This window comes from Pleurodeles waltl, chromosome 4_1 (assembly GCF_031143425.1).
Source record: "Pleurodeles waltl isolate 20211129_DDA chromosome 4_1, aPleWal1.hap1.20221129, whole genome shotgun sequence".
Taxonomy (NCBI): Eukaryota; Metazoa; Chordata; class Amphibia; order Caudata; family Salamandridae; genus Pleurodeles; species Pleurodeles waltl.
The window spans coordinates 964,814,472-964,886,560 of record NC_090442.1 but is presented as its reverse complement, the minus strand read 5'-3'; positions in this window follow the sequence as shown (position 1 = coordinate 964,886,560).

Genomic DNA, 72,089 nt, shown 5'->3' with positions numbered 1-72,089 from the left:
AAAAATGCAGAATATTTACAACTAAAGGTGGGGGTTTGGGGTGAGTAAGGAGGGTTTAACAGAGGACTGGGGTTGAGGTTTCAAAAGGAACACACACACCACTAAAGGAATAAGCCTCTTCCTACTAACAAACTGCACCTCAATAGTTACTACAGCCGGAAAGGGACCCAAACTATTCATAGCTGTACTCCAGCTCAGAGCTAAAGTATGGTCACCATCACCCATGGCCAATCACAGGTACTGCAACACCCTGCTATACAAAATAATGGAGATAGGCCCTCATGATGACTTTGGTGGTCTTTTCCAAAGACAGCCAAAGACCGCCAAAGCCGCGGGCACCAAAATACCGCCAGTGCTGATGGTCTTAAGACCTCGATAATATGACTGAACTCTGACTTCTGCCCGAAATCGGGTGGAGTTCCGAGGCAGGAGCTGAGAAAAGGGATAATAATATTTGTTTCCTTTATTTTCAATTGGAATAATCCAATGATTTAGTAGGTCCTGAAGAAGCGTCAGGGGATCCTTTTGGACCATAAGAGACGCGAAACATGTCGACCGCATATTGACCATATACTGAGGGATTTCGGATAATTACCGTCTTCCTTTGCCTTGATTTTTTGTACGAGTGCCTGAGCATTATCTCTTGTTTCACTCCCTTGTAACTTCTTTTAATCTTGACCAATTCCCAACAGCAAATAATAAACCATTTAGTGAGGGTTTTGAGCCAATTTTACTTTGTCCTTTCCTTTTTTCCTCCTCTTTTTCGGACCCACATTTGGTTCCGCGGCTTCATCATTAATAAAAAGATCTCCGGCAAAGAGCCCCCCTTCGGGGGGTGCCCGTCAGGCATTGCAGCGCCGGCCTGACGAGGAGCTGTCCGATGATGAAGCATGACACCATATGTGGTGTGTGAGGACTTTTGCTCCTGATTATCAGGACTCCTTTCCTTTTCCTTGTATCAGCTTTGGAACACTGTATTATATTTCATTATCAGGAGTTCCGAGACCAGTCAGGCTGGTGGTCGGTGGTGCAGAGTCGGTACCGCTACCGCCACGCCAAAAAGAGACCGCACACCGTATTACAACCCATCATACGGTGTGGCAGTGTCCAGATAGTGAGGCGCTGCTGGTGGTGGAAGCTCCAAGACCCGTCCCCTCCCGGATGACCTCCATGACAAAGGAGGTAAGTGGATCGTCCGACAGGGGAGGTTGTGTGTGTGTGTGAGTGCATGTGTGAATATCGTGAATGAGGGGGGAATGTTTGTGGTTGCGTTCCTCCATGTGTGAGTGATTGTGTGTGGATAGGGGAGGGGGGTGAGTGTTTGTGTGAGTGGATAGGGAGAGTGTTTGAGTGTGTGTATGTGGTGCAGGGGGTGCATGTGTGAATTTATGTATGCGTATGGGGATTGAATGCATCCATGAGTGCAGTGTTTGTGTATGTTTGTCAGTGGGAATAGGTGTGTATCTCACCTTTGCGTGGGTGAGTGGGGGTTTATTTGTGTGTGTAGAAGTGAGTGAGTGCATGTGTGTGTGTATGTGGATGTTTGTGCGAGTGTATCCTGGCAACAGGAATGCTGATTCCTGTTGCCATGGTGCAAGACCACAAGCTTTTTCTGGCGGTGCGACTGCCAGAAAAAATGCTGGAGGTCTCCCGCCTCGTGATACCACTTGTGGTATTACGTCATCTGCTGTGCTGGAGGTACTCACCTCCAGCCTGGCGGAATGTGGTAATGTGGTGGGACAGGTGGAGGCTCGGCAGTTTGGCTTCGGCCAAACCACCATACTCCTAATTGACACCGCTACAGCGGCCCCGGTTGTCAGAATGGCCATAGGGACTTAAAATGAGATTCCATAGGAAATATATTAACAATTGTTATTGTTAAAAATATATGTGCAAGTATTTTATTGTTGAAAAAACATTATATATATATATATTTTTTTTAATATATATATCTATATATGTATATTATGAATACATATATTTTTATTTTTAAATAATTTCATTGTTTTTCCTAATTTAATTTAAATTGAGCTAAATTGATTAATGTTATGCATACCTTTTTGTTACCTTTATTGCACAATAAATAAATATAAATATTTTATTTTAGGTAGGTGTTACTTTAAAAGAAATCTTTACAAATGAAATTTCCTATACCTAAAACAATTAAATTTTTTAGTTAAATTGTTAGTTTGTAGTGCTGTGGCATTTATTAATTATTCTACCTTTAAAATACATGTATAAAGTTAATCACATCAACCTATAACTTACAAATCATGATTTTTAAAACTTTAATAAGCCATTTTTCCCTTTACTTTACTATAAGGAGATCTCTGTCCCAGTTGCAGAGGTCTCTGCCAAGTGTATGGAATGTCAATCGCAAATGCAAAGGTGCTGTTAGCAGTAACTTTACAGTTGTATGTGATGTCTTTGCTGACTTCACTTCCTATTTCAGGGTGCGGGGACATGTAAGTCTACACTTTTGAAAAACATTACATATATAATCGGTGAATAGCCAAAAGTGGTAAAGTTACTCAAAAGTGTAAGAGTAAATTGACAAATGTAGATATACTTGCATGTAAATTTATCTTTGTGAATGGCCCCTGAGTTGTTAACCTTATTAGGTCTACAGTTAATACATCTACTTTTATATTGAACTGTTCCAATTATATGACCTAGAAAAAATTAACAAGCTCATACCTAAATCAATTTTTTTGTACAGAGTAGATAAGCAATCTAAGTGAGCTGTAACGAGTTGCAAAACTGCATGACCTAGATGAGCAATCTTATCGTCCTGCTGATTTGAACACAGTTACAATTATGCTCAGTTTGGAGCATTCAACTAAAGAAATCTATGTTTGGCTTCGGTTTATTTTATGTGTGTTCTCTAACGGGCATCTGAGTCAGCAGAATAATGTGTATTTTCACATAAAATGTAATTTATAGGTACCTAGCATTGCGGTTATAGGTTTCTTTGAGAGTATTTCTTTGGGGGACTATGGGAGCTGTCTACACTTTGAATCACTTGAGTCTTTGGAAGTAGGAACTGTAATGTCGGGGCAAAAAACAAACTAAAGTAAAACATGAGGGGGCATATTTAAGAAAAGTGGCACTGCACTGTATGGAGCCCCACTGTTGTTGCGCCCTTTAGCACTCCCCCTACCGCCACCACTTTTGTGCAGTATTTAAAGTACTGGCCACCATGGAACATGGTAGGGGACAATAGTGTAATTCTTTTTAACGCTATTAATATACAAAGGGATCCATTGTATTCAATTGCATGCCCCTGACCCCTTTTAATGCCTGCTCTGAGCAGGCGGTAAAAGTGCTAAGGAAAAAGACGCAAAGAAATCTGTTAGATTTCCTTGCCCCATTTTTTCGCCCCCCCCCCCAACGGGGGAACGTCACCTTTGCTTACATTATTCCTGGCGCAGGTTTAAATGTAATGCAAAGGGTTACAAAGTGGCGCAAAGCATGCATTGCGCTACTTTGTGAATATGGAGCGGCGTGTTGGGCCTTCTAATGCCACATTAGCATCAAAAATGGATGCTAATGTGACATTAAAAAGGTACTAGGGCTCTTAAATATGCCCGCAGTATTTTTATTGGATATTCAAATGTACATGTAGATCACATTTTCCCTATTTTAATTGTGGCCCACGATTCTTCTAAATTCAATTATAACCACGTACTAACCCAGTACCTTCTGCTTTGCTGTGCAGTTTTGCTTGCTTGCTTGGAAGTAGAGCAGACTCTGTGTTTACATTGATATAAGGGGAGCTGAGCCCCTGGTAATCAATATCTCTGTTCCAGTAGTGTAATGAAACTTGAGCCCCCACTCTGCAAAGTACATGGATCCCCCACCACCTCCCCCCTCGCGGGACTAATTAAGGAGCTCTCTGGCCTGGGTACTGTGCTGAGGTGGCCCCTGGAGCTCTTGGGTCCCCACACCGCAGGGGCTGAAGGGGCCTTTAGTCGTCCACTGCTATGTTTGTTAATGTATTTAAAATATTTAGACAGAGTATCACCTTGAGCAGGAAGATGGAGTGTTTCCGAGGATCTGCTTCTTCAGTTAGATGCTCATTATTCAGCTGCATGTCCCTTCAGTTCATTGTAACCTTTTCTCGCTTGATTTTTTTCTGCACAAATGTGTTTTTCCTCAAATATTAGCACTTTTTCACCTTGACTCAGTAAAATGTCTTGGTATTTTCTCTCTTTCCACTTCTCATGAATTAATCTTCAGCTAAATTCCCAGAATTTGACACGTAGCCAAGTGATGTTTTGGGACCTAATCTTACCGCGTTTGCCTCACATCCACTGAACATGTATTGACAAAGTCAATAAGTCTGTCATACAAGCAAAAGTGATTACCATCCATGCTACACTCAGATGCTGAAGTCTAAGGAGTGTACAAACAGGCTTGGGTTATATTGCACGATATGCCTTTTGATAGATATCATCCGTTTTCATGCAGAAAGTGGGCTACTGCTGCCTGTCGTCCTTAGCATAAAAAAGACCATTTGGCTTAGCACCTGTTCTGCATCCTGTAGCGATTGTATCTCATAGCAGTAAAAATGCAGTTTACAAAGAGAACAGATGCTCTTTTTCTGCTTACTCTCTCCTTAACCAACAGACAACCATAAACCACTGTCTCCTCTATAGCTGAGCTGCGTCTTTAGCCTGGTACTGAGGGACAGAGATCAAGACCTTTGCAACACTAAACATACAATTCAATAAATTAATATTATGTCAGTACTTTTTTATTTTATAAATTACTTGGGGGGAGATTTACTAACATTTAACACAGGTCACATTTAACACAGGTGCACTGTACTGCGTCAAATGGAGAGGGCAAGAATATGCATTATCTACCAAGATACGGCTGCATAGCTGCTCTCTCTATTCACTGGTGCACTAATAACTGCCAAGCACCAATGCAGACGCCTATGTACCATGGTGAAAGGGTGCCTGCATTAAAGGCAGGATTGCTTCCTGCACATAAACAATCCCTGGAGGCTTTTTCCTCTTTCAACTTGTGCCACACTATGCTGCACATGTAGAAAGAGGAAAAAAACAAGGACAAATAAACATGTTTTGCCTCGTTACACCTCACGTGGGAAGACGTAGCTATTTGACGTATTCTCTGGTTTATGATTGTCAGCAAATCTGGGAATGCACCAAAAACCATGAGACAACCCATTCTCTACCCATGGACCCCTTCCTGGGGCAGAGTAATGTAAGGCAGCAACTTGCCCTCCCATGGGTTACTCCAGATTTCTCACTTAATGGCTTGTGCTGCTTTTGCGTCACCTTACGTGACACAAGGGCAATGGAAACCCTTAGTAAAACTTAGCCTTAGTGAAGAAGATAAAGGCCTGATCAGTTACCTGGAACATGAGTGCCGCCAAACCACTGCACATAAGCTGCTCTAATAAGCCAAACAGATAGGCCCCGTATGCCCACACATGCCGTTGTTTGCCTCACAATTCTGAGTCATTTAACAACTTCCCCCCACCATGAAGCAGACATACTCAAAAACACCTTTTGCCTGCTGCTGTAGTGATTGGAGGCAGATGGGGTAAGCTGGAAGATGTGGGAATGTGGAACCAGACTATCTGGTGGTAACTGGATCACTGCTGCCTCCATCCTCCAGTCTCACTAGTTGGCATGCTAATGGCACAAACCCAAGAGCAGACCCTGAAGCACGAAGGACTGCCACTAGGACAGACATGACAATGCTTATGCCCTTTGACCCAGGGTGTCAGCCAGTGTGGCTGGAGAAAACAGCATGAAGCCACTGAGCCCATCAAGAAGAAGCAGCCCTCTGGCCCTTAGGTGGCTTTAGGGGTAGTTCTAGCATGACTGGGACCTGAAGCAGAGATCCACATTGAAAAGGATGCACATGCCAAACATTCTCCAAGAAGGTAGAAGCCAGAGAGCTGTATGCCATAATAAACAACCAAAGAAAAAGTCGTTGGGGTGGACCAGATTTTGGAAGGGGGGGGGCTTTCATTAGAGCAATTTAGGTGTGTATATTCTAACTGTGATGACAGAGAGAGAAAAACATATGTACCTGTGTAGCTGAGTAAGGACTTCCTACACCAGGACTAGCAAATGTCATCATTCTTATGGACTGGAATCTGTCAATCACTACATCACACTCTGATACTGCTGAAAAAGGGCTAATACCTTTCTGACGCAACTTTCAAGGAAGGCAGTTACATAGTTTATCAATTCCCTTTTTATGTAGAGTAAGCACAAAGAGCACACAGTCACACAAACACATGAGTTCGGCTGTATCAAAATATGAGAATGGACAAAGGGTAGAAGAAAGAGTTCTGACTCTAGAGGACACCTTCACCATGCAAATTTGTTATTTATCTGAACCTCAAGTGCTTGTTAAAAAACATGAGAGTAGATTTAACCGATTTGTAAGCCACATTGAGTTTGTAAGAAGACATGGCGCCGTACCCCATGGATAGACGGGTCCAGCACCAAAGTATAAATATGGATTTAGTTTTGCACCAAATTAGAGTGAAAACAATGACACTAATTTGGTACAAACAGAGTATAAATATGCCCCTAAATATGACGTTAAGGCCATAGAGTCATTTTTTGCACGGGAATGCCTACCTTGCATCTCATTAAGGCAAGGTAGGTCTCCACTTCCAAAAATGACTTTGACTCCATAAATTTGGCGCTAGACGGGTCTAGCACCAAAGTATAAATATGGAGTTAGTTTTGCACCGAATTAGAGTTTAAAAAAAATGACACTAATTCGGTGCAAACAGAGTATAAATATGCCCTTGAAAGGCGTAAGTTTACTTTGAACCAGATTGCCTAGCATCCTCTTACGATCGCATATCAAATGGGTTCAACACACTTCTAAAGTATTTCAAACGCTTAACCTCAAGGATAATGCATTTAGCCACTTGATTTTCCCAAGATCAAAGAGTCTTCACCCCGAGGATAGCAAGTTGGTCCTGCTTGTAAGGTGCCATTTCCGGCACCCCCCTAGACTAATTAAAATGCCTTTGATAGTGCGATTGCCCTTCCGAGGCCATGCAAGACCTAACATCGAACGTTTACTGGTCACCTCAAGGTTTTATGGAACAGAAAACTGGGACAGCACCGAGCCAAGTTACAATGACTCAGGTCTGTTTTTTCTCATCACATTTCGAAGACCCCAGTGGTGATTGAAGCTAGACAGCTGTCTGTCCTTCCTTAGTTCCATATGGACATGTTCTGCCAGTGCGTGGCAGGTAGCTGCAGCTAATTAGCTGATGGAGATTTAAACACCGACATCGCCCTCAGCTACATGAAGGGCAATGTCGTAAAGTCCTAGGATGGGCCTATTGATCCAAGGGACGTTTAGAGCTGACAGCTGACAAGCAGAGTTATTAACCGTACCAGCAGGGTAGCTAAAAGAATGAATTACTTTAAGGCCTGCTAAGGACACTATGCCCAATTTTAGAATTGCATGCATTAAAACCCATACAGAGCAAATCTAACCCTTAATGAGTTTCTAGCCAAGCAATTCCTACAAAAAAGACATCAATGACCTTTCTACACTGAAAAAATAAAAAGTCATCTTTGAGACCCACTTTATCCAAAGTTTAAAACAGTTTTTTCACTACATATTTAATCGTTTAGCGCAGAAGAAAGGAGGCATTAATGATTGGATTCTCAATCGATTTGTAATGCCTTACTATGTCATAACCAAATTAATATATGCCTCACATGCAACAGTATTACCTGTAAGCATATGGCATACCAAACCAGAATTCTCACAATCCTTCTATACAGCTCACAGCTGTGTGATCATGTCGCATGCGACTTCCTCAAGGTCTCTTACCTCAACTATATAAAGTAGCTTGCTCTCCATCTTAGATGGTAGCTACGGACAGGTGCAACTCGAAGCCATTTTTAACAGAAGCGTGGTCTAAACCAGATGTCCAAACATGGCAAAACCTGGGTTTTTCAAAGGTCAGAATCTGCTCTCCTTCACTTGTTTTTTCATCTTAAATCTGAAAAATGTCTAACTGAGGCAGTAAATTGCAAGCATGCTTATTCAGAGCTCCCACAAAAATGGGAAGAAATGTTTAATGCAGTAGTTCAATTACTGCATTTGGGAGGTCTAATGTTTTTTTCTCACTCCCATTTGCTCTACAAGTGGGGAAACGATGCACCTATGAAGGCATGTTTGAAGGCACATTTTTAGAGTGGTCACTATAGGGCGGTAGGGGGTGACAGCTCTTGAGTCCCCAGTAGAGGCAGTTCTGTTCTGCAGAGTCTTGCCCTGATGACCTTAAAAAATTCTTAAACAGATTGTTTTAATTGCAGTTTTCCTTTATTTTATTTTTCTTCTGGGTGTTGTGTGAAAGTCTATTACAGAGATTTTGCTGAGAAATGTTGTGGTCCTGTTTCATGCAACAACCATGAGAATTTTCTTTGCGATCGAAAGAGGACCTCACACATGAGAAAAAGAAGGGTGTTAAAGAGATTATTTGCAGTGAGATGCTGCTGTGTTACAATATTGGAAGCACGTCATTATCCCTGAATATTAGGTATAAACAGATTTAGAATAAAACGAGTGTGCCGGTGCACCCTCAGTGACCTGGCCCAAGAGGGCATGAAACAGCTGAAATGGGATCATACATTCAAAGGTATTCTGAACAGGGGCCCCCAAAGTACATTTGGCCAAGTGCCCCCAAATTCCTAAGATGTCACTTTACACGTACTTCCCACCATCACAACTGAAATCATAAGATGTAGTTACATTGGGTGTAGTCTGAATGATCATTCATAGCCACAATCCATGGCTCTCATATAATTTTGTCTGCTTTTTGCCTGCGTTTTGGAAGTGGTATTTTTACCAGGTGTTAAATATGTGCACCCTCCTGAGAGCTAAAGTTATGTTAAATATGTCTTCTTTACTTTTTCTTAAATTGCATTATTTCTGGGCATGACACTGAATGGACAAGACTTGCATATGGTATAATATAGCACTTTCACCTAACAAAACTTTCCACACTGCATTAAAGGGTGCAGCAAGCATACTCATGCAGAAGTGCACGTTCCTCTTTGTGTAACATCTGTCTCCCTCAACCATGGATCTTGACTGATGGAAAGAGTGATTTTAAATAGATGCATACAAAACATGTTAAATCAAAGTAGCAAACGGCAGTGTGGAGGGAGGTGTAAGACGTGACCGGGGAGGGAAATCCAAACCTCCAAGAATACCACGAGTGAACAATTCGACCAAGAGTGCTGATTCCCACATTCAAGGAAATAAGCACACCCAGATCCCAATTAGTGGAGCCTTATAGTTTTTGGGATTTCTTAATTTCCTCATGTAGTAGGTGATTCTAATTGCACATTGTTAGACCGACAGCCTTAGGGTGGTCACCCCTTCACTTTTTGGACACTCTTTTTGCTGGTTTTAGGACTCTGCACACTTTACCACTGCTAACCAGTGCTAAAGTGCATTTGCTCTCTCCCTTAAAACATGGTGACATTGGTTCATACCCAATTGGCTTATTTAATCTACTTGTAAGCCCCCAGTCAAGTGCACTACCGATGCCCAGGGCCTGTAGCTTAAATGCTACTAGTGGGCCTGCACCACTGATTGTGCGACCCACATAAGTAGCCCCTGACCATGCCTCAGGCCTGCCACTGCAAGGCCTGTGTGTGCAGTTTCACTGCCAATTCGACTTGGCATCTAAAAGTACTTGCCAAGCCTTAAACTCCCCTATTTCTGCATATAAGTCACCCCAAAGGTAGGCCCTAGGTAGCCCATAGGGCAGGGTGCTATGTAGATAAAAGGCAGGACAGATACCTGTGTAGTTTATATGTCCTGGTAGTGTAGAACTCCTAAATTTGTTTTACACTGCTGTGAGGCCCGCTCCTTTCATAAGCTAAAATTAGGGCTACCCTCATATACTGTTTGAGTGGTAGACTCTGATCTGAAATGAGTAACAAGATCATATTTAGTATGGCCAGAATGGTAATACAAAATCCTACTGCTAGAAATGGGGTCTTTGGTTGGCAGTCAGGTTACCCCTGTCCAAGCAAGGACCCTCCCTCTGGTCAGGCTAAAGGAGAATCACCCTTGGTTAACCCCCGCTCACCACCTTGGTATCTTGGCATAAGCAGGCAGGCTTGACTTCAGAGTCTAACACACACAGTAACTCAGTGAAAACACTACAAAATAACACAACACAGGTTTAGAAAAATAAGAAATATTTATCTAAACAAAACAAGACCAAAATAACAAAAATCGAACATACACAAGCCAAGTTATTCATTTTAAAACCAAAAGAGTCCTAAATCCTTTTGAAAACAGTAATAACACTGTTAGCGTTGAAAAGTACTTGGGTAGCGCCAAAATACCACGCACGGGCGAGTGTGCGTCGAAAAAAGTTAGCGATATGTCAATTTATCACCCGCAAGTAGGACCAGGTGTCGTTTCTCCTTCTCCGGTCGGGTCAGCGTGCATCGTTTTTCCTCTCTGCAGGAGAGCGATGCCTCGATCCGGGCAAGCACTCGTGTCTGGGCAGGCGTTGCGTCACTTTTCCGTGCCCAGCAAGGTTTGTGTTGAAAATCCTGCCATTCGGTATCAGCAAAATCGCACTGTGTGGGTTGCGATGTTACCAGCCTCCGTTAGCGGGGTTGCACATCATTTCACCAGCCGCGTGCATTGAGCTTCCAGCCATGCTACAGGCGGAGCATCGATTTCAGCTGCGTTGTTTCTTCAGTCGTGTCTTGGAGGTTGCGTCGGAAATTCCCCCCCATGGCAGTCTGGCCGTGGATTTTCAATCTTGATCTGCCATCTTCACCTCCCAAGGCCCCAGTAACTGGATAGGGCACCACTTTGCAGGGCAGGTTCTCAGTAGAGAGTTCAAGTGCTGGCAGGGGAAGTCTCTGATGGTCCTGAGAATCCAACAACAGGAGGCAAGCTCAGGACAAGCCCTTGGAGATTTCTTCACACCCAGGAATGCACAACAAAGTCCAGTCTTTGTCCCCTTTCACCAGGCAAAAGCAGCAACTGCAGGATAGCTACACAAAGCACAGTCACAGGCAGGGTAGCACTTCTCCTTAGCTCTTCAGCTCTTCTCCCGGCAGAGGTTCCTATTGATTTCCAGAAGTGATCTAAAGTCTGTGGTTTTGGGAGCTCTTCTTATACCCAGTTTGGCCTTTGAAGTAGGCTTACTTCAAAGGAAAGTCTCTATTGTTTGTGAAATTCTGTCTTGCCCTAGCCAGGACCCAGACTCACACCAGGGGGTGGAGACTGTATTGTATGAGGGCAGGCACAGCCCTTTCTGGTGTAAATGACCACTCATCCCCTCCCTCCAAGCACAGGATATGCAGGCTACACCCCAGCTCCCTTTAGGTCGCTGTCTAGAGAGAGGTGCAACCAGCCCAACTGTCAAACTGACCCAGACAGGGAATCCACAAACAGGCAGAGTCACAGAATGGTTGAAGCAAGAAAATGCTCACTTTCTAAAAGTGGCATTTTCAAAAACACAATCTTAAAATCAACTTTACTAAAAGTTTTATTTTAAAATTGTGAGCTCGGACACCCCAAACTCCATATGTCTATCTGCTCCCAAAGGGAATCTATGCTTTAATCATACTTAAAGGCAGACCCCGTGTTAACCTATGAGAGGGACAGGCCTTGCAACAGTGAAAAACGAATTTGGCAGTATTTCACTGCCTGGATATGTAAAATGCATTAGTATATGTCCTACCTTAAACATACACTGCACCCTGCCCATGGGGCTACCTAGGGCCTACCTTAGAGGTGTCTTACATGTAAGAAAAGGGAAGGTTTAGGCCTGACAAGGGGGTACACTTGCCGAGTCGAATTGGCAGTTTAAAACTGCAGTGGCAGGTCTGAGCCATGTTTACAGAGCTACTATTGTGAGTGGGACCACCAGTGCTGCTGGCCCACTAGTAGCATTTGATTTACAGGCCCTGGGCACCTCTAGTGCACTGTACTAGGGACTTACCAGTAAATCAATAATGCCAATCATGGAAATCCAATTAAATAATTTTTTTATATAAAAGCACTTGCAATTTAGCACTGGATAGCAGTGGTAAAGTGCCCAGAGTAACAAAAACAGCAAAAACGGAGTCCAGCACACATCAACAACCTGGGAATCAGAGGCAAAAAGTTAGGGGAGACCACGCCAAGGATGCCAAGTCTAACACGTGTCCCCCCCAGCTGAAAGTGGGGAGCAACTACCCAACCTCATGGGAGTTCTCATCACTAAGGCAGAAGAATCTGGACAGACCATCAGCAATGGCATGTTGTGTACCAGGGCGGTGTTCCACCGTAAAGTCCATCCCCTATAGGGAAATTGACCACCTCAACAGATTTGGATTCTCAATCTTTATCTGCATTAACCATCTGAGGGGCCTGTGGTCGGTCTGAACTCGGAAGAGAATCCCAAACAAGTAGGGTCTTAGCTTCTTTAGCGCCCAGACCACAGCAAAAGCTTCACATTCTATGGTACTCCACCTATGTTCCCTGGGAAGTATCCTCCTACTAATGAAGGCTACAGGTTGATCTAGGACCTCTTTATTAAGCTGTGAGAGTACTGCTCCAATATCATGCTCTGAGGCCATAGATCAGCTCAAATGGACTAAAACCAAGTCCCTTTTGAGGCACCTCCCTGTAAGCAAACAGAAGGCATGGCAAGAGGACATCCCACTTCCGTCTCAAGGGCTCTGACAGGCCCGTGATCATGCCTTTGAATGTGCAGTTCAATCTTTCAACCAAACCATTGCTTTGGGGGTGGTAAGGTGTGGTGAACTTGTAGGTTACCCCACACACCTTCCACAGACACTTCATATATTTTGATATGAAGTTGGTACCCCTATCAGACACCACTTCCTTGGGGAACCCCATGCAGGTAAAAACTCCCATCAAAGCACGGCCCACCATGGGGGCAGTGATTGATCTTAAAGGAATAGCTTCAATATACCGGGTGGCATGGTCCACCAAGACCAGGTGAAACCTGTTGCCCATTGGTGTCTTGGGATCCAGAGGCCCCACAATGTCAATACCAATCCTTTCAAAGGGGGTACTATCAACAGGAAAAGGTTGGAGGGGATCCTTAAATTTCCCTCCACTCTTGCTACTTGCCTGACAAGTTTGGCAAGACCTACAATGAGCATCTGAGTGACTGCTCATTTGGGGCCAATAGAAGTGGGTGACAAGCCGCTCAAAGGTCTTGTCCTGCCCCAAATGACCAGCTAAAGGCACGTAATGAGCTAGACCCAGGAGGAGGGCTCAGAATCACTGGGGTACCCCCAGCACATGGGCTGACCCAGGACAGGAACCTTAGGCTCACTATATAGGAGGCCATCCTCCCAGTAAATCAAATGTGATCCAGGTTCCTTGCCAGATGCCTGGTCTGCAGCCTGCTGCCGCAAACCCTCCAGAGTAGGGAATGACTTCTGTGCTTCACAGAATGCTTCCCTGGTGGGCCCCCCTTACTGCTGCCACTTTGACAACTCAGGGACCTAATCCAGTTCAGCTACTTTTTCCCCTGTAGGTTCCAGGGCCTCCCCCTCAGGTTCAGCCTCCTCCTGGACCGTGGGAACTTCTGGGGCTGGTTTGCCACACCCCTTGCCCTTCCTTCTTCTGGCAGACACCTGGGCCACTCTTTCAGGCTCCAGGGTCTCCTGATCACCCTGACGGGCTGCAATAGACCTGGTGGATACGCATACCCACCCAGGCAGACCTAACATCTCCAAGTGTGACCTGTGTTCCATCTCCTTCCAAGGGGAATCCACCAGGCCATTCCCAAGCAAACAATCTACAGGCATGGTTGTACTCACAGTTACCTTCAAGGAACCTGAGCTCCCCCTATTCAAAGGGAACCTGCCCCACTCTTCAAAGGTGCTCTGAGTTGTCTACCGCAACTACTTAATGAAGTACCCGGGGATCTATCTGCTCTTCAGACACCAGGTGACTCCTAACTGTAGTCACACTGGCCCCTGTGTCTCTCACAGCCTCCACCCTCTGTCCATTGATGGTCACCCACTGCCTGTACTTCTTAGTGTTCTCAGGCACTAGGGTTCTCTGGACCATCTCACTGTCTCCTAGTGAGACAAGGGTCATCCCAGCTGGCTCCCATCCACCTGGAACCAACTCCTCCCCAAGCGCTACACTAGTCAAACCCTGGGAATGCACACCAGTGGGTGCTGGTGTACTCTTGGGGCATTTGGGCCCTTCCTCATATGACCCACTTGGTCACATGCATAGCACCTACGTGGGGGACCCCCTGTCACATGTTTCCCTTTAGAAAACCAGGGCTTCTTCTCACTGGGGGGCTATGAATCCTTACCCTGGGAATCAGATAGGGGGCCTTTAGAGAATATCCCCTGTTTCTTCTGAGAGGGACCCTGCCCACCCTTCGCGTGGTCTCCCCCATACCTCTTTTGTACCCTGGTGCTTTTCCAGCAGTCCGCTTCCTGCGCAAACTTCCTGGGTCAGTCAGCTTGCTGTCAATTAGGGGCTGGCGCAGCTCTGGAAAACATAAACTGTACAAGTGCTACCAAGCAATCAAATTGTAAAGACCCTCATATGTTGTTGGCATCCTTCATGATAAAGTAGGTGAGCTCCTGATAATCCCCTAAGGATGTCAGAGTATCCTGCCCTTCTACCTCAAAGTGCTTCCATAGATCTGCCCCCCAATGAGCTTCAGGGACCAGATTCATATGGAGAGCAGACTCATACTCCTTTAACCACAAGAATATTTCATCCTCCCTTTTGTAATCCTTCACTAGGTCTTTTGGGATGTGTACCCTTCTCTCAGGCTGAAGTGTGCTGTTGCTGCCACCGTCTCTACTAGACTGGCTCCTCTGATCCAGGTCCCTCAAGCTGAGCTCATGAGCCAACAATATATTTTTCTCCTCTATGGCCAACTTCATTTTCTCCAACTCCAACTGGTGAGCTCTTTCTGCCTGTCTGTCCTGCAACTCTTCAGGTGTCAGACCTTTAGATGAGACACTGCTACCTGCCCTGGAGATCTTCTACCTGGACATAACAGGCCCACCCACAACACCATTGTGTATGGAAAGCTCTTCCTCCTCTTCCTATCCTCCTCCTCTTCCTCTGGTGTGCCCTTCAGCTTCCTTGGCTGTCACCCAGGCCCTCAGCGGCTTTTGCAGCTCCTCCTTTTTGGTGGAGCCCTTAATGGGACAGGCAAAGGTTTTACAGAACTACTTCAACTGAGCCACTGTATAGCTCTCCAGTTCCCCTAGATCAAAAGCAGCTCCAACTGATGCATCTCCAGATTGGGGCATGAAAAAAAGTCAACAAAAGTGCAAAATTCCAAAGGCAGAAAACAAGTTCCCAATGAAGTTCAAAAGTCAATCAAGGATCAGCAAAACATGGAAGTAGAATAAAAATGTTCCAAAGAGAAAAAGCAGAAATCACAAGATAATTAGTATGTGGTCACGTAGTATGCTGCACTGAAAACAGTAGTATACACTTAATTACTGTATGTCAAGTACAAATACAAGTCCAATCCAAACCGCTGATCACCAATGTTTGAAATGGGGTCTTTGGTTGGCAGTCAGGTTACCCCCTTTCCAAGCAAGGACCCTCACTCTAATTAGGGTAAAGTAGAATCACCCTTAGTTAACCCGTGCTCACCCCCTTGGTAGCTTGGCACAAGCAGGCAGACTTAACTTCAGAGTCTAGGTGTAAAGTATTTGTACCAACACACACAGTAACTCAGTGAAAATACTACAAAATGACAATACACGGGTTTAGAAAAATAGGAAATATTTGCTGAAACAAAAGACCAAAACAACAAAAATCCAACAAACACAAGTCAAATTATTAATTTTGAAAGCAAAAGAGTCCTCAATCCTTTTGTAAAAGGCAAAAACACTGTTAGCATTGAAAAGTACCTGGGTAGCGTCAAAATAACACTCAAGGGTGAGTGTGTGTTGAAAAAGGTTTTTCTCACTCGCAAGCGACCTTGCATCGTTTCTCCTTCTCCAGTCAGGTCAGCATGCATCGTTTTTCCTCTACGCAGGAGAGTGATGTGTCGATCCAGGTAAGCACTCGGGTCGGGGCAGGCTTTGCATCGTTTTTCCACACCCAGCTAGGTTTGCATCGAAAATCCTGCCACTTGATATCAGCAAAACTGCACTGTGTGGGTTGCGATGTTACCAGCCTCCGTTACAAGTGTTGAGAATCATTTCTCCAGCCATGTGTGTCGATCTTCCAGCTGTGCTGGAGGCGGAGCGTCGATTTCAGCCACAAAGGCGTGTCATCTCTGCAGCCGCGTCTCAGAGATAGTGTCGGAAATTTCCATGCACGGCGGTCTGGGCATGGATTTTCAATCTTGATCTGCAAGCTTCACCTTCCAAGGCCCGAGGAACTGGATAGGGCACCACTTGGCAGGACAGGAGTCTCAGCAGAGAGTCCAGGTGCTCGCAGGGGAAGTTTTTGATGGCCCGAGACTTCACCAACAGGAGGCAAGCTCAGGACAAGCCCTTGAAGATTTCTTCACAAGCAGGAATGCACAACAAAGTCCAGTCTTTATCCACTTTCACCAGGCAGAAACAGCAACTGAAGGATAGCTCCACAAAGCACAGTCACAGGCAGGGCAGCATTTCTCCTTAGCTCTTCAGCTCTTCTCCCGGCAGGGGTTCCTTTTGATTTCCAGAAGTGATCTAAAGTCTGTGCTTTTGGGTGCTTGTCTTATACTCAGTTTGGCCTTTAAAGTAGGCTTACTTCAAAGGAAAGTCTCTCTTGTTTGTGAAATCCTGCCTTGCCCAGGCCAGAGTCCAGGCTCACACCAGGGGGTTGGAGACTGCATTGTGTGAGAGCAGGCCCAGCCCTATCAGATGTATGTGACAACTCCTCCTCCCCTCCAAGCACAGATGGCTCATCAGGATATGAATCAGGATATGCAGGCTACACCCCAGCTCCCTTTGTGTCACTGTCTAGAGAGAGGTGCAACCAGCCCAACTATCAAACTGACCCAGACAGGGAATCCACAAACAGGCAGAGTCACAGAATTGTTGAAGCAAGAAAATGCTCACTTTCTAAAAGTTGCATTTTCAAACACACAATCTTAAAATCAACTTTACTAAAAGATGTATTTTTAAATAATGAGCTCAGAGACCCCAAACTCCACATGTCTATCCGCTCCCAAAGGGAATCTATGCTTTAATCATATTTAAAGGCATCCCCCATGTTCACCTATGAGAAGGATAGGCCTTGCAACAGTGAAAAACGAATATGGCAGTATTTCACTGTCAGGACATACAAAACACATTAGTATATGTCCTACCTTAAACATAGACTGCACTCTGCCCATGGCGCTAACTAGAGCCTACCTTAGGGGTGTCTTACCTTAGGGCTGTAAGAAAAGGGATGTTTTAGGCCTGGCAAGTGGGTACACTTGCCAAGTCAAATTGGCAGTTTAAAACTGCACAGACAGTCACTGCAGTGGCAGGTCTGAGCCATGTTCACAGAGCTATTATTGTGGGTGGCACAACCAATGCTCCCGGCCCACAAGTAGCATTTAATTTACAGGCCCTGGGCACATCCATTGCACTGTACTAGGGACTTACCAGTATATCAAATATGCCAATCATGGAAATCCAATTATATACATATTTTATATAGGAGCACTTGCACTTTAGCACTGGATAGCAGTGGTAAAGTGCCCAGAGTAACAAAAACAGCAAACACAGAGTCCATCACACATCAACAGCCTGGCAAACAGAGGCAAAAAGTTAGGGGAGACCACATCAAGGATGCCAAGTCTAACACCTGCTGACTGGTGAAGTACGATTTAATATTACTATTTTAGAAATGCCACTTTTAGAGAGTGAGCATTACTCTGCACTTAAATCCTTCTGTGCCTTACAATCCACGTGTGGCTACGTTACTTGCCCCCTTGTGCATTTCACTCAGACAAACCCAGACACGGGATGCTCAGTCACGCCTGCCCACATCTGCATATTGAATGGGTCTTCCTGGGCTGGGAGGGTGGAGGGCCTGACACTTACATTTGAAAGGACAGTGGCCTGCCCTCACACAATGGACTGCCAAACCCCCTACTGGGACCTTGGCAGACAGGTTGGGACTGAAAGGGGACCTGGTGCACTTCTAAGCCACTCTTTGAAGTCTCCCCCACTTCAAAGGCACATTTGGGTATTTAAACAGGGCCTCTGACCCTACCAGCCCGGACACCTCTGTACAAGATACCACTGGTGAAGAAACTCTTAACCAGAACCTGCAACCTGCCAAGATGAACTGCCTGGCTGCCCAAAGGACTCACTTGACTGCTTTTTTGCAAAGGACTGTTGCCTTCTGTTGCCTTGCTGCCTTGCTGCCCTCTGGCTCTGCTGAGAAATGCTCTCCAAAGGTTTGGATAGAGCTTGGCTCCTGTTCCTTGAAGTCTCATGATCAAAAGGACTACATCCTGCAAAGAACTCCTTGTGGGGAGAAAATTCAACGCACAGCCTGCCAGAAACGACGGATAGCCTGCATCACACACCGAACTGGAATGACGCAGCCCAGTTCCCCGAGAGGAGATCGATGCAGTGCCAGCATTGTGACCGGAATGTCAATGCACGGACCACTGGAAGGACGCACAGTCGAGCCAGAGCGATGCAGCCTGACTTCCTACAAGAAGAATCTACGCAGCGCCTGCCGTGCAACAGAAATTTCCCTGCATTGCCCACTGGATCAATGCAGCTTCTGTGACTTTGTCCACATGCCAATGATTTCTCCGCATCGTCCCTGGGCTGTCCGAATACCCTGCAACCCGAAGATGATCCAAGTCATCGCACTGGAAAACGACACAAAGCCTTCCCTGCGTGGAAAATTATCGACGCATCGTCTGTGTGCACCCGGAGAAACCGTCACACACCTCCCCGTTTTCCACCCATCTCTTCCTCTGTGGTCCCTTGCGGAGAATTTGAACGCAAACCATGAATTTTGTGCTTGCACGAGACACTTGCTGCTTTTTGAAGACTCTTTTTATCATTTTCTGAAGTGATATTTCAATGTGTACTTGATCGTTTTGACCTGCATTTAACCAGATAAATAATCTATATTTTTCTAAACACTGTGTGGTGCATTTGTGTTGTGTTATACTGTGTTATTGCATGATTTATCGCACAAATACTTTACACATTGCCTTCTGAGTTAAGCCTGACTGCTCAGTGCCAAGCTATCAGATGGTGGGCACAGGATAATTTGGATTCTGTGTGACTTACCCGGGCTAGAGTAAGGATCCTTGCATGGACAGGGGTAAACTGACTGCCAACCAAAGACCCCATTTCTAACACACATGATATGCATCCTCCCTCTAAAAATCAAAGGAACAAATGTTCTGTAATAGAAACATAACATATTCCTTGATTATGCAAAATGAACTGTGATGCAGACGTAATCATCAAACACTGTTGCACTAACATTCCAGGATCCTCCTATGACTCACGTGTGCTATAGACACAGGCCTTTAGATGGACATGGAGGAGGAGAGCAGTTGGTTACTGGGTGAGTACTGCAATCAGTGTCGCTATATGTCAGGTTGACATGTGAGCACGACTAACAAATTTGAGTATCTTTTTTATGGTTTCTTTGTGTACTCTTTGTTATTTATCAATGCGAGAACTCCTTGTAAAAATGACCTCTCTGCCCCATGCAGATGTTGGTACCTGTCCACTGAAGCTATCTATGTCTGTCAACTCCTAAACTACATTCGCATAGTAAAGCAAAAGAGAATTACAGTAGAGCCCTATGCCAGGAATATTTGACAATGACTGAAGCAAGAGTGACAAAAACTGTAGCTTTTAAAATAAGAAGGTATATTCCAAAGACAGCGTGCCCTGGAAAATTGCACAATTGAGCCACACATATTTACATAGACACGTGAATTCAGAATGTACAGTGTTAGGGACGACTGGAAGCAGAATGTTGCACAGGTGGTCAGATGTGCCAGGCAACACTAGAATAACCAGTATACAAAACACAAGGGCACCATTTCCAAGATGAAAGGCACATTCTATCTGCATTAAAGGCCATACTTTGGTGCAAATAGTACCTACATAGTGAGTTGATGAATCAGACGGTTAACACCATTTCTTTCAATCCAATGAAATCTTTGATAGATTACAGTGGCGGGCAGCTGCTCACATTATCTCTGCCAGGTCTAAGGCCCAGATTTAGGAGGGCCTAGCACCTCCTTACACCACATTAGCATCATTTTTTATGATAGTAATGTGGCCCAACGAGGTCAAAGTCACTGCGCCCTAGTTACAGAGTGGCGCAATGCGATTCCTTATTCCATTCAATAATCTGTAATTCTTGATTGGGAAGGGGTAGAGCTCTTGTGTTTAGTACCTATGTAATTGTAATGATGAAACTTCTTTTATGGTAAAGTTGGATTTATTTTGAAAATACCACTTTTAGAAAGTTGGTATTTTCCTGCACGTAGCCCTGTATGCCTGCACCCTGTCTCCAATACACATCTAGGATAGGTGACAGCTAGACTTTGTACTTTCCCTCTAGGCAGCCAAACACAAAGGAAGCTTAGGTGTGACTGATGGGCTATCCTGAGCAGGTTAGCAGAGAGGGGCTCAACACAGCCTCACTCTTCCATCTGAACAGGCTGTGTCCTGTGCTCACACAAAGGGCTGCATACCCCCCCAGTAGTGAGTCTTGAGCCAGGGCATAACGAAAGGATCTCTGTGCACTTCAAAGACCCTTCTCTGAAGTCACCCCCACTTCAAAGGCACAACCAGGTATACGTACTGGACTTCTGACCCAGCCAACTCAGTACACATTTGGAGCTGTGGATGCTGTGCCAGGAAATACTGCTATGCTGCTACAAGGACTGCTACTCTGCTGGACTGCTGCTCTGGAAGAACTGCTTTTTTGAGGTGCTAACCTACTGCCCGCTGCATTCCTTGCCTGGGCGAGAAGGACTGGACCCATATTACTTGAACCCATAACCAGAGTAACTCCAATGGCTTTCTGGCTTGCCTACTGTTCTCCTTTTGTGTCTTAGGGACACAAAAGACTTCCAGCTCAGCTCCTAGACCCACCTTCAACAAGCTCCTGACCCCCAAGAGGCACCTCTTAGGTCCTGGGCCCATGGAAGTTGTTTTTGCGCATCTGAAATAAAGCTGTTGGGATCTTTACAAATGTAAATGGGCTTGTTCACTCTGGAACCGTGCCACTCACCCGATGAATCAGTGTGAGCCACCACAAGTTTGTCTCTTCGCACAGCAAGCATCTAGCTCGGAACCGCAAGGCTCCAGCCCGTCCATCCACAGCTCCCCACTGACAGTTTGTGCTTGCTAACCACCGCAAGAAATGCTCTCCTTTCCCTCGGTGAGCTTCTTCCCTATGAAAGGGACTATTGGCCCAATTCTTAAGAAGGAAAAACTTCAGCTGCACTTATCTGGGGCTGTATCCAACCTGTGGTCCATCGCAGTTGGCCTGAACTTTTGGATTTAACCCTGTCTAGGGTGACCAGATATTCCTGGTTGGTGCTTTATGCTTTTAAGCACTGCACTTCAGTTTATTATTTAAAAATTCATGTCTTGACTTCTACTTTTTGAGAATTTGCCGTTTTGGTCTTGTTTTGTTCATAAAAGCATGATCCATTTTTCTAACGTGGTGTAGAGTCTTTATATGGTGTTCTCACTGTGCTGCTGTTTGAAGTATTACACAAATACTTTACATATTGCCTCTTAAGCAAGCCTGCCTGTTCTGTTCCAACCTACAAGAGGGTGAGCACAGGTTTATTTATGGTGTTTATTAGACTTACCCTGATGAGGATTGTGGTTCCTACTTGGATAGGTTGTATACATTTCCCAACTAGAAATCCAATTTCTAATATTTGTTTAATATATGTGGACCCTTTGTGAAAAAAGATACTTGTGTTTTTTAGTTTTTTTGTTTTATCAGTATGTGTAATATTTGGTGTAAGTGTACCTGTCTTTCTATTTCACCTTTGTAGTTTGAAGGAGTAACACAATAATGATAAAGAATGAAAGTGGGACAACGAGGAATGATACTCAGCTACACAAAATAGATTGTAACCAAATTCAAACTTTGCACAGCTTTTGATATTACGCTCAGATAGTGAATTATTAAGATGATAAACACTTAGGTACATTCTAAATAAAGTAGCACATGCAAATAATGGTCATATTCTTTTCTTTGTACATTGCATGTACGATGACATAATTTCACACTTGATTAAAAAATACAAATTGCGATTTTTGGTCTTGCAAAATTGTATGTAGTTGGATGTGACGACATAATATTTATCTAATAAATATTTATTCAGATGAAGCAAGAGCATGGGGTGAGGTGCATACTAACAGCTACCCATCGTTTAAGACCTCGTAAAACATCTAAACAGAGCAGTCATGAAGACTGTGGACGTCTGGGAAAAAAACATTTGCATTGGAGATGGAGGGTTATATATCTGGGTTAGGCACAGGACCTTCGGGTACATAAAAGATTGCTAATGAAATGTTAACCAAAATAATGTTGGGGTCACACCTGGTAGATCCAGATCCCTGACCTGTTAGTCTATTACCTACCCAAAGTATAATCATTTTACCATTCAACCTAAATGGCTGTATTAAATAACTAAGCTTCATTATACCAAGTTGTGCAAACGTTCCTCACCATGTATAGTTTCTGATGCAAGAATTCAACCTCTCAGCATATTCCTTCATCTGCACTGGTACCTATGGGACGCCGATGCTACTTTTCCTTCTTTCTTCCAAGACAACTTTTCTACAAGGTCATCATCCCCCACAGTCATGATTACAACAAGTGCACCATAGGTGCAGATAGTTTTTATTCTCTGTCTTGTTAGTCTGAGCGGTGTTGGAGAAACATTGAGTTTCTAAACTGAAAACATTTTGAATGCACATTTTTTCAGCAATATCATTCAAACCATTAATCCACCTTTATGGGACTTATGCTTTCACGCTCAGGGCAAGATTTATCAAAATGTCATGTAGCACAATGAAGCAAGCCAACATGTTGCACTGCACTGCATTACATGACAGGGAGAAAGCAGGAAAGTGCCATATCCACTAAGATATCATGTATTTCTGCTCTCTTCCTACCCTGATGCACTGAGTGCTGCCTAGCGCCTACACAGACACTCTTGTACCATAGTGTGAGGGTGTCTGCAATACAAGCAAGATTGTTTTTTGTGCAGGAAGGGACACCTTCTTACACAAGAACAATTCTTAAATATATTTCCCAATATCTATGTGTGCTATCTGGGCTGTAGAATGAGGAAATAATGAGCAGAAATTAAACTATGTCTCCTTTTTACGTCCTTTTTGGGAAGGTGTACTATTTTGATGCAACCCCAGATTTACCCACCTTAGTAAATCTGGGTTCGCATCATAATCCATGGATGGATGCCTGGGAACACACGTGATCCACCAATGGAAAGCCTTAACAACATAGAGTAACACAAGGCAGCTATTTGGCCACCTTGTGTTAATCTGGATTTATTATGCTATGCACAGTCTTTCAGGTGGTTTTGTGTACCTTAGAATATCTCACTTAAGCCCTTGAATTGCCTTGTCTCACCTTGCTTGGTGCAAGGACAAAGCAAGGGCAAAGAAAATCTGGACCACATTTCCTAAAATTAACTGCAGTCATGCTTACATGAAATCAGGCCTGTCTTGCATGCAACATGCACTATTATCATCTGAAAAAACTCTCAAGACACTGGTTATGTGCATGGCAATTTCGCTAGTTGTGTCAAAATTCAACTTTCATATGAGCTCATTACTCACCCTTGCATTCTTATACTTTGATATTCTACATCATCTCTGCAGTTCTACTTTTTTCTTCTCAGTGTTATTGTTTCTGGGTCTCTATCTTGGTAACACAGTGGCCAATTTAAGTTTTTCTGAGCCAAAGGAGAGGTAAGCTGCAACCCCCCCTGCTTCATGAGCTGTACATTCAGCAATTTGTTTTATCACAACTTTATATAAAATGTTGTCCTGTATTTTCCACCTGTATTTTGTTTTGCCAAGATTAATGATTGGTGGTTTGGGACAATCCAAGGATGCTGTTGATGCCATTCGAAATCTGTGATTCTTGTTTCTTATCCTCCAAGAGAAGGGAAGTAAAAGAGATTAGGAAGGACACCACTGAAAATGTCCTAACAACCCAAAAGAAGCGCGCCTCTAGAGAATTAGGTAAAACCTATTTCCTACCCAGAAAAAAATCATAATTCTTTTTCTAAAAGAACTCTTACCCACAAAAGTGTGTGACATGCTTCATCACATAGTAGGCACATGGTGTGGCTATCATTACAAGGGAGCCTCAAACCCAGTTTTGAGGGAGCACTTTGGTATTAATTATGAAGATACAGAAGAGATCTGGAGGTGAATTAAAATAGGCTATGGGTACACCCAATACAGTTTATTTCCACCATTTGAGTCCGGCATCCACTGGTTAATCTGGTGCAGCCGGTCATGCTCAGCCTAATCGGTTATCTGGCCTTCATAAAGATCAAGGCAATCCAGATTTTACTAAGTTTGAGTTTGGCCTTACTCAAACACACTTCATGCTCATCATCTACATGCATACTCTCTTTGCTATATCACCACAGAGTTTTGATTGTGTCACCTTTGAAACAACTGGGCTTTACCAGGCCACTGTATCTGAGGAAATAGGTAGCAGATAGTGTAGTATGTTTTTGGCAAATCCCAATGTGTTTCAGATGTGCCTGTGTTCCACTGCACATGCTACAAAATCAGTGTCAAGCTCAATGTGGTCATCATTCTGTGATGCAAAGTATAACATTAACTATAGGATGCCCCATGTGTACTTCTATATTTACAAATTTCTGCATCTTCAATCATACTGACACTGTGGCTTGAAAAAGGTGATGCACACAGCAGGTTGTAAATTGCTCCATCACTAGAGTCAGGTTTACCTATAAAAATGACACACCAAGATATATGAATGAACAAAATGCCGTTTACACAGCCATGTAGTTTGCAAAATGACAAACTCCACTCCATAAGATATTGCGGACAGGCCTGACCCTTGTGTCATACACTGAAAAAGAAACATAAATCCTTGTTAATATGTGGTCCGGGAATACTTTACTTGTGAAAGAGAGAACCAAGATATGCTACTTACAAATCAAAAGAATCACCAGACTAGAACATCTAAATTTGTACCCCAGCTTGTGAATGTTGCAGAGTGCAGGACAGAGGCAGACACCTAAAAGCATGCACTTAATAAAAGCCTTGCTTTGTATCTATACCCAAGGTTGCTTATTTCAAGCTCTGCTGAGATCTTATGCAAGATAAAATTGAGAGCCTTGTTCAACTTCAAACCATCCAATGCAGAGGTTGTCCGATATAAGCTTAAGGAAAAACTCTCCTCACACCATCCATTTTCATCTCCAAAAGATGCTTAAATTAACTTTTCCTTTAGGAACTAAATCCTCCCATGGAGGGACTTCTTGCAGAATTATGACTACAATCAGGAGGGCTATGTATGGCTGAATGCAAAGCAATGGTGACTTCCTGTGCGGACTGGACTGGAATGTGGCCCAAATATATTGCCAGTGGTTTAAGTTGATTCAGAGAAGCTTCCTTTCTCTCCACATGAAGATAATTGCATTTGCAACATTATAAAATAAGCTAAACCCTTTGACAGAACTCAACAGCCTAGATGACATGCCTGTGTTTGTGATCCTATACTATTGGCAAAACATAAAGGATCACCCTGCACTTTGAGTCACAACATCCATCTGTTGCTTTGATTCTAAATAATGGTGCTGCTCCTGGGTGAAAAGAGACCTACTCTGAGCCCTGCTCACCCAGTGAATCCCTGCTCTCCGAAGGGAGTAAACAGGAGAATGGGAGCAATATGGGACAGGGTTGGTGAGGGTGTTGGGAGGAGAGGTGCTTGCTCCACCCAGGGTGCCTGAGGCAATGGCCCGGGCTTGCCATTGCCTACAGCCCCTTTAGCAAGAGTCACGTGTGGTTTTGCCAGGTGAATGCATCAGGTAAACCCACGCCCTTGGTTCCAGCACCTGTTTACCATGTGTGGGAACAACAGGCGCATTAGAATCACTATGCTGGTCTGGGCGACGCATAATGGGAACGTAAGTGTGAGAAATTCGCGCCAGGGAAGGATGGCATTGTATCGCCTAGTTAGATTTTGCTTGGGCTGATACTTTCGGAGCCACATCCGTTAACACCTTCAGCAGAAGAACATAGCTGTGATTAGCACCAGAGCACCGGCAATTACACAACCACTTGCTAGTGTGCCATTTGACCAATGCGTGCCATATTGCACTAAGCTAGACGGAAAAACCTCTTCCTCATTAACGTTTATGCTAATCTGCTGCATTTTAGTGACTTCAGATGTCAGAAATATGACGAGAGTACTCATCTGTTTAACTTTTTTTAATCAAAATGCCATTAAGGTATAAGTAACAACAATAAATATCATAACTATGTATCACTAAATGTGCTACTGTTTGATCCTACTTTCTAAACTTCAGATGAGATTCCAGTGGAAAAAAGCAATTGTGTAAAGTATTTTCATACAACTGATTATACATTTTAAATAGTAAACATATGACTAAAAAGTGATTTATGCTATTTGTATCTGATTGTATTCAAATGGTTTGCATATATATGTTTTCCTCACAAAATAAAGCAATTGTATTTTCTTGGTCTGAGATATTTTATTATTACCACGTTGTTTATGTGCAGCAAAAGGTGTAGAACATTGCACCTTATTTTTTAGTGGAGATATGTTTGTATTTTATGACTGTCATTTTTTTTGTGCAAACAATAGTTTCACAGCAGTAAAATAATATGTAACTGAAAGAAGTAAACACAAATTCATTTTTATTTAGGGTGGAAGGCAGAAACATAACTAAAGGAACAGAAATGCTACGCTGTCTGTAACAAGAATTGTTCCTGAAATAAAAATCTGGAAAAATGAAAACGCCTTTTTGTCTGATTTGAAAGAAAAATGGGTCAATTAGTTCTAACTTAATCTGGCTGACCATTTAATGGTGATGGAGAGGAAATTAAAAAATGTCTAAGAGTAAACAAACCATCATAGTTCTACAGGGGAAATGGACACACGTCCGCTTTTGTCCCTTATTGCCACTTTTAGAATATCCTCAAGGATAAGGGTGTCTCATATTGTCTGACTATTGCCCATCAATGTCCTACCTCTCTAAAAACTCACCCATTCTATTTTACAACGTTTACAGACACTAATTAGAGGGAACCAGTTCCATGTCATGAGTGTCTGCTCTGTTAAACATGCTTCTTCTTAGAGTGGCTGATATTCAATCCAGGATTGTGGTTGCTCTACCAAAAGACACATTAAGTTAATTTGGTTTCTTGTGGGCCCACGAGCACTCGTTTTTGGGGACCTGCACTTATATTTCCTCATCAGACCTTTACCGAAAGCAAGAAAGGGGAAAAAACACAAAGTGGAAAGATGGAGGAAGAGAAAGACAGAAAAACCGTCATATAAGGAGAAAGCAGGAAACTACAAGAGTGAGATAAAATATCAGGGAGTATCTGGTAGTGAATTAAAGAGACACTAAATCACATTCTCGGGATTCAGCATGCAAACATTTAATATAGCCTGGAGCTTCTGAGCAGAGCTTTAGGCACCAGCACTCATTGTTTTACAAGTTAAACACTGGTTAACATCATAGACTCAGCCATTCTGCATTTCTCTACATTGGGGATATGCAAATTATCATGTTCTATTGCTTTGTTTCGAGGAAGCATCTTCAAAGCAATTACAGCAGGATGAGGACTGGTAGCTCTGTGATATGAGATCACGAGTACCTCCATGAATAGGACCCTACAAAGTGCTTGTGTGTCTACTTTCATGTGTAAGTGTCTTAAGGGTGTCTTAAGTGTCTCTTTTGAAGGGCACTGAGTCCTCACCCACCCATGAGTGGCATGCTTCATTATAGGGCCCATCGTTATTCTCCGATCTTCTGGTTGTGACCTTACCTCGTTGCACCCCAATACAAAAACACTGACTTCCCATAAGGTGAATTTAACCCCAAATCTGCACTGTGGTTCCCTTACACTTTGCCATTATAGAAACAAAGTGCAGGAAAGTTAATTTCACTGCAAGTGCTCTCTTATTAGTGAAGTTGTGTCCCCTTGTGTCTCTACCATTTGACATGAGTTAGGATCAAGACCTGTGATGGTGTAATAAGGGTTCAGTCTCCTTAAGGGATTCTCATTGCTGGAAGTACCCTTTTGTGACTTTACTTGATGTGGTTTAGAAGGGAAGCAATACCTTTGCATGTTTTCCTCCTTTATCCCTTTTGTTGAGTTTGAATTGTTAAGCAGCCTCTTGGAATAAGCTTCCGACTACAAGAAAAGGTTTGAAGAAATGGAGTGAGAGAGAATGGAGGTTCTACTTGAATAAAAACCCACTTATGAAAATATTTATTTAAATACATTTTCTTGTAGGGAAAGACAATCTACACGGTATAGAGGGCTGAAATGGTTGTACACAAAAATTAATTGCTAAAAAATAATTACTATGAATTAATATCTCTGAACGGAAAGTGCAAGTTAACACCCGAAGAGTTCTATAAAAACATAAATATGAAATTCAGAAACAGTTTCAACTATTGGTCTCATTTAAAAAAAAACAAGCAGTGAAAATTGGGTTCCACAGAAAATTATTTTACTGAGACTTACAGTTCTCTGTTGTGTATCTATGTTCCTAAAACATTTATCATCAAAATTTACAGTTAAGCTGCATGAATGACCAACATTTTTTTATTTGTGGTGTGATTGTGATTCATGCGAACCTCAACCTACACAATGGGGGTCATTCTGACCCTGGCGGTAGACTACTGACAGGCCAATGACCGCGGATGCACCGCCAACAGGCTGGCGGTGCATCCATGGGCATTCTGACCGCGGCGGTACCGCCGCGGTCAGAAACGGAAAACCGGCGGTGTCCCGCCGGTTTCCCGCTGCCCTGGGGAATCCTCCATGGCGGTGCTGCAGGCAGCGCCGCCATGGGGATTCCGACCCCCTTACCGCCAGCCTGGCTCTGGCGGTTTTGACCGCCAGAACCTGGCTGGCGGTAACGGGTGTCGTGGGGCCCCTGGGGGCCCCTGCAGTGCCCATGCCACTGGCATGGGCACTTGCGGGGCCCCCTAACAGGGCCCCAGCAAGATTTTCAGTGTCTGCCAAGCAGACACTGAAAATCGCGACGGGTGTAACTGCAACCGTCGCACCCCTTCCACTCCGCCGGCTCCATTCCGAGCCGGCATCCTCATGGAAGGGGGTTTCCCGCTGGGCTGGCGGGCGGCCTTCTGGCGGTCGCCCGCCAGCCCAGCGGGAAACTCAGAATTACCGCGGCGGTCTTCTGACCGCGCAGCGGTATTCTGACGGCGGGACGCCGCCCGCCAAAGTCAGAATGACCCCCAATATGTTTTATCCAATTTGATTTCATTTTGGTATAAAATAAATTGCCAGTAATAATCATATGTAAAACGTATGATATTCATGCAAGGAAAAGTTTTTGCTAAAAAGTTTTTGAAGACTTTTGCTTGGATCGAAGGTGAAAATCTATCTGAAAGAGTGCTGTCTTATAACTATACTGGTATGTGGCTGAATTCACAAGGTATCATTAAGTTTCACCACTGCAAAGTGAAACAGGGAGTTTCTGTTCCTAATCCCTCCATACACATAATGCATTGTCAAATCCCAAGTTATTTGATGGAAACTATTCTGAACGTTATGACTACATTCATAAGGAGCGAGCACCTTGATGGAGATAACCTCGAAAAAACCTCTATAAACACGGCATACTTCCAGCATAAGAAGAAAAAATGGTTCCCGTGAAACCGAGTCCATTGATATTGTACTATTGGGTAATTACGTGAATCCTAGTAAAATGCCTCATCAAATATGCAGGAACTCAACCGGATGTAAAGAGGTCTGCCTTTCAACTTCCTCAACAACCGATGATAAGCTACATGATAGTAACACCAAGATGTCAGTATGAATGCAGTAAAAGATCTAGAATGCACAATATCAGCAACACTGACATCTAATGCCAGATTAGGAGGATGTATCTAGCAGTTTGAAAGACAACCCTGGCACGTTAAGTTTTTTTTTCACAAACACCGTGAAGAGTTTGAGCAATTGTTATCTTGGCAAGGGCCGGCTCCAATCAGTGACTCTATTCTACCACAAATGCTTCAGTGAAGGCAAATGGGAACATGGCAGAAAGTGAAACAACTATAGAAACAAGCATTAGGATAGATCTAATCAGGAATCTTGAACCTGTCAGGGGAGGTAATTTATGGTAGCGCAGTAGAGGGTAAGCTAGAATAAAATTAGATTGTACTGGTTTTACTTTGTCTGTTCTAAAACTTGAAGAAGTTTATGCACTCAAAGTTAGTTGACCCGTTTGAGCTCTCTCTCCTTTAGATCATGATAAAAAGGAGGCACCATAATTAGAGGGCCTCTCACTGTAATCAACAGATTTCACCCACAGCTGTGATCTAGAATCCGTCTCACTAGACAACTCCCTCCCCCATTAGATCCTCTCCTCCTCTATTAAATGCAGTCACACAAAGGAAAAAGGATCGGAGATGCCCACATACAGCCAGTCCTTGATTTTTGGCACATTCATTACCTTACTCCTTACATTACTCTCTGCCATCATTCTCCGATCAGCGACTTTCCAGTATAATGGAGCGCATAATGGAAGCGCTCAGTACTTAAACTGAGTTTAATTTCGGCATGGAAAGAGTTGAGATTACAGGGGTACCTAATATGGTGATAGGTTTTTGTCGTGCAGCTGGGGTGATACAAAAGAAATTGACCAAGCTCAATGCATGGCTCTGTATTATTGTTTTCAGGAGCATTCAGTTGCTTCTGATCATGCAGTGATTGTATACAGTATCTTGTTATTATATCAAGAGTTCTGATATTATCACCAGTTACTGTTTCTTTTTATTGTGTATATTTTTCTATTTATCTTCATTTTTACAGTAAATATATTTATACATCGTGTGGTATCATGAGCGTGTTGTGTCCCATTCTGCAACCTGTTCACAGAGGCTAGTGGATTCTGGGGAAGCTAACTGTCCATCATAGGCTGAGCAGACAGTGTCTGGATACTGGGGAACGCAAACTAGGGAAAACAAACACTCTCACCTTTGATAATGGTTGTTTGCCCTATGACTTCAATGATTTGGAAAATAGCCTGACAAATATCTTTGCACATGAACAGCACGTAAAAGCCTAAAGGTGTCATCTGTAGATGAGTATACCATAGTTTCATATGTTGCCCTTTGGAGTCATGATTTGGCAAGCAGCCATTCCCATTAAGACCAAAAGAAATGCATTGACAATTAACATTGACTATTGGTATTTGGAATACAAGCATTATTAGCAACTGAAAAACGTACCTGTTTTATTTTGAGTTTCTGCCGTCTCAGACTCTCTCTAACCACCTTTTCTCCTCTATGACTTTTCCTATCTATCTTCTTCTTTGACAAATAGACACACAACACACCCAGCCAGCACATACATTCATAACGTCCATCCACTGTGTATTTACCCTCTGGAATTCAAGTATAGAAGACCAAAGGATGGTTTGGATGTACAAAAGAGGAGAGGTGCATTGCAGGTTTCTATTGCGCTTGAACGAGTCTCTCCTTTAGTGATGCGAGGGACGTACTAAGCCTATGTACCTTAAAGGGACAAAACACAAAAATATAGCAAATATCCCAGTTTATTAATATTATTGGAGCAGGTTCAAGCTTGCAACTCCTTGAGGCCTTTCTGAAATGGTGGAATGGAGACTTGCATGGGACAGTGGACTTCCATCCTCACATTTGAGGGTGCATTTGAAGTCACAAAATGCGTAGTTTTTGTAGTCTTAGTTAATGAAAGGGATAGCAGATACAAGAAAAGTTAAAAGGCATTCTATGAATTGCATTTGGGAAAGCACGCATCAGTCTGTTCCCGCCAATGTCTAAGCCCATAATCACAAGGACAGTTTCTATTTTGTGAGTCCAAATTATTCCACCTGGTTTCAGGTTATAAATTATTTACTTAACAGTGATATTTTAAGCGAGGCAACACCTTTGTCACCACCTCTCCTCATTTAGTATTACAGTATGTCACAAAGTGCATATTGCGACTTGTGGTTTATTGTGCTCAATGTCTGTGATTTTGTGAATCTGAGCTTTTGTAAACCCAAATCTACTCAGTACAGAAGACCCTCATGGGCATATTTAAGAGCCCCTAGCGCCACCAGAGTGTCACTTTTTGTGACAGTCCGGTGGCGCTATGCCCTGCATTGTGTTTACAAGGTGGCATTATGCCACTTTTTGTGGCTTAACGGCACCTTGTAAATATGGCCCCTTCACACGCAGCACTTTGCGTGGAAGGGACGTGGAATGGGAGTTGCTGTGGGTGTGCCACAGCAACACCCATTGCATTTTGACGCTGTCTCAGATTCATGAGTTTTCGTAGACCTGAGGGAGAGACAAAATCTAAAACCACCCAAAGTGTGGCATTAGCATGGCGCAACGAGGAGAAATACTTTTATTTCCCCTATGTGTGCTGCATTCTGTAACACACATAGAAAGAGCAGATCGACACTTAAGATTGTTTTTGTGTAGGAAGGTGTCCTTCCCGGCACAAAAACATTGTCTCCCTCAACGCAGCCATCCTTGCACCATGGTGCAAAGGTGGCTGTGTTGGCGCTTGGCTGCAAATTTAGCGCCAGCTCAGGGGACAACACAGGGTGCACTGTATTCAATTAAATACGGCACATCCATCTGTTGTGAAAATGATGGAGTGCAGCGCTGCCAGTTTTTGCGCAGCATCACGCGCCGTCATTTTCTGTTAAATATGGGCCTAAATGCATTTACTTTAAAAAGAACAAAACATACTTTTACATTATTAAAATGCATTCAGAGATTATAAGGACATGTCATTTTAGTCCTCATGTCTTGTTTGACTCAGAAGATGACATCAGTTACAGAGTGAATTATATGCCCACATACTTGTAAACATCCAGTCTGTTAGCTGACAGACTCCCTGTAAGTTCAGAAGCGGTTTCAAAAGCTGCCACTTATTTGGAGTGCCCTCACTGAGATGTAGATGTTACTGCTGCATCTGGGGTGTTTTTATGAAAAGAAACAATAACTTCTGGAAGGCATAATCAAGTGAAATAGAACAGAGACTAAAACAACACGAGGGGTGACATTAAAATAGTCACATGGAACAAATAGGGTGAGTAGAAGTGAAAGGTTGGCAACTATTCGCTTCTTCCTTTTGGCTAACTCTAATGTCTGATGGTTGATAGAGCACTAACAAACACCACTGTAGAGTATGTTCAATATGCGTAATCCAGTCAAGTTTTGCGCTCCACCTTCGAACCTGATGGGAACGATGAGGAATTTATATTTTACTTTGGGGGAAAACTGAGCAATGCGATAGAGCAGATGCACATATTCTCCTAAGATTTGAGAAGAGCATCACAGTGCTCTACTAAACTGTGGCACTCAAAATTTTAGAAAGAAATAGACACGGAATGTGAAGCTCGATTAAGTCTCTTTTATCTTATAATTCTGCTTCATGCTATTTTACATCCATCATCTACTTCCATCCCTTTAACATCCTCAGCACACAAACAATGCATCATGTGTGAACTCTTGACTTTTCTTCTTATCTCGTTGGTCGTTTGAACAGGTGCCCATCAACTACGGAAGATATGCAAAATGTATTCCATTTTTACTTTTGACAAATACAACCCTATCATTCACAGAATCACCTGATCGCAACTACATTGTTATTTGTCTATCCAAGGAAAGCCCAGACGAGGCCTAGGAGCCAAACCTCAAGGCAGAATATCCATAGGAAATACTTTTATACAGAATGAATCTAAATAGAATCCCTTTATGTAGCCATCACTTAACCCGGACATCTGACATGGATCTGGTCCTTATGGACCAGTACTGGCTAACCCTGTTATATATTACTTTGGGCTTCCTTCTGATACACTTTCGTCTCTGAGCTACCTTAAAATCAGCAGTATGTTTTCTGTACGCATATATCTTTGCTTTTTTACTGACTTTGCTCTGAGATCTTTTTAATGGATTCTTTTCCACTAAACAACATCAGTTCCTTTTTAGTACTCGCCTACAAAAGTTTTAGCTTCTGGTGAGAACTAATGCCATAACACACCACACATCATAGAAAAAATAACTTAAAATACACAACATGTACATGGTCATACACACAGGTACAGAAGGTGGCTTTTGGACATCCTTCTCCAGCTATTGACTTCCGTGGTTCATCAAGCTTTAGGTATTGGCTCTAAAGTTTGTCCATCAGCATTAGTAACAGCCAGTGTCATTTCACAGATGTGAACTACTTAAAATGTAGTTCTCTAACAAATTTGGATTCAATTCTGTTTTTACTGTTTTTTTTTCTTTATTTTTAATGTGGAGGCTCCTGCTCCCTCCACGTTCTCCCTCTTGGCCATTAAAATTTACCCTTGCTTTGTATGTTTGTTGTGAACGTGTGTTCCATTGTGATCACTCATAGCGGTAGCAGAGCATGAGGAATTTTTTGAGCATCTGCATTTACATGTGTAATTGCAATGCACTAGTATGCAATGCATCATTACTATTGTGCATGTCAGGGATAGCCGGTGCCATCTTTTGATCATTTGACAGTGTCGCCTAGAACCCCCTTGCTTTGTGTTGTTAACGCGTCCCTTTATGTCAATTTATACACATTAGGACTCGTTTTAGGCCAATGAATCTTTTGACCCAGTGGTGAGACACCGTAGGATGAGATAACTGATCAATATGTCAAGCAATATATCAATGATGTCACCAATATTTATCACCACAATACACTTTAATTTGGATAAAGACATTGATCAAACTGTCGACGCAACCATGACCTTTCAGCCATGAATAACCATACAGTTTGATAGAATTTTATGAATTTTATTCCCTATTGATTACAATCTACTAGCAGAAGTGTCAATCTCAGAACCAAGAAGCATAAGAGCATAGTCACAACATGGCAACTGTGATAAGATTTCATTAATGCAAGAATCACAAACATAAGAACATAACACTGTGTAAACATAGATCGGAATACAAAGAATATTACATAAGTCTCAGTTCAGCATAGCGCAACGTCAGTCTTTGTCTATTTGTGTCAGTCAGAGTAATCACCTATCCTAACCACTAATTAGCATCAGCATGTTGGGCTTCATGCAAAATAATTTAGAACACCAATTTAGAAAACATCTAACTATGGACTCTATTAAAAAATACAGCAGTTGGTACCTAGAAAGGAAAAGCAAACAGACAGATTATAATAGCATTGTCATAATTACCCACCAAGGATTAAGTCAGCACACAGGATCAGTCTTCGTCTTCAGGACATCAGTCGAATCGCCATCAGTCTAACTTCGTCTAGAGGACAAGGTACACTTCCCTCATAAAGAGGAGAACCATAAAAGGGCAGTCCATGGGTGAAGATAGTTTATTAAGTCTCAAAGTCACCAAACAGAGTGACAAAGTTTCTGGATAAAATCAACAGCATTCGCTACCTAGTTCTACTCGTCCCTTTGTGACATGAGTTTTTATCCCTTTTCGTAATACCTTCCCCCAAATTCTATTGGATATTCACTATACCCCACTATCTTTAACCTATCAAATTATACATTAGGTAATCCCAATTGTCACCCCACGATAATTTATAACACTTTGATTGGTCTTCATAAGTGAGGTATTCATAGGTGGTACATCCGGGGTTACTTCACCGTTTTGGCACGTTTCTCGGGTCATGAATTTCTTTTGTCCATGGTCAAATGTCCTTGTACATTCTTTCATATACTTTTGTTTCAAAATCTGTATAAAACTTATACTAAGGCAGCTAGCATGCGGATGGGAACAGGATGGAATTGTTACATAAAACGAAGGAAAAGAACAATTGCAGGGTCATGGCCCTTTGCGAGTCAGCACACTGAAAAACTGAAAATATGCTTTAATATGAGAGCTACACAGCTAAATCTTCAATTTACGCTAACTTAAGGCCTATGGGTTTTAATGTATTATTGTAAACGCTAATATAAGCTCAATTAATTATGAGGCAAGCAATCATTTTTTATAATTGACATTAGTTTGTGTACACAATGGTAATTTCATGTTTCATTGACATAATTCAAATGCACATTAAGCAAATTACTATTCATTGTCATTTTCTTTGCAGCATTTGTTAGGCATTTATATAAGTATTACACTTCTAATAATTGATACATTCAAACTACGCTCTCTCAGTGTTGAGGCAGTGACGAAGGCACAGCTCCTTTTTCCTAACGCTGGTTACTGGCCCTCTACTTCCCATTAAGAGAACCGGAAAGACATTTTGTGTTTTTGTTTCCACAAATAAAATGAACACCTGAAAGTATTGTTTCAGGCTTTTATTCTCCTCTCAACGAGAGGAGACAAAATTGGGTGATGCATAACAACATGGGTTGAAAGTGACTTTCCTAAATAAAATGTCCTCAGTATTTACTTATATATAAATTCCTTCATTATGCATGGTGACCTTTCCCAAGTCAAGATGGCTTCCCCCCTCACCAGTCTAAAGGGGAAAGCATAGCTGTGGCAACACTGTTCGCTTCCAGCCACCCACTAGAGATCCCCATCAAAAGGAAAAGCACCACTCTTCTCCCCAGCCAAGCCAGCATCCTCCTACAATGCTGGTGGCTTAGGACAGAGGGCTCTCCTCCCAAACGGAAAAGTGACTTTTGCAGGGATTTGCAATGGGCCATTCACTCTAAATTATGAACACTGGTGACCTCTTTGGGCCAGATGTATCAAATGTTTTTGCATTCGCAAACGGTGCGAATGGCTAAATTTGGCCGTTTGCGAATGCAAAAACGTGGTCTGCAATGCATGAAAGGCATTCGCAGACCAAAAATAAGAAATCGCAAAAATAGCGATTTTTTGCGTTGCAACTTGGTTTGCGTGTCGCATTTTGCGTCTCGCAATTTGCGACATGAAATACCGAATCGCAATTAGCGATTTGGTATTTCAAGCCAGAAATTGCGAGACGCAAAATGCGACTCGCAAAACCAAATCGCAAATCAATGCATCAAAAAATTGCAAATTGCGATTTTTTGCAGAATGGCATTTTGCACATGCAAAATACCGCTAAGTGAAACCAGGTGGTAACCAGGTGCAACCTATATAAAGAGGCCCAGAATGCCTCAGACTCTTTTCCACAATGGCTGCACTCTACGTCATGGCGAGGAGAATGAGGATCTTGGCAGGTGTGAGGAGAAGGAGGAGGAGAGAGGAGCGCATTACCCTTTTTGACCAAACTGAGAAGGAAATTTTAGAAGTACAAGTTGAACTAAGCCATGATACTTGACCTGATGGCTGAGCTACAACCCATACGGCAGCGCACATCACACAGGACAAATAGCATACCCACCCATGTGAAGGTATTATGCTCCCTCCACCTACTTGCCTCAGGCAGCTATCAAGGGGTCATAGCAGCAGCTGGGGGGGTTTCACAGATAATCTCTAGATTTTTCAATTCATTTATCAACGCCATGCTGAGCAGAATACACCAGTACATCAGATTCCCCCACACCCCACAGGAAATACAGCAGACAAACACAGATTTCTACCAGATAGCACAGTTCCCCCCACGTCGTAGGTGCCATAGATGGGACACATGTTGCAATCTATCCACCACTAGCCACAGAGCATGTGTACCGCAACCGTAAATACCAACATTCCATGAATATACAGGTGATATGCAATGCCTCTTATATCATAACTGATCTCGTGGCCAGGTACCCAGGGAGCACACATGATTCGTACATCTTTCGCCACAGCGGGATTCACACAAGACTGCTAGCTGGGGAGTTTGGAGACGGATATCTACTAGGTGTTGACCCTCTATACAGTGACGCTTTGATGGCGTGGTGACGTCAGATACCCTCTGTTCCTTCCATGAGACAGTGCCTACGCAGTGCGCACCTACATGATGACGTCCTACCTCAATCCTACAACACCTGCTGAACGGAGATACAATGCAGCACACAGGGCAACCCGCAATGTGGTGGAGCGCTCCTTTGGGCTGCTTAAGAGTCGCTTCTGGTGCCTCCACAAAAGTGGAGGGGCGCTACAGTACAGCCCGGAGACAACATGTAGAATAGTGGCTACTTGTGCAATATTGCACAATATAGCTACCACCAGGGGCATACCTGTGTAAATATCTGATTCTGAATCTGATGAGGATGATGATCCCATACCACCCCTACAGCCAGCAGAGAGGACCAGTGCAGCAGAGGGCAGGCAAAGGCGTGCTGACATCACGCACAACATTTCAGATGTAAGTAAGAACAACACAGCTCCACTGACATTTGTACTTGTAGTTAGTAAATGTATTACCTTAATGTCAGGTAACATCAGTTCCACTAGCAGCAAAAATAAGATTATGTAACTAAAAACAAAAGCAGATAACATTATCTCACTATTCAATCATAGTGTACTGTATGACACAAAGATAAACAGTCCCCTGTGGCCATTACTCTCACTTTCTACGCCACGCAAGCCACTCGAGTGCGCAGTGGCCTCACTGGCACCTCTGTTTTCTGCCTCAGTGGCAGTGCTGTGCCTGGCACTGCAACGCCTAGCATCAGTTGTGGGCACTGCTAAGCTGCTGAGGCTAGATGTGTCCTCAGTGTCCCCCAGTCCCAATTCACAGGGTGTGGCGGAGCGGTTACCCAGCATATTGTCAATCACATTTGTGATCTGCACCAGTCCTTGTGCCACATCCCTACTGCTGTGCGCTGCCTCCACCTGTGCGGCCACAGCACGCCCGCGATATGAGGGATGTTGAATTTGCAAGGCGATTGACTGAGAAACAAAAACCACCAAACATCCCCATAAAACGTCGCTCCTGCCTGCGGTGGCTAACTCTGTTGTGGCGCAGCTCAGTACACAGTTCCCTCACTGCACTTGTCAGCTCCCTGGTGTTCTCAGATGCTTGGATCTGTCCCTCATGCAGTTTAGTGAGGTTCGAATTGAGGCACTCCAACTGCCGATGCAGCCCCCCCATGTTTGAATTGTGTGCCTGCATCTGCCTTTGTAAAGCATAGATTTTCTTGTTTTGCACACGCTGCTGCTTCAACATAGCAGATTCCAGGCCACTGAACACTGATGGTCCCTCTCCTGCTTCAAAATGCTGTGTGCCTGCATACGGAGGCCTCCTGCGGGGTGTTGTGCTACGCTGGGACTCCTGCATACCAGTGCATCTGCCATCTGGGGAAGGTGTGTGTATGTCATCCTGCAGGTCATCAGAGTCTTGGCTAAGTTTGGGGAGCGGCACAGCCCTAACCCTGCATCTGATGGGCGCTATATTCTGTGACTCGCTGGTGTTTGAGTCAGATCCAGGGTGGGTTCAGTATCCCCAGCAACGGCACTTGCAGAAGCTGCTGGGCCTGGGCCACCTGCAACGACAATGTGCAGCATGTCAGTTATGTATGTATCACCAAAGGTCACACAATGGTAATAAATGTACAGTTACTTCTCATCACAATGTTGTGGGTGTTGTGTTCTTCTGGGTATCGCTCTGCCTTATTACATTCTATGTGATACTTTCATCTCTGGGTTGTGGACTACCACTCCCATAAGGCATTGTTGTGCCGCTTCTAGGATGTGGAATGGACTATTTCTCACAATGCTTTGCCCTACTTGCTAATTCCTAAGGGGCATTTGTACATACGCATATGGGGGTTACATTTCAATATTGCACTTACCTTTACTGGTGCTTGGTGTGCCGGATGTGTCGATGTCAGTGACCCCACTGACTGCTTCTGGGAGGAGATTCGACTCCTCTAGGTCTTCCATCGGGGTGGAGGGTGTCTCTGTGGGTGGGCCGCCTTCTGTGCTCCTTGCCTCCTGCAGTCGTCTTGCCACCCTCTCCTTGGCACGGGAACGCAGGTCATACCACCTCTTCTTTATCTCCTCCACAGAGCACTGCGCAACTCCCACAGCACAGATTTTTGTCTGAATGTCTGCCCAGAGTCTGCGCTTTTCTCTCTCAGGCACCTGGAGTGAGCTTTTACCAAACACACGGCCATGGCTCCTCACCACCTCCTCTGTTAGCACCTCCAGTTCTTGCTCACTAAACTTTAGTTTCCTTTTCCTTTCTCCCTTCTCCTTTCCCTGTGCAGAGGTGTCCATGGTGGTTCTGCAGTCCTGGCTTCTTCACAGACTTGCTCACTGTGGCTGGGCTGTCTCTCTCTGAGTGCTCCTTTGGGTGTGGCACCTGCAAACTGCCTGGGATGACTCACTTCCTGCTTGTGATGTCATCAGGCTCCTCCAGGTGTGCGTTCTCGCACTTTGCGATTTTCATTTACCGAATCGCAATTTGCGTTCTCGCAAATTGCGATTCAGTATTTGGGCCTCGCATACCACAAACTGCGAATTTTAAGAAATCGCTAATTCCGAATCGCAATAGTGATACATGGAATATTGCGACTTGGAAATAGCGATTTCTTAAAAATCGATATTTGTGATTTGCAATGCCCATTTTTGATACATCTGGCCCTTTGTCTTCGGGGTGGGACGAGCTTAGCCTTTGCATAATTCTTCCCGATTGCAGTTTGTGAGAAATTGCAGTGAGAATGACGGATTGATTTTGAATCATGGTTGATGCATGCTCTTACAACCTTTAATGCTTTGTCAACAATAATTAGGGAATATTTTTTAGGATTTTGCACTAATTGCTTGAATGATTACAAACTGTTGTAAACTAAGAGATGAAGGAGGCGACATCCTTCTACCTCACAATAAAAATATTGCATACTGCTCTGGAGTCAAACCTTTGTGCAATATCTGAGCTGCTCTCCTCCATGAGGTAGGCAATGGCCCACTGCTGAACCGTGGGGGTTCCTTTGTTTGTGTCTGTGAAGTCTCCGACACTTCCTAGACACGACAGACGCAGGATGGATCTCTTTGGTAAAAAGTGTGAAAGCTCTTCCACTGAATAAAGAAGTTTTTAAATATATTGTTTTGAGAACACGCTTCAGTATTTGATCCAGCGGAAAAGATGAGAAACATGGACCAGGGTCACAGTGCATGGTGTCCACAGAGTTTTGCTTTATTTTACTTCAAATGACCTACTTTTTGCCCACTCTCAGTGTTTATTTCCTCTGCCTGCACAATTAGTTAAATGTATCCCCATTTTCTCTATATTTGTTCAGCTCTCTTTTACAAACTGTTTTTGTGGTTTCTTGCTGCTGTTTAAATATATTTTTTATCCAAGCTTGTGTATTGATTTCTTTTCAAAACTGTTAGACCTGACAGCCTTAGGGTGGTCTTCCCCCAAATGTTTTGCCTGCTTTACCTCATTGCTGATCTCTTTTTTTTTTACCTTGTGACTCTGGGCACTTCACAGCTGCCAACCAGTGCTAATGCCCATGGGCTCACTCCCCTAAAATATGGTAACATTGGTGTATCCTCAATTGTCATATTTAATGTACTTATAAGTCCCTAGTAAAGTGCTATATATGTGCCCAGGACCTGTAAATTAATTGCTAATAATGGGTCTGCAGCACTGATTGTGCCCCCCCGCATAACTAGACCTTTAAACATGTCTCATGCCTGCCACTGCAGAGTCTGTATGGGCAGTTCCACTACCATGTCAACTTGGCCTTTAAAACCCCTTGCCAAGCCTTGACCTCCCCTTTCATTACACATAAGACACCACTAAGGTAGGCCTTAGGTAGCCAATAGGGCAAGGTGCAGTTTAAGCAAAAGGCAGGAAATACACTATTTAGTTTTACATGTCTTGGTAGTGAAAAACTCCAATATTCATTTTTCAGTACTGTGGGGTCTACCCCTCTCATAGGAGAACATTGAAGATTCCTTAACATCTATTAAGTGTAATTCCTTATTGAGAAAGAGTAGCACAGTCATGTTTGGTACCTATGGACTTGTAAATAAATACTCCTTAATGGTTGCTGGATTTATGATTACAACTTTAAAAATGCCACTTTTAGAGTTGGCGTTTTTCTGCTCTTAAGTCCTGGGTGTCTGCTGTGTGTCTACTGCCTGCCTCCAATACAAGTCTGAAATGGATGGCAGCCTTGCGTTGTGCATTCCCTTCAGACAGCCACACATAATGAAAGATGAGGTGTGCTATTTACACCCTTATGGGCCATCACCAGGCTGATGGGCCTTACTGAGCTAGATTGGAGGGAGGAGCTGACACTTGCACATGAATAGGGCTGCGTCTGTCCTTACACAAAGAACTGCATACCACCCTGCAGTGTGTTCACAGCCAGAATAGGAAAGGGAGGAACTGTTTCCACTTCAAAGCCCATCTTTGAAGTCATCCCCAATTCAAAGGCACCACTGACTATAAGAACTGGACTTCTGACCTTACCAAATCAATACACTTCTGGACCTGAAGATACTCGGAAGAAGGACTGATGTGCTGCTGAAGGGACTGCCAGTCTCTTGGAACTCTGCTGGACTTTGCTGGGCTCCTGCTTTGCTGTGCCTGCCCTGCTGCCTGCTGTCTCCTTCCATGGGAGTAAGAAGGACTGGACCTGAGTTTTAATGTCCCCAGAACCAAGTAACTCCAAGAGCCTGCTGGCTTGCCTCCTGTTCTGCATTTTTAGGGACATCAAAGATTGCCTGCATTTTCCCTACAGCACCTGGATTCAGCAAAATGTAAGTCCTGCCCTGCCAAGTGGTGCCAATCCAGTCCTGGGCCATTGGAAGTGGGTTCTTCTGTGCTGCAATGCTCAACATTGATGCATCACCACCACTGTGCCAATAGGGAACCATTCCATCCTCCCTGGTGCTGATGCATTGCTGCTGCCACTGAGGACTTCACATCGCTAACAGTGCGGCTCCAGATTGACGCATCTCTATCCGCCTCAGTGCATCATCTTCCAAATTACCCGCTGCACGGGTCAAAATGATTCATCACCTTCATCTCACTGCTGCACCTTAAGGACATTGTGACGAGGATTGCTTGGCTCGACAACGTCACATCCCCTGACTACACGGATTGGAACTGATCTATGGCCTTCGTATTGCCTCTTCTGCTCCTCATATTGGATCTTTGATGTTGAGGCAACCCTTCATACAAGGTACTTATTCAGAAGGACAAGGTTGGTCCCCGTAGCTGGCCTGCCCTCCATCGTGGTCGGCATGAACTTTGGATCTACCCCAGTCTACCGCAACCTGATAACCCCAGTTGGCGCTTTACGTTTCTAAGCACTACAATTCCAGATATTCTTTAAAAACCCATATCTCGACTTCTGCTTGCTGGATTTTTGTTGTTTGGTCTGGTTTTGTTAATTAAATTAAGATCTCTTTTTCTAAAATGGCGCAGAGTCAAGTTTTTGTCTTGTTTTCACTGTGTTACTGTTTCAAGTGTTGCACAAATACTTTACACATTACCTCCTAAATTCGCAGTTTGCGAGTCGCAAACGTGGGTTTGGCATGCAGAAATGCATATTGCGAGTCGTTACCGACTCGCAATATGCATTTGCGACTCGCAAATAGGAAGGGGTGTTCCCTTCCTATTTGCGAGTCGCTGTGGGATGCAATACCATTTGCGACCGCGTACGCGGTCGCAAATGGCATCGCAGTTACCATCCACTTCAAGTGGATGGTAACCCACTCGCAAATTGGAAGGGGTCCCCAGGGGACCCCTTCCAGTTTGTGACTGGACCCCAAAATATTTTTTCAGGGCAGGGAGTGGTCCAAGGGACCACTCCCTGCCCTGAAAAAATACCGAAACAAAAGGTTTCGTTTTTTTTGCAGTGCAGCTCGTTTTCCTGTCAGGAAAACGGGCTACACTTCAAAACAAAAAAACTGCTTTATTTAAAAGCAGGTCGCGAACATGGAGGTCTGCTGACGTCAGCAGGCCTCCATGTTAGCGAGTGCCTATACTCGCAATGGGGCCGCAATTTGCGACCCACCTCATGAATATTCATGAGGTGGGTCATTGCGACCCCATTGCGAGTCGCAGTCGGTGTCTGAGACACCGTACTGCATAGCAAATTGCGACTTGCAATTTGCGAGTCGGATGGACTCGCAAATTGCAAGTCGCAATTTAGCTTTTTGCTACATCTGGCCCCACATCCTTATTTATGAGTGTGTCAGTTTAAAAAAAGGAAGTCGATAGGGTTAGCCACATCAAAATACATAGCAAGCCTATTGTCTGTGTCAAGAGGTTGCTATATGAAGAAAAACAATCAGCGCATGTTCAGAAGTCACTATTATAGCAATGCAATTATTATCATTGTAGGAAGCTGGCCTGGTGTGTGGTGAGTACTTATGGTGTTATCAGATTATACCAGGTATCCCCTATTAGTAAGGTGTAGGCAGTGTGTAGGAAGCCAGGGCTCTCTAGAGGTAGCAGTCGATGAGCAGCCAAGACTTATCTAGGAGATATGCAAAGCTTTTGCGATACCACTACAGTCACACAGCACTTACACACATTAAAGAACAACGCAGTGTTACAAAACTAAAAGTACTTTATTGTAGTAACACAAATACTAAAATATTGTATAGGCAATACTCCACTAGGAGGTGAGTAAACACACTGTTATGTACACATTAGAAGTCAGTGATTAGCATAGAAGACAATAGAAAATAGAGAAACCAATAGCAAATAGTAAAGGCCCCAGTTGGAGACCAAACCATATACTAAGTAAGTGGAATGTGAAAGGCAGTCCCCCACCCAATGGGATCACTACAGACTACCACCTGTGATGCAGGATCCATGCACTTCCAGAGGAGAGAGGATCCACTCAACCGGTCATCATTGCAGTTGGTGCCTGCGGATGCAGGGGAGTGACTCCTTCACTCCAAGGCAGATTCCTTCTTACTTCTTGTGCAGACTGGGGACTCATCACCCTCAGAGGATTCACAACCTGGGAAATGTTGCCGTTGCTAGAAGGATCCAGAGACACAATGTTGCAAAGTGGAGTTGTCACTGGAGTTGCAGATTGTCAGTTCTTGGAGGGTCCAGTTGAAGTCCAGGTAGCCAGAAAATAAAGTAAACAATGCAGAGGAGTCCTGCTGGAATCTTGCATGTTGAATCTGAAGACCCATACTGGAGGGAGACCCTAAATAGCCCAGGAAGTGATATTGGTCACCTAGGAGGGAGACTACCTATGAGGGGGGGGGGGCTGTGACATCACCTGTCTGACTTGGCCACTCCGATGCTCCCAGGGGCCTTTGCCCACCTTGGATTCAAGATGGCAGAATCAAGTGGTCACCTGGAGGAGCTCTGGGCACCACCCCTGGGATGGTGATGGACAGTGGAGTGGTCACTCCCCTTTCTATTGTCCAGTTTCACACCAGAGCAGGGACCGAGGGTCCCGGAACTGGTGCATACTGGTTTATGCAAGGAGAGCACCAAATGTGCCCTTATAAGCATACCGGTGGCTTGGGGAGGCCACCCCTCCAAAGCCATGTTACACCTATTTCCAAAGGGAGAGGGTGTTGCCTCCTTCTCCCAAAGAAACTCCTTTGTTCTGCCTTCCTCCGCTTGAGCTCTCTGAGTGGTGGCAGCAGCATGGGCTGTCTGGAAAACCCCAGGAGACTGGTAGGAGCAATGCTGGGGGTCCTCTAAGAAGCCCCCAGAGTGCATGGAATCATACAACTAATACTGGCAACAGTATTGTGGTATGATTCTGACATGTTTGATACCAAACATGCCCAGGTTCGAAGTTACCATTATGTAGCTGGACACAGTAGTTATGTACCTGTGTCCAGTACATGGGTAAAATGGCTTCTCCACACTTACGAAGTCCAGGGAAATGGAGCTTGAATTTGTTGGGGGCACCCCTGCTCATGCGGGGGTGCCCTCACACATAGGTACCTGCACCCTGCCCTCGGGCTAGTAGGCATGCCATAGGGGTGACATACAGTGACCTGGTGCAGAGACCTGTAGTGAAAGGGTGCATGCACCTTTTCACGCAGGCTGCAATGGTAGCCATGCAGACATATTTTGCATGTGCTCCCATGGGTGGCACAATACATGCTGCAGCCCATGGGGAACCCCTGGTGCACCAATGCCCTGGGTACCTAAGTACCATATACTGGGAACTTATATGGGGGCACCAGTAGGACAATTTTGGGGTGTGCTAAGTCCTGAGCAATTACATTTAGCAGGAGAGAGCACAGTCACTGGGGTCCTGGTTAGCAGAATCCCAGTGAACACAGTCAAAACACACTGGCAGCAGGCAAAAAGCAGGGGTAACCATGCCAAAAGGAGGGAACTTTCCTGCAATCATTAATAAAACATTGCAATGATTCTCACAAATCATGGTCAATAAAGTACTTTGAAAAAAGCATTGCCATAGTAACATGTGTCAGAATCTTTCCATGACCACTTCAGGCCACATAGAATTCTGGCATAGGACCAACCACTAGGAGTTCCTGTGCTCTTTAGCTGTAGAGCAAATGCTCCAGCTTGAGAGTCTTTAAAAGCTATGATGAGCCTCTCCCAGGGTGAGTGGTGTTATGCCCTGAGTCAGACAGGGTAAATTTTCTTAACTCAGTCCTGGTGGGCTGCTCTACTCATTTGGTTACTTGGAACAGGAGTGGTACTTGTGGACTGGTGTGCCTGATTTCCTTTGGGAATAAGGGTCCTGAGCTCCCCTTGTCACTCTATGCTGACCCTTGGTTACAGAGGTGTCCCCAAGGGTGAAATGATGGTTATGTAGGGGGTCCCTATGCACCTCCCACTCCCCATCTACTTAAGTTAATATCCCTGCACCGACTCCCTGGCTGTGGCCCACCACAGGGGTAAATAAAGGAAGTTGCATCTGAGCTCCACATGCTCTATCGCTCATTGTCCTGTGGTTCAGTTATAGGCTCAGCTCAGTTATAGGCAAAGTCCATAGTTCATCAGGGGCCTCAGGGGGCTTTGCTTTCCAGCTGTCCATGATTCTTCTTTTGTTGCTGTCCAGGTCCAGTGTCTTGCTCTCTGGCTCGCTCTTGTGCAGGATTGTGTAAGTGAGGGTGGAAAGTCCTAGATGCCAGGCACCCCGGCCAATCCTAGGATGCACATTATCCCTCTACCCTTGTCCCAAGCCTCCTTTAAAGCATTTTGGGACAAGGCAAAATGATAATACTCTTCTTCCTCAGGCCAGAGCTCCTGTACCCACCCAAAGCTGTAGCTATGATAATGGACAAACCCTCTCTGGTAATTACTCCATACTGGTTCTGTGGTAGCTCCACCATTCCACCTGTTTGGGAGCCAAGCTTGCTAGAGGGAAAAGAAAGGGGGTCGGACTGGTGTCAAGTTCATCTACCTGTGACAGGAAAGGTCCTTTTGAAGTAGTCCAGTTATTGGGCGCAGCGCTGGCACCTGCGCTATCCTGAGAAGGAGGGAAACTCCCTCACGACACATAGGGCCATGTGTCCACTGTCTGAGAGCAATACACAGCTCACTAGTAAGGAGCCATCCAGCTATCAGGTGACAGTTGGAAAGCACAAAAAGGCCTTAAACATTTAATGGAGAAAGAATTTTAACTTTTTCAATGTGTCTGTTGCATAGTAGTTAGATAATATATGATGTTACTGTTAAATTGTATTTTGAATAACTATACATATCAGTCATTTAATTATTTGTCCAGCTGCTATTGATGCACACATAGCATTTACTGAATGTAACTATGAAGTCTAGTGTTTCCCTATGAAAGCAGCATACCTTGCTACAGTGAAAATAGCTTTTTAGGATATTTCACTGTAACAACATGTTCAACATTGACTTTTCCATGTCCTACCAATAAATGCCGTGCACCCTGCCTTTGTGGGCCATAAATCCTACTTAGACGTGTCTTAATAATATTTAAAAGGAAGATTCCAGCCTCTTAAAAGGGGTTATTTTGAAACGTTGAATTTCCATCTTAAAACTGTCACAGACAGGTTACCTGTGTGCAGTTTCCAGGCTGCACATACCTGTGGTGCCTGAGTCACAGCCCCACACTTGCACAAATGTTCGTTCACATGTAACCAGCCCATTATACTTTACCCTAGTTGCACCCCAGCAGCTTTATCTTAAAAAGCCGACTCTGCTGGTAAACACATTCATTCCCATCAACATTACATTATTATTAGTGATAGTCAGGTGGTAAGACTCACCCACAGAATCGGTCCAAAAACTTGAGTGATAAAAAGAAAAAATCCTGGTGGACTAAATGAGTGGAACGTGTTTGAAACATTATCTCACTGCTGGAAAGAAAACAATTGAATCCAATGTGTGGCAATCTGAGCAGTTGAAGCAATCTGCACAACCTGAATATGTGTCATTTGCTGACACAATGGATCCAATCTCGCTAGCACCAACATGCTCTGTTGAGCAACAAACCCACAATTTAGTGAATTGACATGATTGACTCAAGTTTCTTATCTAGGCAATTGAATCCATCCATTGGTACTGTCCAATATGTAATCAATAATTAGTTTACATTTTCGGGGTCTACGTCAAGCTCACCAGATTACATTAGGACACCGCAGAGTCAGTTAGTTATTATTGGTCAGGTATCTGCATCAACATTTCTTAGTAAATTGCCACACCACAGAGTAACACCAAACAGTATAATCAGGAATATCTGCGTCATGGCAACTTTCAACAGATATCAATCTGAACACCAGGCAGTACCCTAAAACTGACCTGAAAGCACCTGACCTAGGGTTGTGTGGTGTGAGGGGTTTCAAATCTTTTCTGTTCTTCACATTAATTTGCATGATGTGATCAAATGGAGAGGTGGAGAGAAGTCCCTGACCATGAGAGGAGTTACAGTCACATCAGTGGCATACAAGGACTCAAGTTTCAGATTCACACTCAACATGTGCAACAATAATTTGTCACTGGTGTTGAGGGGGTCCACCAATGTATAATTATACATGCATTAGAACAAGAGTCAGTGTTGGCTCCTTACGCCTAAAGTAATGCATGCATTCACATGCACTTGAGAGATCTATACAGTTAAAATCACACATCAGAAGGTAAATGCAAAGGCTGCAAAGATATCTTCGCCATTAAGTCAATGACTAGAGCTAAAAGAATCCGTTTAGGGCTAAAGGAATTTGCTGTTTACTCCCTGATGCTTGCTTCTCTCATTCATATGTTTGGTCAAAGTTTTCTACCCACCTAGTCTAGAGTTTTTTTTTTTTAATAAACCATATTTTGATCCTTTAGACCAAACATGGATAAACAGTTTTACAAATGGCATTTTTTCCATTTAAACTTACGGGTCAAGATTCAATATTGTGTTAAGGGTGGACGTGAGCCTGCCATAGGCTTAGAAGCCACAGGATGACAAACTGCATGTGACAGCCTTTCATTTGATGTCATGGATACTGGCACTCTATCTTCATTATGGTTCTTTCATCAGTTGCTGCAGAAACAGTTGACCACAAGCATTATTGATGGTTCCTTTGGAATATATTAAGTCCAGAAAGGCCAACTATTCAGCAATTTGAGGAACGGAGTAAAATACGTTGATGAATTTCACTGCAATTAATTTTGACTTCAATATTTGAAGTCGTAGAAAGATTATTGAACTGGTAGGCTAACAGCTGCTACCCCTTCAACTTCTCTCAGAGCCGCCAACCCTATACACATGGTAACAAATGTTCTCCTGCAAATCACGATGGCTACATCGATGTTTATTGTGCTATACAAGATGAAGAACCTATATCAGGACATTTCCACCTAGCATCTTATCAGTGGCAGCTGGTGAACTTTAAAATTGGTGGAATGTAAATACCACACTAAATTTGAATGACCAATTGAAGCAAGTGACCTCAAACGTCCCTTGTGGAAGACTGGAAGTTAGAAACTTCTTTCAACAAAAAACTATGAAAAAAGGACAAAATTGTTTTTTTCGGGGTATTTATGAAAGGCTAAAAAGAGCGCAGGGATAGTGGCCAGTCATGGCTCAATAAAAATGTAGTCAAACATTGGAAAGAAGCTAATAAACTGTATTGTGAGAAAAGCTTTTGCACACCGGCCTCTAGAACTGGATTCTCAGCTCAACTGGAAAGAATTGGATGTATGAAGGATTCATGAACTAAAGTTCACACAAGCCTGAAAAAGGGCACACACACCCATATAGATGGAACCCAGCCTTCTAAGCATCAGGGCACTTCTTGCAGCTTGATGTACATTTTTCCCAGATCAAGATACAACACCTTATAAAAAACTACAAAGCTGGCTACATAGTACATTGTCCTTACCAGTAGATAAACATAAATGTGCGCTTCCATGCAGACTCTCAGGGGTTGATACAGTATATGCCACCCATAGCTTTCATACATACAACCCCTAGGAACCAATGCATTTGGCCTACACATGAAAGAGCCTCTTCATTGATTAGTAGCAATGTGTGTGATTGGCACTGTAGATGACTGAGCGTGTGTGCATGTGTTCATGTGTGCGTGCATGTGTGCATGTGTGCGTGCATGTGTGTGTAGTTTGTGTGTGAGGTTCTGTGTGTTTCTGTGCCCGTGTGTGTCTCTGGCAAGCATAAGTAAATGGTTGGATAAATGGAAAAAGAATGCAAGGATGAGTGACCAAGTTAATGGATCTTAAGTGTTTGTGTGCATAAATTTCTGCATCATTCAGTCACCTACTCACTCATTCTTCCATTTGCCCACTCGCATATTCACAGTACTCCATATATAAACAAGTAGCGTAGCCAGTGTGTCATAGGCTCTACTGCAAGGACGGAAATGAGCCACTAACTGCTGTTTGAATTATGAATTATAAAATACAGCATTAATCAGAGTTCAGTGGCCCCTCAGGTATCTGGTTTGTGGTACACTGCACCTGCTGCACCAATGGAAGCTATGCCTCTGATATGAACTCACCAATCAATAAAGAGCTATCTTTATATAAAGGCCAGAGTTTTTTTTTTTATTGTAATCTACCTTGTTTGGCCCAGCTATTGCTTAGTGCCACTCACTTTTTATGTGCTACTGCACACATTAATTTAATATTTTTATCATTCTAAAATGAACTTTGTAAGATAGTAAAAAAGCTAAAATAGCTGATGCTGCACCTGGAGAGGGGAGACCTGGACAAGGAGACCAACCGACCAGAGGGTAATCAAACAGATTACCACAAACAGCACGTAGGGTAACTAGATAACGGAAGGGAACCGAGCAAGAAGGAGAACAGCAATGGTGAAATAATTGAACAAGTCAAGTGCAAATTGAGGCAAATAATGAAGAACATCCCCTGTGATCAGAAAAAAAGAACTCTTTACAGGTGGGCTCTAAAAACCTGGTTTGCCACTACCGAAAGTGTGCTGGTCTTCTAGTGGCTGAGGCTGTTCATGTAACTCAGTAAATGTAGTTTTATTGGTACGAGTGTTGTAGGAAGTTGGCTCTGTATGTGCTATTTCAAAGTAAGGAATAGCATGCACAGAGTCCAAGGGTTCCCCTTAGAGGTAAAATAGTGGTAAAAATAGATAATACTAATGCTCTATTTTGTGGTAGTGTGGTCGAGCAGTAGGCTTATCCAAGGAGTAGTGTTAAGCATTTGTTGTACATACACATAGACAATAAATGAGGTACACACACTCAGAGACAAATCCAGCCAATAGGTTTTGTATAGAAAAATATCTTTTCTTAGTTTATTTTAAGAACCACAGGTTCAAATTTAACATGTAATATCTTGTTTGAAAGGTATTGCAGGTAAGTACATTAGGAACTTTGAATCATTTCAATTGCATGTATACTTTTCAAGTTATTCACAAATAGCTATTTTAAAAGTGGACACAGTGCAATTTTCACAGTTCCTGGGGGAGGTAAGTATTTGTTAGTTTTACCAGGTAAGTAAGACACTTACAGGGTTCAGTTCTTGGTCCAAGGTAGCCCACCGTTGGGGGCTCAGAGCAACCCCAACGTTATCACACCAGCAGCTCAGGGCCGGTCAGGTGCAGAGTTCAAAGTGGTGCCCAAAACGCATAGGCTTCAATGGAGAGAAGGGGGTGCCCCGGTTCCAGTCTGCCAGCAGGTAAGTACCCGCGTCTTCGGAGGGCAGACCAGGGGGGTTTTGTAGGGCACCGGGGGGGACACAAGCCCACACAGAAATTTCACCCTCAGCGGCGCGGGGGCGGCCGGTTGCAGTGTTAGAACAAGCGTCGGGTTCGCAATGGAAGTCAATGAGAGATCAAGGGAACTCTTCAGCGCTGCAGGCAGGCAAGGGGGGGCTTCCTCGGGGAAACCTCCACTTGGGCAAGGGAGAGGGACTCCTGGGGGTCACTTCTGCAGTGAAAGTCCGGTCCTTCAGGTCCTGGGGGCTGCGGGTGCAGGGTCTTTTCCAGGCGTCGGGACTTAGGTTTCAGAGAGTCGCGGTCAGGGGAAGCCTCGGGATTCCCTCTGCAGGCGGCGCTGTGGGGGCTCAGGGGGGACAGGTTTTGGTACTCACAGTCGTAGAGTAGTCCGGCGGTCCTCCCTGAGGTGTTGGATCTCCACCAGCCGAGTCGGGGTCGCCGGGTGCAGTGGTGCAAGTCTCACGCTTCTTGCGGGGAGATTGCAGGGTTCTTTAAAGCTGCTCCTTTGGACAAAGTTGCAGTCTTTTTGGAGCAGGTCCGCTGTCCTCGGGAGTTTCTTGTCGTCGTCGAAGCAGGGCAGTCCTCAGAGGATTCAGAGGTCGCTGGTCCCTTTGGAAGGTGTCGCTGGAGCAGAGTTCTTTGGAAGGCAGGAGACAGGCCGGTGAGTTTCTGGAGCCAAGGCAGTTGTTGTCTTCTGGTCTTCCTCTGCAGGGGTTTTTAGCTAGGCAGTCCTTCTTCTTGTTGTTGCAGGAATCTAAATCTTTAGGTTCAGGGAAGCCCTTAAATACTAAATTTAAGGGCGTGTTTAGGTCTGGGGGGTTAGTAGCCAATGGCTACTAGCCCTGAGGGTGAGTACACCCTCTTTGTGCCTCCTCCCAAGGGGAGGGGGTCACATCCCTAATCCTATTGGGGGAATCCTCCATCTGCAAGATGGAGGATTTCTAAAAGTTAGAGTCACCTCAGCTCAGGACACCTTAGGGGCTGTCCTGACTGGCCAGTGACTCCTCCTTGTTATTCTCATTATTTTCTCCGGCCTTGCCACCAAAAGTGGGGGCCGGGGCCGGAGGGGGCGGGCAACTCCACTAGCTGGAGTGTCCTGCGGTGCTGTGACAAAGGGGTGAGCCTTTGAGGCTCACCGCCAGGTGTTACAGCTCCTGCCTGGGGGAGGTGTTAGCATCTCCACCCAGTGCAGGCTTTGTTACTGGCCTCAGAGTGACAAAGGCACTCTCCCCATGGGGCCAGCAACATGTCTCTAGTGTGGCAGGCTGCTGGAACCAGTCAGCCTACACAGATAGTCGGTTAAGTTTCAGGGGGCACCTCTAAGGTGCCCTCTGTGGTGTATTTTACAATAAAATGTACACTGGCATCAGTGTGCATTTATTGTGCTGAGAAGTTTGATACCAAACTTCCCAGTTTTCAGTGTAGCCATTATGGTGCTGTGGAGTTTGTGTAAAACAGACTCCCAGACCATATACTCTTATGGCTACCCTGCACTTACAATGTCTAAGGTTTTGCTTAGACACTGTAGGGGCACAGTGCTCATGCACTGGTACCCTCACCTATGGTATAGTGCACCCTGCCTTAGGGCTGCAAGGCCTGCTAGAGGGGTGTCTTACCTATACTGCATAGGCAGTGAGAGGCTGGCATGGCACCCTGAGGGGAGTGCCATGTCGACTTACTCATTTTGTTCTCACTAGCACACACAAGCTGGTAAGCAGTGTGTCTGTGCTGGGTGAGGGGTCTCTAGGGTGGCATAATACATGCTGCAGCCCTTAGAGACCTTCCCTGGCATCAGGGCCCTTGGTACCAGAGGTACCAGTTACAAGGGACTTATCTGGGTGCCAGGGTGTGCCAATTGTGGAATCAATGGTACCTTTTAGGTGAAAGAACACTGGTGCTGGGGCCTGGTTAGCAGGGTCCCAGCACACTTCTCAGTCAAGTCAGCATCAGAATCAGGCAAAAAGTGGGGGGTAACTGCAACAGGGAGCCATTTCTTTACACAAGCCCCCCCCAGCCCACAGGCCAGGAGACTCAGCCAAAGCTGGGAGAGTCTTCCTAGTCTGTCAGGCGAGGAAGAGTAGAGGAAATAGGCTGGTTTGTTGCAGGGCCTACTCTGCCTTACATCCTCCTGTTCAGGTCATTCCCTCTGGGGAACTGACCCACTTCCACAGTGATAGGACCTAGTCTGAACTGCCTCTTGTCTGTGCTTTTTATGTCTTCACCCATTCTCTCTATTTTGGGGTTAGAGGTATCCACCTCTGCTAATCTTATCTTAGCCAGGGTCACCCCTAGCTTACCCAAAGAGGTTACCCAGAGCTGGAGTAACCCCACCATGACCAACAGGGTCAGGGGGCCTAACTTGCTATTTGGCATGGGGTCAGACCACCATGCCAAGGATAGTGCAGCCATAAAGGCTAACACCCAGCAGAGGCCACTGACAGCTATCAGTGCCCAGAACCACACCTTTAGCTCTTCACCTACAAGGGAAGGGGCTAAGTTACAGGCTTCTTTGGGTTCAGGGTGCCTGTCTGCTGTATTAGAGTGGGGGGTTACCACATCTTGTAGTAAACACCCTTCTTCCACTCTTTCTTCTGTTAGCTGAGGAGCCACCCACTCAGGCTTAACAGTTGCCTGACTAGCCAGGACTTCTTGTGGGTCAGGTTGGACTTTATCAGAGCCACTTTTGGAGTTCTCCCCTACTGGAGCAGAATCTCCTTGGCTTGCTGGAACCTTGGCTAAAGGTTGTCCACCTTTCCTACTCTGTTTCCTTTTCTTTTTCTTCTGGGGCCTACTTGCATTTACTGCAGAGGCAGGCACTCCAGAATCCTTGGGAGAGGACTGGCACTGGACCAGTTCCTCTCTTGGGCTCTGACTAACCTCTGGGTAGTCATTTCCAAGGAGACAATCAAGGGGGAGGTCTGTACTGACTACCACCCTTCTCCAGCTAAAAGTCACACCCACTTCTATGGGCACAAAAGCCACAGGCCTATCAGTGACCCTGTCTGGGCTAACTCTTACTCTGGCCATCTCACCTGGGATGTACTGGTTTGAGAACACCAGCCTGTCATGCACAATAGTGTGACTGGCACAAGTGTCTCTCAGGGCAGTGGCTGGGATTCCATTCACCAGTAGGTGGTGGAAGTGTCTACTTCCCTCTGGAATCTCCAACTCACCTGTTGGGCCCTTTTTCCAGTTGAAGGCTATGAAGACCTCCTCATCTGAGGAGTCATCCCCAATGGCTACACTGGTCACCCCTGGGATTTTGCTAGGGGGTTTGTTTTTGGGACAAGAAGTGTCCTTGGTGTGGTGCCCTGGGTGTTTACAGTTATGGCACCATGCCTTAGTGGCATCCCAGCTCTTACCCTGGTACCCACCTTTGTTTTGGGTTGTGTCTCTGGGCCCACCCACCTGGTCTGGTTTTTGGGGGCCTACAGGGGACTCTTTTTCTTTGTTTCTAGTGTCACCCACTTTCTCCTGGGGAGGCTTTGTAACCCCTTTCTTTTGGTCACCCCCAGTGGAAGTTTTGGTTACCCTAGTCTTGACCCAGTGGTCTGCCTTCTTTCCCAATTCTTGGGGAGAAATTGGACCTAGGTCTACCATATACTGATGCAACTTTTCATTGAAGCAGTTACTTAAAATGTGTTCTTTCATAAACAAATTATAAAGCCCAACGTAGTCATACACTTCATTTCCAGTTACCCAACCATCCAGTGTTTTCACTGAGTAGTCAACATAATCAACCCAGGTCTGGCTCGAGGATTTTTGAGCCCCCCTGAATCTAATTCTATACTCCTCAGTGGAGAATCCAAAGCCCTCAATCAGGGTACCCTTCATGAGGTCATAAGATTCTGCATCTTTTTTAGAGAGTGTGAGGAGTCTATCCCTACACTTTCCTGTGAACATTTCCCAAAGGAGAGCACCCCAGTGAGATTTGTTCACTTTTCTGGTTTCACAAGCCCTCTCAAAAGCTATGAACCATTTGGTGATGTCATCACCATCTTCATATTTAGTTACAATCCCTTTGGGGATTTTCAACATGTCAGGAGAATCTCTGACTCTATTTATGTTGCTGCCACCATTGATGGGTCCCAGGCCCATCTCTTGTCTTTCCCTTTCTATGGCTAGGATCTGTTTTTCCAAAGCCAATCTTTTGGCCATCCTGGCTAACTGGATGTCCTCTTCACTGGAGTTATCCTCAGTGATTTCAGAGAGGCTGGACCCTCCTGTGAGGGAGCCAGCATCTCTGACTATTATTTTTGGAGTCAGGGCTTGAGAAGCCCTGTTCTCCCTAGATAGGACTGGTGGAGGGAATTCTTCCTCCAGTTCACTATCATCCTCCTCTGTGTTATCCACAGAGGGGTTGGCTCTATCATACTCTGCCAACAGCTCCTGGAGCTGTACTTTGGTAGGTCTGGAGCCCATTGTTATTTTTCTTATGTTACAGAGTGACCTTAGCTCTTTCATCTGGAGATGGAGGTAAGGTGTGGTGTCGAGTTCCACCACATTCATCTCTGTACTAGACATTATTCTTCTAAAAGTTGGAATGCTTTTAAGAATCTAAAACTAGTTCTAGAATCTAATTCAAACTTTTACAAACTTTTAAACTCTAAACGAAATGCTAACAGGGACTAACACAAGGCCCTAGCAGGACTTTAAAGAATTTAGAAAACTTTTCAAATTGCAAAAATCAATTTCTAATGACAATTTTGGAATTTGTCGTGTGATCAGGTATTGGCTGAGTAGTCCAGCAAATGCAAAGTCTTGTACCCCACCGCTGATTCACCAATGTAGGAAGTTGGCTCTGTATGTGCTATTTCAAAGTAAGGAATAGCATGCACAGAGTCCAAGGGTTCCCCTTAGAGGTAAAATAGTGGTAAAAATAGATAATACTAATGCTCTATTTTGTGGTAGTGTGGTCGAGCAGTAGGCTTATCCAAGGAGTAGTGTTAAGCATTTGTTGTACATACACATAGACAATAAATGAGGTACACACACTCAGAGACAAATCCAGCCAATAGGTTTTGTATAGAAAAATATATTTTCTTAGTTTATTTTAAGAACCACAGGTTCAAATTTAACATGTAATATCTTGTTTGAAAGGTATTGCAGGTAAGTACATTAGGAACTTTGAATCATTTCAATTGCATGTATACTTTTCAAGTTATTCACAAATAGCTATTTTAAAAGTGGACACAGTGCAATTTTCACAGTTCCTGGGGGAGGTAAGTATTTGTTAGTTTTACCAGGTAAGTAAGACACTTACAGGGTTCAGTTCTTGGTCCAAGGTAGCCCACCGTTGGGGGTTCAGAGCAACCCCAACGTTACCACACCAGCAGCTCAGGGCCGGTCAGGTGCAGAGTTCAAAGTGGTGCCCAAAACGCATAGGCTTCAATGGAGAGAAGGGGGTGCCCCGGTTCCAGTCTGCCAGCAGGTAAGTACCCGCGTCTTCGGAGGGCAGACCAGGGGGGTTTTGTAGGGCACCGGGGGGACACAAGCCCACACAGAAATTTCACCCTCAGCGGCGCGGGGGCGGCCGGGTGCAGTGTTAGAACAAGCGTCGGGTTCGCAATGGAAGTCAATGAGAGATCAAGGGATCTCTTCAGCGCTGCAGGCAGGCAAGGGGGGGCTTCCTCGGGGAAACCTCCACTTGGGCAAGGGAGAGGGACTCCTGGGGGTCACTTCTGCAGTGAAAGTCCGGTCCTTCAGGTCCTGGGGGCTGCGGGTGCAAGGTCTTTTCCAGGCGTCGGACTTAGGTTTCAGAGAGTCGCGGTCAGGGGAAGCCTCGGGATTCCCTCTGCAGGCGGCGCTGTGGGGATTCAGGGGGGACAGGTTTTGGTACTCACAGTCGTAGAGTAGTCCGGGGGTCCTCCCTGAGGTGTTGGATCTCCACCAGCCGAGTCGGGGTCGCCGGGTGCTGTGGTGCAAGTCTCACGCTTCTTGCGGGGAGATTGCAGGGTTCTTTAAAGCTGCTCCTTTGGACAAAGTTGCAGTCTTTTTGGAGCAGGTCCGCTGTCCTCAGGAGTTTCTTGTCGTCGTCGAAGCAGGGCAGTCCTCAGAGGATTCAGAGGTCGCTGGTCCCTTTGGAAGGCGTCGCTGGAGCAGAGTTCTTTGGAAGGCAGGAGACAGGCCGGTGAGTTTCTGGAGCCAAGGCAGTTGTTGTCTTCTGGTCTTCCTCTGCAGGGGTTTTCAGCTAGGCAGTCCTTCTTCTTGTTGTTGCAGGAATCTAAATCTTTAGGTTCAGGGAAGCCCTTAAATACTAAATTTAAGGGCGTGTTTAGGTCCGGGGGGTTAGTAGCCAATGGCTACTAGCCCTGAGGGTGAGTACACCCTCTTTGTGCCTCCTCCCAAGGGGAGGGGGTCACATCCCTAATCCTATTGGGGGAATCCTCCATCTGCAAGATGGAGGATTTCTAAAAGTTAGAGTCACCTCAGCTCAGGACACCTTAGGGGCTGTCCTGACTGGCCAGTGACTCCTCCTTGTTATTCTCATTATTTTCTCCGGCCTTGCCGCCAAAAGTGGGGGCCGGGGCCGGAGGGGGCGGGCAACTCCACTAGCTGGAGTGTCCTGCGGTGCTGTGACAAAGGGGTGAGCCTTTGAGGCTCACCGCCAGGTGTTACAGCTCCTGCCTGGGGGAGGTGTTAGCATCTCCACCCAGTGCAGGCTTTGTTACTGGCCTCAGAGTGACAAAGGCACTCTCCCCATGGGGCCAGCAACATGTCTCTAGTGTGGCAGGCTGCTGGAACCAGTCAGCCTACACAGATAGTCGGTTAAGTTTCAGGGGGCACCTCTAAGGTGCCCTCTGTGGTGTATTTTACAATAAAATGTACACTGGCATCAGTGTGCATTTATTGTGCTGAGAAGTTTGATACCAAACTTCCCAGTTTTCAGTGTAGCCATTATGGTGCTGTGGAGTTCGTGTAAAACAGACTCCCAGACCATATACTCTTATGGCTACCCTGCACTTACCATGTCTAAGGTTTTGCTTAGACACTGTAGGGGCACAGTGCTCATGCACTGGTACCCTCACCTATGGTATAGTGCACCCTGCCTTAGGGCTGCAAGGCCTGCTAGAGGGGTGTCTTACCTATATTGCATAGGCAGTGAGAGGCTGGCATGGCACCCTGAGGGGAGTGCCATGTCGACTTACTCATTTTGTTCTCACTAGCACACACAAGCTGGTAAGCAGTGTGTCTGTTCTGGGTGAGGGGTCTCTAGGGTGGCATAATACATGCTGCAGCCCTTAGAGACCTTCCCTGGCATCAGGGCCCTTGGTACCAGAGGTACCAGTTACAAGGGACTTATCTGGGTGCCAGGGTGTGCCAATTGTGGAATCAATGGTACCTTTTAGGTGAAAGAACACTGGTGCTGGGGCCTGGTTAGCAGGGTCCCAGCACACTTCTCAGTCAAGTCAGCATCAGTATCAGGCAAAAAGTGGGGGGTAACTGCAACAGGGAGCCATTTCTTTACAAGTGTGTATTTTCCACTGCCCTGTGTGCCAGCTCAACTTCCCAGTCTGTACCGCCCTTGTGAACAGGGGAGTCAAAATGCGTCCTGGCCACCTTGAAATTAATCCATTCTAGAATGGCCTCCTTGTTGTCACTTGTTTGGGAAAATGTTGTGACGCACTTGAGGTCATATTGGCCAGTCTACAATCAAAGTAAAAAACAGTGACACAGCCAAATCCGTGTTACAGGCGAGACATATTGTTCTTGCCAGTGATTGTTCATAAGGTGGTCTTTAAATGCGTCAAAGAGATGTCTACCTTGATTTCTTTTCATTTTTTATGCTGTTAGGCAGTCACTCTACCCGTTCTCTCATAATAGTCTCTTTCACACCTTCGACCTTAGTGCTCCTAAATAGAATGCTCACCTACACTCATGTTTTATTTTCACCTTTTCTTTGAAACCCACCCTCTTAAATTGCATTTGCCTTCCACTCAGCCAGTTTTAATATTACTTGTTTTATAAGATTGCAATTTCCCCTTGTTTTTGAGCCAACTTTGACCTCGGTAAAGCACTTGGGTCTTAAGTCTATATACATCATTTCAAAATTAAAGAAGTAGTTGTGCAAAGAGAAACACATCTCTCATTATTTACTGATTATTAAAGTGTATTAAAAAAATAAAACATAACATAAGCACATTTTTTGTAGTTACCTAAATTTGAATTTAGGTTATTTTCTGCTTTTGCAAACGGACCCGATAAGTACAACAGACTTGGCGTGCCCATGTCGCATCCATTACTCTTTGTCGGACTCTTGACTACCAGAACTGATAATCGTCCCTCCAAACACTAGCCTTCTATTTCACTTGCTTGCCAAAGCTGTCTTATATCGCGCAGTGGATAATATTAAATAGAGATAAAGTATGTTAATATGTTTCTGTACTAGTCCTACTGCACAAATTATGCTAATGTGTACAGATAATTCATGGCTTTGTAGTTGAAGCGGCCTCCGTATACTTGTCACTGGCGTCGTGTATCATTAAGGAGTGCCAACAAAACTGGGATTGATAAATCAATTTTCCCATAAATATTCCAGCAACTACTTATCCTATTCTGTCAGACATTTTATGCAAAACAAAGGAAAGAAACTTTGCATAGAGATGAATCATGTTTTATAAAAGAAAAAGGCTGATTAACACTAAATGTTTCGTACTAAAATTTAAAAACATGTTTTTACAGAAACATAGCACTGCAACTATGAGCAACATTATGTTCAATTACAAATTATGTTAGTTATTGCTTCTCTTCAATTTAAACCAAATTACACAGTATAGCCTGCGTATACTGAAAATATTTGGCAAATTGGAGCGTGAAGCTGCAGTGCAGGTATTTTTAAAATGAAGCAGACGTCCATGCAAGACAATTATTAAGTTATTAATGTTTATATGGGTTTGAGTGATAGATGAAAAATTACCTCAGTAGGATTGCCTGATCCAGGGAGGTAGGTGTGCTCTTAATTTAGGTGAAAACATGGAAAAATTAAAGGGTCACTGTAAGTGTCACCAAGAGAGTTTGAGCAGCGTTCCCAAGATGGTATCAGGTGTGTGTGTGTTAAGTGTGCCTCACGTCTGGTTCAGAATATTTAAGGGGTTAATACGATGATATAGGATGTTGGCAGGGCCTCTTTAAACCAGAAGAGGCGGGAACAATCTTAGACGTACTTTCTACCATCAACAAAACTCAAATTGGTGAATAACACATAAACAATGTATTAGGAGCAAGCAGTGTTTTACCTTTAAGTAGTGTATTCCGATTAAAATAGTTGAATATGTTTTTTCACAATTTGCGTCCTGTGTTCAGATAATGGTGTATAAGGAACTGAGAAAAACTGAAGGCAGGAGGAGCTGTAGGGATATGGTTTAAAGATTAAAGCTTGCACATTGGCTGCTGGTGATGGGCAGACAGCCAGGGTGGTAGCCCAGTAGTAGGTGTCAGAGAGTGGGGTACGAATATTGGCAATTGGGTAGGTTAGCAACCCAAAACGATATGGAATGGCTATAGGCAGTATTCCTTCAGCAGTTGGGTGACCTTCTATATCCAAGTCAATTCTGGAACACAATTAGGCCCTCCTTATGACATTGGCGGTAAGTGCTGTCTACCGTCATGCTGACTGTCGCTAATATACCGCAACTGCAGCAGTATACTGCTATGCGTATCATGACACACACATAGAAATCCGCCACTATACAGACACACACACAAGTCCGCCACACCAAAGGTCAGTGATAAAATGGCCGTACCAAAACCCACACTGTTAGGCCAACAGAAATACGCCCACAGCATCATGACCCACGAATCATAGCAGAGGACATTCAACTGCGGTAAACCATTGGCGGTACATACCGCTGCGCTCAAAATACACACACACACACATACAAAACACCACTACATTGGTCAACACACACTACACCCATGGCACCACAAAGACACCCCAGATTTTCAGAGGAGGAAGAAGTTGCCACAGAAACTGAAATAAGAGACAGAGTTTATTAAAACTCATGAGGTGGTACTACAGTTCAAACAGCACCCTTTGGTAATGTTTGAAGTAGTACACTGAACTAAGAGAGCATTGTCCTTTTATACCCACGCAGGGGCTAAAAAGAAGGTGGTACAATTATAGAAGCAAGACTTATTTGGAAATGCACAGTCAAGAGGTAGGAGGGGCTAACAATTTTCAAGGACTAGTTGACACATTACTGTCTGTTACTAATTACTAACAGCTGCAGATCTTACTGGGCATGTGTGAAAGTGGGAGATGCTAAATATAACTTGTCACTAGACAGATTTTCAAGAGTAGTTAACTGGAAGGTAGGACAGAGCACATGGCGAGTACATGGCAGCATGTGGCAGAATTAATGGCTGCCATGAATACAATGGATTCAGCTAAACATTTAAAATAGTTGCTAAATACAAGATGTCTTCTGCTAATGCTTAATCTAATCGCTACTAAATTACAACAAAGGGACGACATCAGGAACAGGTGAAATGACCAACGGGGGAAGGTGCATTCTGTAGTTGCAAGACACCAGATAGCTATACAGAAGACTGGCGGTGGACCCCCACCTCCTCCCCCACAACTAACAACAAGTTTTGGCAATCATTCATCCTGAGGGCCTGGCAGGAGTAGCAGGAGGACTGTACTCTGGTAAGTCAAATCTTAACTACTTTCACCCCCCCTAACCTGCATGCCATCACAAACCCCCACCCCATCACCCCGCCACCTCACAAACAGCCCACCATCACAACCCACCCCTCCCAGTACCCAGGCACAGTCTCATACCACCACAGAGCCTCCTCAATCAGGAAACACCAGCACAGCACCCACCCAGCAGGATCATACCACTGTCCCCAGGATACGTCAATCAGCAGTGTGTCCTCCACTACAGGGACCCCTGGATATTACACAACACAGGAGGATCATGGACCTGGGGTCAGTGGCAGTGGGCACACGGTTCAGGGGACAGAGGCACAGGACAACAGGGAAGCTGGGAGGAATGCTGTGCGACAGGGGGAGGACAGGCCCAGGAAACCGACTCTCCATGAGGCACTCACCAACATCCTGGGAGCATACCACCATTCCCAGTAGACCATGTGCCAGATACTGGCCAAGTTGCAGGAGACCCACCGGCTGCAGGAGGGGCAGTACCCGTGGGATAAGGGAGGACCTGAAGGACATCCACACCACCCTGGTCACCATTGCAAGGGTGCTGGCAGACACTTGGCAACACCATGAGGGAGGCAGTGGCACACCAACAGGCCCCTGACATTAGCCACACCGATGAACAGCCTTCCACCTCCGCTGACGCTAGTGGACAGGAGGCCCCACCAGAGGAACAACAGGCCACCAGCACCCCACCCCCTGCAGAAGGAGAACCACCCCGCAAACAGTCCCTGCGATCCAGGCAGAAACCAGAGAACATTTCAAAGACCCTGACCAGGAAATAAGACTTTCCTGATTGTCACCCTTGTGTTCCACTCTGTCACCCTGTCCACCTTGAACTGCCATTGCTCTACTTCCTATATCCCCTTGGACAATGCACCTGTAATCCACATAGACTGGACTCCATCCTGGACTTTCCTCCACAATCACCCAAATCCATTGCACATCCCCATTTACGCCTCAGCACTGAAATAAACACCCTCAGAAAAAAAAAGTATGTCAAATGATTTAAGGATGTAGTTGATTAACAATCATTAGACATTGCAAATAGACTGTACAGTGATTTATACATAGTTATGACCTCTAATGTGCTGCAGTCAATACACCAGGAGCCACAGGAGGGTACAAATATCTGCAAATAGACATGTTAAAGGGTACAATAAGTGGCCTTTGTAGTGTGAACGGCAACCAGCCAGAGAAAACTGACTTCACAAAACAGCAATGGAAGGTGATGTTACAGTGTCTTACCAGTGTGTCACTGAAAGTACTGTTGCATTATATTTCTTCTGTTGTCCACATCCTTTTCCTCTGCCTCCTCTTCATCACTGTCCACAAGCTCCACCTCTGCCACACCACCACCTCCTGCAGAAAAGGCACTTGGTGTCTCAAGGCCAGGTTGTGCAACATGCAACGATGATCTGGCACACCTTCTTGGGTGTGTAGCACAGGGATCCACCTGTCAGATGGAGGCACCTGAACCTGGCCTTCAGGAGGCCAAAGGTGCACTCAATGATCCTCCTTGTTCATCCATGTGCCTCATTCTAACGTTCCTCTGCCCTTGTCCTGGCATTCCTCACTGGCATCAGTAGCCATGAGAGGTTGGGGTAACCAGAGCCACCTGTAAATATCGAGGGATACCTGTGAGTCAGACACTCACCCTTGGGGCCAACCCCACACCCATATACCAACATACACTGGTTGGGGAACATGGGATCACCTATTAGCCACACCCTGTGCCTCTGGAGTTGAGACATTACATATGGTATGTTGCTATTCCTAAGGATAGAAGCATAATGCACAGAGCCAGGATACTTTGCATTGACATGGGAGACGTACTGGTCTGCCAGGCACACTATCTGCACATTCATAGAGTGATTGCTCGTTCGATTTCTGTACACCTGTTTATTTCTCCGGGGGCAGACAAAGGCAATATGTGTTCCATCAATAGCACCAATGATGTTGGGGATATGTCCCAGTGCATAGAAGTCGGTCTTCACTGTGGCAAAATCCTCCACCTGGGGGAAAACTATGTGACCGCCATTTTCTATCTGTTCACTCACTTGCTACCTGACCTTCAACAGGAGAGGACCTACACTGCAGGGGCTGCTGTGACCTGTGTTTAGAAGTGACCATGGCTCCTCTGTCTGGTGTTAAAGGTCCCCTGCCTTCATTTCAGAGGAGTTGGAGAGACTGGTGGATGGGGTCCTACCCAAGTACCATTTACTTTATGGTCCTCCAGACCAACAGGTGAGTACACAGTGCGCACGATGCATGGGGCATGAATGCATGGAGTGCTGTGTGTGTAAGCCTCGTGTAAGGAGGGATGGCTGAGGGGTCCAGGGCAGAATGCTGCATGTATGGTGGTCAATGTATGTGCATAAGGGTCTGGGAGGGAAATGGTGGGCCATGAGTGTCAGTCCGGGTGGTATGACTCATATCTTTTTTATGTATCTTTTTCTGCAGGTCAGCGCCCATCAGAAAAAGGGTATTTGGCATGCCATGGCCAAGGAGGTACGGACCCTGTGGGTCTTTGACAGGCGGAGCATCCACTGTCGCAAACGGTGGGAGGACCTGTGCCGCTGGGCAAGGAAGACGGCAGAGGCCCAGCTGGGGATGGCCTCCCAATGAGGAAGGGGTGCCCGTCGTACCCTGACCCCCCTGATGTTCCGCATCCTGGCGGTGGCCTATCCGGAGTTGGATGGGCGGTTAAAGGCATGACAGCAGGTAACAGTTTCTGAATCAGAAAATAGCGCATGTTGAGGTGTTATCTGGGTGGCGGATGTGGGTCTGTGGGTGTCCCTAGGCCAGGACGAACATGGTAGGGTAGGTTCCATGATGGGCAGGGTCTGATGCACTCCAACCCCAAATATGCTAGTGGGCATCTACTACTGGGCAGGGTCCTGTGGGTTTCAGGTGTGCTGCTATTGGTGTTGGGCATTGTACTCCATGGCCTGGTGACTAGCATTGTAACTGGTAGTGCATGGTCTAGTGCATAGGGCTGTTCCCCGTGTGTAGTGTGCGCCAACGGTGGTGTTGTTGCTGGTGTTGACCAAGTGTACCCTCTGTCTCTTCCCCCCCCTTTTTGTTTTGTCACCCTGTTGTTGTGTGCATTAGCATCATCTGGCAGAGGAGCAGAGGCACCAGCGACGGAGGGAGCTGCATCCTACATGGCCCATGAGGCCGAATCCACAGTCAGTGAGGGCACCAGTGGGACAGAGGACGAAGGTAGCACCATGGCGAAGACTGGAGGGGACAGTTCTGACAGCAACACCTCCTCTGATGGAAGCTCCCTGGTGGTAGCAGACACCTCTGTGGCCACCTCAACTACAGGTACAGCCGCCACCCCTGTACCAGCACCGCCCTCCCAGCAGCCCCTCAGCATGTTTCCGTGCCCGCTCACCCAGGACGGTGGGCAGCTCGTTCCCCCCAGGCACCTCAGGCCCTGCCCCAGTCATCCCTGCAGCCCTCAGTGAAGAGTCTATTGACCTCCTGCGATCCATCTCTGTTGGGCAGTCGACTATAGTGAATGCCATCCAGTATCTGGCAGGGCATTTGCAACAGACAAATGCATTCCTGGAGGGCATTCACTCTGGCATGATGGCCCAACAGAGATCATTCCAGGCTCTGGCCAACTCACTGATGGCAGCCATTGTCCCTGTCTCTAGCCTCCCCCCTCCAACTTCCTCTACCCAGTCCCATTTCCCTCAACCCCAGCCTAACCCAAGCACACCTTCAGACCAGCGCACACCCAAATCAACACACAAAAGTGGCTCAGGCAAACAGAAGCACCACACTTCATCCCACAGGAACTCACACAAGCACCATCCAGATGCAGACACACCAACATCCACTGCCTCCACTGTGTCCCCCTCCTCTTCCTCGTCCACCTCCCTCCCACTAGCATCTCCACTCACACGTGCATGCACTACATCCTCATCCACTTCCTCCATCACGCCTATCACTACACGCCCCTCACTGGCAGTCACCACCCCCACATCCATATACATGTCCCCTGTGTCCTCTCCAACTGTGTCTGTACCCCCTTCTCCCAAAGTACACAAACTCAAGCACTCAGACACCCAACAGCCATCCACCTCACGACAGCATCCAGCCCATGCACTTGCACCCAAACACAGCAGACAGACACCTCCTACCACCACTCCCTCTTCCTCCACTCCCAAACATTCACCCTCTTCCAGCTCCAGTGTCCCTAAAAAGCTTTTCCTCTCCACCCTTGACCTATTCCATGCCCGTCCCCCTGTCCTTCACTTCGGGCCAGGGTGGTCAGGACCCAGGCTAGCACCTCAGCCACCCAGTCCACGACCACTGTTGTTTCTGCAGCCACTTCAGTTGTGAGAAGCTCCGTGAAGACACCCGTCCACACAGCCAGTATGCCTGCACCAGCTGCCAAGTGCAAAAAGGGAGCACCAGCTGGCAGAAGCAAGGAGGCACCACCATCTGGCAGAAGCAAGGAGGCACCACCAGCTGCCAAAAGCAAGGAGGCACCACCAGCTGCCAAACGCAAGGAGGCACCACCAGCTGCCAAGGGCAGGAAGGATACACCAAATGCCAAGGGCACTGAGAAAGGCACAGATGCCGCAGGCAGGATGGATATGGAGCCTGGTGCTGGAGCAGCATCTGAACAAACACCACCAGCCTTGGCACTTCAACTGTCTGAGGCTGCAGGGGAAGTGCTGGAGCCTCCCCCCACCAAAGGCAGCACCGCCGCCAGCTCCACCGCCAGCACTGCCACCTGCACTGCCGTCAGCAACACTGCCAGCACCACTGCCAGCAGCAGCAGCCCCAGCGGACAGCCGTACGAGGCTGCGGGGAAAGGGCTGGAGCCTCCCCCCACCAAAGGCAGCACCGCCGCAAGCACCGCCCCTGCCACCACTGAGCAGCCATCACTGCCAGCGGACAGTGTGTAGTTGTGCCTCCATGGCCCTGCAAAGCCTGTAGGTGTGACACCCAGGTGAGAGACTGTGACCTTGCACCCTCCAAGATCTGCATCACAGGGCACAAGACCCCCTCCATGACCAGTGGAATAAGCCATCCACTCACCCACTCCTTGCCAGGATGAAGCACACTGGACACAAGGCCCCCTCCAGAACCAGTGGAAGAAGGCATCCACTCACCCCCTCCTTGCCAGGATGAAGCACACTGGGCACAAGGCCCCCTCCAGAACCAGTGGAGAAGCCACCCACTAGAGAGACTGTGGCCTTGCACTCCCCAGGACCAAGCAGTTGGCAAATCACCCACTAGAGAGACTGTGGCCTTGCACTCCCCAGGGCATGTGGCCCACTCCCGGAGCTGTGGTGTAGTACCATCTTCCAGCTGAGTTGCCCCTCTTCCCCTTCCCCCTGAGGTGCCTGTGTATTTTGGACGTGATGCCCCAGCAGTGTTCTCTCCGTATTGAGGCAGGAGTCAAGTGTGGCCTTGGCCTATGTGATATGGCCCTGTGTGCCACAGACAATTTGGACTGTGCAGTGTCCCTCCTTTTGTATATATTATAGATACTGTTTTGTGCTTTGAAAATGTATTTATTGAAATGTATATTATTACACTGACTTTACTCACTTCCTTTTGTCCTTGCGTTATTCCTGAGGTGTACGGGGTATATATGTAATGTTGTTGCATCTGTTTTTGTGTATGGTCTGGGGGTGTGGGTAGGGGCGAGGGAGGGGGTGTTGTGTGTTGCGTGTGTCTGTGTCACTCTTTCACCCCCCCTCCCTTGTGTGCTAGGTGGGGTACTTGCCGTGGTCATCTTCGCCACCGTTCGTGTAACTGGTGTAGGAGGAGGTAAACCAGCATGGGGAAGATCTGCAGTTCGGGCTCCATGGCATCGTGGTTCTTCCTTGAGTGTCCAGAGGTGAGTCGTTTCCCTTCTGTGTACTGTTTCCACTGTGCTTTTGATGGTGTTGGTACCGCCCCAGAAAAGCCGGCGGATTGGTTTGTTGTAATAAGGTGGGCGGTACATTGTCTTCTGCCTGGCTGTTGGCGGTTACCACTGCGGTGCTTGTTGCTACCGCCGTGGTGGTCGTTGTGTTAAAGTGGCTGTCTGTGTTGGCGGTTTCCGCCGTGGTCATAATTACATTTTTTTTTACCACCGGCCTGTTGGCAGTGTTACTGCCACTTTGTCACCGCCCGCCAGGGTTGTAATGAGGGCCTTAACCTTGAAAAATATGCATCCAATATAACTCAACGTCAGCAGCCCCACAGAATTTGTGATGCACTGATGTGTACCTAGTGGACTCCCTATAGTACTGACACACCCTGGTACATGCTAACTGGCATTTCAATTTACTTTCCTTGTAATTTTAGAAGGTACCTGGCTCCATTTACTGCTCCTCTTTCTCACAAACAGCAAATTTGCATCTTTTACACTCACTGACCTACTTCAAAGACAGACATGCCTACTCTTATTGGAGGTAATCCTGAAGTGGAACTATTGAACTCTGCTCAGCCAGTGACATGCTCTGGGCGTGCTAACTGGCATTACATTTCAATTTGCATGTAATTTTTAGGAGGAACTTGGCTCCGTTTTCCGCTCTTCTTCCTCAAGGGTGGCAACTTTGTTTCTTTTACTTAGTGGTCTGATTTTGTATTCTTTTTTCTCCACCCTACTGGTACAACCCCTCTCTTTAAATCACAAGCACAGGTTCAAGTCCTAAATAGGCCTAGCACAGCATTAATTCTGAAAATGACAACTCTGCCTTCAACATCAGTCCCTTATAAGAATGGAACTCAAAGAGACATTGCACCAATCCCAAACTGGGTTTAGCAGAATTTCAATTAGACCAAATCCTCTTTTCAAAGAAGCCTCTCACCATTCATCTCCCTCAGCTGCTTGGCATTTAGATGAACTGTGCATGGGTTAAAACAAATTTAAGCTACTGGAGTGCACATGGAAAAAGGCATACTCATCAGAAACCAAGGCAGCTTATCATATTATAATGAAAAACATATCAGTGCTTTGTCCATGTTAACCCAATTCTAGTATTATAAGAATAAAATCAACTCAGCTGAGAATTAACCTATGGAAATGTATTCTTTAACCCTGGTGTCTGGAGCAGGGCAGGTGTTCCCCCTCACAAATTCTGTACCCTACTTAGCCAACTTTTGTCATAAAAGTAGCTATAATCTGTGGAATCACTTTCCTTTCTTGACCTACCTTCTCCAGCTCACAATGAGGCATCTTCATTTCACCTCGAGCTACTCGCAATAAATGACGTCCACATTTTAAATAATTGTATTAAATCTGGGTTGCCTCTTGACCCTTAATGTCCCTCCACTCTCTCTCTCTCTCTCTCCCATGATCAAGGATCTTTGTAATCATTGAAATCTTTCCTTGTCCTGGGAAACAGTATGTGAGCACTGGAAACATACCATTGTCTTGCTCCTCAAATAACAATCAGTTGTGGACCCTGTTGAACTCAAAAACTACTTTTGCATCTCCCTTGTGTCCTTCCCATCTAAAACTGTCTCAACTGTTGCCCCATTCAGTAACAATTTGCTTCTAGACCCAGTTCTGTCAGGATTTTGCCCTCTCCACAGCACCCAACCTGCTTTTCTTTTTTTGTCAGATATACCTTATGCTTATCCTAGGCCAGTGAAGTACTGCTGCCCTGGGCTTTCTGTATTTATCTGCAGCATTCAACCCAATACTCTGTTCTCTGTTGAACTCTATCCTCCATCAGATGTGAATATGTCATTCTGCCCTCAATTGGTTGTGCTGTTTTCTTACTTACAGACCTCGATCAATGCTTCATCCTCAGCCCCAAAAAACTCTCTTCTTACCCCTACAATTTCAAAGCCTAAATCGCCCCTCTAGTTTCTATTATTTGTTCTATCCAATTTGATCTTATATCAGGTGAGGACAACACTCAAATCATTGTCCCAAGTTTAGACAACACTGCATTCTTTCTTAAAAAACCTTTGGAAATGTATGCCTAGTGTTTCCCTCTGGATAGGCATCACTGCCTGATGCATAATGGAGACAAGACTGAAGTTCTCATTTCAAGAAACTAACCTCTGCTTTGTTCGAACTCTTGGTGGGCTACTATACTTGGTCCTGTTGCCACTCTTCCTCGTAATGCATAAATGTGTCAGAAAGTCTTCATATATCTTCCACTCTTTACACAGAAACTCATAGTCCACATGTTAATGTTAATTACTGTTGTATTAGAGTAATGCACTGTACCTTAATACCTTACTACCTTCTCATTGAATTAGTGAATACATGGTTCGAGTGCTTACTGTTTCTATCTTCTCTCTGCATTAATTGTCTCCTCCATTTTGCTCTTTTGATGAAGACTTCTTTGAATGTTTAGATTTGTGAACCACTATTAATTTAGTTGATAGCCTTTGTGAATATCAGGTCAAGGTGCGTAATGGTAGTAGGAGAACTGTAGTGTTTTTGACCCACATGGCCACTCCTGTGAGGGTTCTTTGGTTCACGCTCCTCGATTGATTTGATGATTTCATTGACTGACTCCTTCCAAACCTATATTCACCATGTCATCAGCCTTTTACATACTAGATGGCCTTTCTGGGACTAGCACAGAGACCAAACTTTAGTCCCTGAATTGAACAAGCTAACTTTGATAAAACAAGGTTCAGGTCTTTTAATATATTTACAAATATGGACAGCTATATCTGCTAAGCTACAGATTCCAAGACATACCTGGTAAATCTCATTATGGCATTATAGCATTATCCATGCTTTCAAAATCTCTCAAATGATGGATTAGTACACATCTGCCCTCACACAACATTACAAACAATAGGCCAATCTTACCATGGCAATATTTTAAATTCATTCAGTGCACTCTTGCTAAAAACTCTACCCCAAATACCCATTTTTTTAAATATTTGCTGACTCAAGATTACTTTAGGGATTGATTAGTTAATCTGAATCCAATTAAGTATTTATAGTACCTGGCAATCAGTTAACATAAAGGCATGATTGGAAAGGAATATAAATTAGTCACGAAAGACAATCTCACAATGTTCAATACTTGGCAAATCGATGGTCTTCAAAACTTTTGGAATCTCTCCAATTGATAGAATTAGAGCAAGCCATCACACTAAGTCACAGGCTTTTAAATATATCTTGACTTAGAATTCATCACTTCAAATATTTTGAGGATATATATAATACCCAAGATATAATGTTTCGATAGATGCTCAAAATAGACTCTTGGGGCCAGATGTAGGAACGCAAAAAATAGCGAGT